Here is a 72089-nt window from a genome sequence, read left to right as displayed (position 1 = left end):
GATTATGTGGTGCTCCTTAGAGTATTTTTATACCCCGCCTAATTAGCCAAATAACTTAGATCTGATATGCAAAATGGTTATTATTCAAGTCAGTCCACAGTGCCTTTTTTACGTTGTATAGGGGATTCACATCCATCTGATATTTTGTGGCAACGTATATGTTGCGTGGTGATCTTTTTCGGCATTTAAAGAAAGCACGCGAAATAAGACAAAATCATGTCACTGCGCTCATGCGCTATCGTATTGCAGCAAGTCATCGCCCGAAATGTTGGTTGAAAGGGCGGTCGCTGCCAAGAAGGCGCATGGATTCCCGTGAAGAGGGAACCACTCCTGCAAATCAAGTCATCCTTATGCTCATTAAAGGCGCTTTTTTCTCTCTCTCGCTCTCTCCGAACTGACACCTCGGGTGATGTTCAGTGCGCTGTAGTGGGTAATACTCAGTGGAATGTCCGCAAAGATTAGGCAGCTTTTAGCGTTGCTTCTCATTGCGGGGTTCCATCAGTTCACCGCTGGCCAATTTCGTGGCTTTATAACCTGGGCCTATAGCATCTGTCAAAAATTTCGACCGAATGAATGGTCAGATGGCTCTTACTGATGTTTCCGGTTTTTCACAGTGAACTACGTGATAGCCGAGGGAAAATCTCTGTTCGGTTACCGAAAAGTTGGAGAACTTCTTGGATGTGTCCTTTTTCTGGGAGCGATCAGGGAGGTGGGCTCGGCGGCTGTCCACAAACGCAGACCGCTAATCCATTCACTCTTGTCATGCAGGTGTTTCAGTGCGCATTCGTGCGTCTGTTGCTTCCAGCTCTAGTGACGGCTTCCCTGGCAGCCCCGCTGCAATATCGTGCTTGGTCAGGTGAACATGACAGGATTGCTTGTCACCCATCCCTGATGTGCACTTCTGGATTTGCACCGCCCTTCAAGCCCCTGGATTTTGTCGGGAGAGGCAGATCTGCGTTTTAGATAACACCGCTACCGAAGACGGTGGTGCTCGATGCAGCGTGGACAAACCTGTCGCCATCAACATCAACTTTCCGGTCAACTATAAAAGAGCAGGCAATACCGTTGGCGTCTTGTGGGCTCGGCGGCTGTGCACAGACACAGACCGCTAATTCATTCATTCTTCTCATGCAGATTAGCAAAGCTTACAGTCTTTTTTCTAAGAAGTCTAGCAATAGTTTCCTGCTTCAGCTGCCGAGGCCGCACTGCTGCCTTCTTGTTGCTCTTGAGTGTTCTCAAGTAATTCGTGCGTTGTTGATGATGTCGCGCGATGTCGAAAGCAACCCGGGCCCGGACTCCGATGCTTCACTAGCTTAATTGAAGAACTTGTCTGCTGGACAGTCGCAATTATTAAGTCAGGTTCAAGACCTGAAAATTCATTTATTATCAACGGACAAAGCTATTGCTGATCTGGGCAAACGCATGACTTATCTAGAGGGCCATAATCAAAATATTGTCTACCTACGCGCTGACTTCGAAACCGTGAAAAGACGTACCGCTCAAGTGGCCACCGTGGTACACAGCCTTGAAACACGTATTGGTGACGCCGAGAACCAGTCACGATGCAATAATGTTATTTTTATGGCCTCCCTGAATCAACTGGATCAGCGACGCTTGCTCAGACCGAACAACTTATCATCAAGCACTGCAACGATCATTTGAATATTTGTATCGAGCCGAAAGAAGTTGAGCGCGCACATCGTCTCGGCCTTCGCACAGGTACTAACCGACGCCGTCCTATCATAGCGAAATTGTTCTTCCATAAAATAAAAGAACTGGTTCTTACCTAATGGCCGCAAGTTCAAAGGAACCAGCTTCAGCGTTGGAGAGGATTTCTCTCGTTCCGTACAAAACGCTCGCGGGCATCTCGTTACTTTCGCTAAAAGCAAATCATTACCTTTTAAAGCGAAGCTTTGTACCTCTACCAGTCAAGGGTTCTGTCGTGTCCATCGTTGTAAGCAAAAAACAATCCCGACGAACCGCTAACAATTGCAGGTATAGCAGTATAGCTTACTTGAATTCAGGCATTCAGCGTACAACTAAGCACTCGTTTTCGCAAGAAAAACCACACAAACAAGCTTCAAAGTGATGAGCCAACATGATGGATGATAAGGGCTGCGGGAAAAACAACGAAAACAGGCTCGGCGCGGTCCGTAAGATTAGATTGCAGCTGTTGCAAAGCTTATGCAGCTGCTTGAAAGAGGGTTGACGTCATTCGAAACCCTTCCATTTCGTCTTGGAAGAGTTAGCACTCGTGTGCTTCACAAATGCACAACAACCAACCACCATTCGCGGAACGTGCATTGATTTAACCTTGGCAAAGAATGTAACTACAGTGAAAACTGAAAATTTGAGTGTATATCACACCGATCATAAAGCAGTAGTGAACATTTTTGTGAAGTAAATAATAATAAAGGCCGTGGTTAAAGTTACGTTGTAGTGTGTGAAATATCAAGTGCGCCGCAGTCACCGTGAGGGTGGCGTAAAAAGCTTCGCTTTCCAACCACCTTCACAGGGTGGATTGGCGGGCAATTTTTTCTTTGCGATTCAAAACACTGCATATCGGCCATAAGCGCTACGTCTACGATGAGCAAACGCAGTCTGTCGAAAAAATAATATAGCAATTTCCCCGTCGTATAAATGTCTGTTACTCTGTTAAGCCCAAATCTAAGATATCATTGTCTGTTATCTTTACGAACGCACGCAGTTTTCTTCCAAAACGTGATGGTTTTTTCAACCTTGTTTTATCATCTAACAGTAATATAATGGTGATAACCGAAACTGGCTAACAGAAGATATAACAGATACAGAAGTCATCATACCGGATTGCTGAAGCGGCGCACTGACAAGGACAAAGTGGAGAGACACAAGAATACACGACACTCGCTGCACTCGACACTATTTTATTTTAGAACGAACACTTCATCTTTATATAATCTCTCCACTTTGACCTTGTCAGTGCGCTGCTTCAGCAATACGGTATGAGGATTAATCACCCACTCGCCCAACTTTCCGCATTACAGATACAGAAGTACTCGCCGACCTACCGAAATTTCATGTCTATCGAAAGGATCGCAAAGGCATTCCGGGGGCGGTGTACTGATTGCTGTGCACCAGCAGTTATCGTGCTCCGTAGCCAAAAACATCACTCTGATTTTGAATAATTATGGCTAATTATTTAGGCTTCCCCCATACTATCATTATAGGTGTTTGCTACAGGCCTCCGAATAATATATTCCAGATTTATCATTTAAACTGAATGACAGTTTGAGTGACCTTAGTAATCAACACCCACAAGCAGAAGTCCTCCTTTTTGGTGATTTCAATTTTATTCAAATAGACTGGAGCAATGACGTCCCCATAACTATGGGCAGTGAGCTTGCAGATATTTTGTGCATTTTAGCCCTAATTTTAATTTAAACCAACGTGTATCAGAACCTACAGGCATTGCACTGAGCACTTCTAGCATCTCAGATCTCCTCCTAACCAGCAATCCGGAAAGCTTATCATCAATAGCCTATCTACCTGAAGTCAGCGACCACAAAGTAATTCACGCCACATTTTCGTTTTAACCCGTAAGACGCGATTTAGTCAGCAAAACAATCTGTCTGTACAATAAAGGTAATTATGATGCCATTGATAGTGATTTGAGCGCATATATTCCTACGTTGGTGAGGTTATGGTCTACCCGCTCTACTAATGAAAACTGGTCAACATTTAAAAACAAGCTAGTTGGTCTCGTTGACAAGTTCATACCGAGAATAACGTTCCGCGGAAACTGTAACAAGCCATGGTTCACTAAAACGTTTAAGCGACTTGAAAACAAAAAGAAACGTCTTTTCCACTCAGCCAAACTAAACGGACACCCTCTGCTTGGGGTAAATATTTTGTGGCCGAAGACGATTATCTGAGGGCTAAACGGAGTGATAAATTCTCCGTTTTCTACGATGAACTACCTAAAATGCTTGCGAACAGCCCTCGTCAATTTTGGCAAGTAATAAACTCTCATGAGGCGCGCATGATCAGCGTGTTAAATGCACATGGCAAAGTGGTCAGCGACAGCGAGTGTGCTTACATTTTTAACGCAGCCTTTTCTCTGTATTTACTAACGAGACTTCCACTCCGGATCTTCCCACATATACTAACATAACTGCGCGTATGCCACCAATTATATTCTCGGCAGACGGAATCACCTCCATCATTGATAACATCAAGCTTTTATCGTCAGCAGGTGTAGAAGATATTAATTCCAAATTCTTAAAAAATATTAAACATCTATCTGCTGCGTACCTAACTTCGTTGTTTTCGCAGTCGCTCTCTACAGGCATCTTACCATCCGACTGGAAAGTGAGCAAGGTCATTCCAGTCTTCAAATAGGGCAGCAGAGACACCCATTAAATTATCGTCCTATATCATTAACTAGTGTCCCCTGCAAAATCATGGAACACATCATATACTCGCATATCATGATTTTCTTAGGCTCAATCTATTTTTTTTCACCCTTGTCAGCACGGTTTTCGAAAAGGCTATTCTTGCCAAACGCAGTTGGCATTTTTCCTTCACGACCTGCATGTTAACCTTGACAGTAACCATCAGACTGATGCCATATTCCTGGATTTTGCAAAAGCATTTACACAGTTCCTCATAAACGTTTGCTGCTAAAATTGTCGTAGTTAAATTTACACCTCGACGTACGGAAGTGGATAGAAGCATTCATGACTAACCGCTTTCAGTTTGTTTTCGTTAATAAGCATTATTCTAGCAGACCACCGTAACATCAGGCGTCCCGCAGGGATCCGTCTTAGGACCGCTACTTTTTTTATTTACATTAATGACCTACCAACACATGTATCATGTAACGTTCGTATGTTTGCAGATGATTGTGTAATCTACCGCAAAGTTACCAACACATTCATCCAGAACGATCTCAATAATGTACAAGAATGGTGTAATCGCTGGCTAATGAACTTAAATGCTAACAAATGTAATCTAGTTTCTTCCACTCGCTGCCGTAACCCCCTCACATTTACCTATTCCATTGCTGTTGTTCCAATAGAATCAGTCCAATCATTCAAATAGCTTTGTGTCACTCTATCTTATCTGTCCTAGCGCTTGCACACTACTAACATCATCTCAGCTGCTAATAGATTACTGGGATTTCTTAGGTGATATCTACGTCATACAACTCAACAAGTAAAAGCGTTGGCCTATAAATCATTTGTAAGATCGAAACTTTAGTATTCATCTCCCATCTGGAACCCGAATCAGATTTGTATCATCAATGCACTTGAGGCTGTGCAAAATCGTGCTACTAGATTTATTCATTCTTTATATTCATACTATGAAAGCGGAATCTGGCTTGAAACGCTTTCTTTCCGTCCACAGGTTGCCACCCTCTCTCTCTTCCGTTCATTTTTTTACAGCTCCCTAAATCACCAACCGTACATCACGCCCCCTTCATACATATCACATCGCATCGGTCATCCGTTTCAAGTTGCACGCGCACGTGCCCGGACCACCACTTTTCAAGCATAATTTTTTATTTCAGCATCAAGGGACTGGAACGGCCTTCCACGCGCCATCGCAGCCATCAAAAGCCCATCCGCCTTTACCGAAGTTGTTGTCAGCCATATCTCAAAATAAATGCATGTTTCTAATGTTTATTTTATTAACCACCCCTTATGTAATACCGCTCCAATGGGGTTTTTAAGGTAATAAAGTGAAGTGGAGTGAAGGGTGGAAGGAACTTGCCATAAGTCAAAGGTGTGCTTTTCGGCAGTAACGCGAGCCACCTGCCGTGGAGCTCTACAATAGGACGCAGTAAAACCTATAAAAACCGATCTTACAAACGCCTACAACTATAACCAAATATGATATTACCTAGGCTGGCTGCTCACTTCATGTTAACCCCCGCTGCCTCGAAGATCAGAAGTAATAAAAAATTTAAATTATGGGGTTTTACGTGCCAAAACCACGATCTGATTATGAGGTAAGCCGTAGTGGGGGGACTCCGGAAATTTAGACCACCTGGGATTCTTTAAAGTGCACCTAAATATAAGTACACGGGTGTTTTCGCATTTCGCCCCCATCGAAATGCGGCCGCCGTGGCCGGCATTCGATCCCGCGACCTCGTCCTCATCAGCCCAACAGCATAGCCACTGAGCAACCACAGCCGGTTCAGAAGCAATGCAGATGAGAGTAGTACATAGGAAAGAATGGAAGCCGGAGATAAAGACGAAGATTAGAGATGTCGATAAGGACAGGCAACCACAAATGCCTTTCACGACAATACGAGGTTATTTTATCATTGTCGTCGTGCCATCGTAGTCATACCACCTTCATCGATCCATCGATGTGAATGTTTGTCTGTAATTCTATCGTAATCTTGCGAATTTCATTCAATCGTGCTTATGCACGTTTTACTTTTCTCGTCATAATTACCTCGTCGTTATACAGACGCTATCGTGCGTCTGTAATGATACCATCATTTTCATGCCGTCTTATTCGTGCCATTGTCGTCTTTTCTCGCTTCTTCGTTCGGTTGTAGTCGTACCGTCACAGTTATATCATTTTCCTTATGTCGCCGTCGTCACATGGTCGTCAGTATACCATCATCATAATATAAGACTCGACATATCATTGCCATCATGCTGTCTTCGTTAGTCCCCTCCGTCGTTCGATCAATATCATTCCTTCTTCGTCATTATACCGTCAATACGTTGGGGTCATACATTCGTCCTCATGCCTCGAGGCTCATGGGTGACCTTGGCAAGCGAGTAGCATATCAAAGTGGGAGGATATCGGAGTATGAGGCATATAGCCGAACCAACGAAGTCTCAAAATTATCACTACGCATGTTAAAGAGGCTTTAAAAGGATTTGGACGTTTTTGTACAAACGTACTCAGTCGTTAGAGTAGATCTTTCTGATCACTAAACGACACATATAAGCTCTCCGCGTAAGGCGTGTAATTTAAAGTATGTTTTTAAAATGTAGATCAGTACCGAGCGTGGGGGCGCCACTCCAATTGACGCGTGCCGGCCATCTGATGTCAGTGGGGCTAGCTATCCTATTGGTTACCTAGGTAGCGTCATCGATAATGCTTCCAACTGTATGGTGAACAAATGATGTTCGTAATTGTTGGAATGTGAGTAATTTGTGTCTATAAAATAACGTAACAGGAAGAGCAAACACAATTACAATTTATCACTACATTCAAGCACTTCCGGCACACAGCAAATGTCGTTTGCTCGTATTACAAAGTGCTCCGTGTTGACGTGAGCTCCGCCTTTAGTGTTGGCCTCGAGCTTTCTGTTGGTGAGCATCATGGTTCGCCCTTGTTTCGTCGTGGGCTGAAAATTTAGCGATCGGGGATACGTCGAGCTCGATCGTGTCCCTGTGCAAGGCAGCATATGAGCGCAGTGGCTGCAGCGCATCGGACACTCGGTATCCGATTGGCGCCAGGAACTACGCGTTTGCGGCCGTCACTTCACGCCGGATGGCTGCTACCATAATATAAGAAAGTTTTAGCGTGTCCAGTTTACGAGCGAACGCAAGCACAAGGAGATTGGGCGTTTTACCGTATGAGCGGAGGCACAAACGTGAACGCGTCCTGCATGGTACCCAGCCACCTGGTGACGCAGAGCTCAACCACGCAAACACATTTCTAATATAGCGGTAACCAAGTGTATCCTAGTTTGCTGCTGGTGTAAATTTTCGGAAATAGTGCAATCGTGAACACGTTGTCTTTAAATGTTTAAGATGTTTTATACTTCGTTACAGCAATAGGAGCTCAGTGTTTGGCTGGTTAAGCTCTGCGCCACCAGGTGGCTACACCGTCCAGACCGCTCAAGCAGCGCACGTTTACGCTAAAGTCGCTACATCTCAGCGGTAACAGTACCGAGCGGCTTAAGTTTACGCCCATCTGCCAAAACGCCCAGCTTGCCTGCGGTTGTCGGAATACCGGACACGCTCAGCGCTGCGGCAGAACGCTCGCAACTGCACGCTGCTCCGATAGCCCTCGCGGGGGATCAACGGTCAGGCTATAGCCAGGTGGCTATCCGAGAGGTTGGAGAGGTTCGCGCGCTGGCTCCGAGACAACCGTACGTAGCCGACACGACAATACTTCATGACACAGAGCCCTAGTAATCGCAGAGCCCCCATGACGCAGTGAATGAGGTGCCCTAGTAATGCAGTTCATATGGCACATTCTCCGCAGTGGCCTATACGCACCCTATATCTCTTGTTCAGCAGGAGAACGCGTTACGACAACCCATAGGGCTGGTCACATAAGCAATGAACAATATTGATATGTTAGGCAGAAAACAGGATAGCGTAACTTAGGATATGGACGCTAAAATTGCATATTTTGTCATGTTATAAATGTTCATGCCACCTGGCTCTAGTTTTCTGGAAAGCTAAACGTGTCGGAGCAATAAATGCACATAGATCAGGAAGCAGCAGGTACCTTTATATTCACGTATTGTGGCGGCGGCCCCTTTATTTGTAGAGCATAACATCGAATGCCTCCCACGTTAACTTAGAACAAAAGTGGAATGTCTGTGATGAACAGAAGAGGCGAAGTTAACGCCCAGCGGGCTTCGTACAGCCCATCATTGATTTTATTGGCGCGCACAAAGGACCTCGCCAGATGCTTCTGTTGGCCGCCTAAAAGCCAATAATATTTATTTCGGGTCTGCTGCAACCTGAAAGCAAGGAGTGTGTACAACGTACGCATGTCTTACAAGCACTAGTATACACCACCAGCAAGCAGACCACACGGGGAGCAATGCATGCTCAGCTTATAGTTACAGTATGGGGAAAATATAAAATCGCATTCAGGGGTTTTACATATACAAATTATGATCTCCTTATGAGCCATGCCACAGCGCGTGGTGGGGAGGGGGGCCTCCGGAATATTTACTTTTATATTGGGGTTTTACGCGATAGAACCACCATCTGATTAAGACGCACGCCGTAGTGGGGGACTCCTCATTAATTTTGACCAAATGGCGTCCTTTACCGCGCACCTAAATTTAAGTAAACGGGTGTTTTCTGCATTTTGCCCCACCAAAATGGGGCCGCCGTGGCCGGGATCAAACCCCCGATCTGAAGATGAGCTGCGCAACGACATAGCCACTAAGCAATCGTGTCCGGTTCACAAGTGTCAATCTCGCTGCCAAACTTCGTCTGTCTAGACTACAGTGTGTAGAGAGAATGTGAAACAGAGCAGGCCTCTGTAGAATAATTCAACGGTGAAATACCGCAACTAAGCTTGGTTAGGGAAATTTCAGGAATTCGCTTACGACAAAATGCACTGCACAGGGAGGTTAGAAAACGTTGGTAATCTAGAAGATAAGTCATAATCGAGTGCGGTAATGCTTGCTTGATTGCACACATACAAATCTGTACCGAAGAGATGTACGGCGATAACGGGAAAGCTAGAAACAATCAGAGCGCATATACGGATGCCTTAGAGAAAGAGTCCTCCATTTCAAAAGTAATTTGATTTATAAGCCCAAGTACCCGTGGCTACGCAGCAACTGATGAGGGGTTAACGAACAAAACATCCGCAAGGTTACGTATGCCCTTAACCGAGTGAGGGATTACCAGAAATAACCTGTGACAAGGACACACAAGACTGAGCAATATATTTTTCTATTGTCATAGCGCTCTGACCACTATATACCTTCTTCTCGTGTTGTTTTTTTCTCACTCAATTATGTCCCAACCTTGTAAACAGCCCGAAATAGCTTAATTGTCTTCAAGAACGGGATTGGCCGCCAATTCTAGCTCACGGCTGTTCTCAGTATACTTTTTACGTCTGCTCTGGCATGGATCCTCTGGAGAAGAGGGACCTTAGCAAGATATTTATGTTGATCAAATCTCCAGTATCTGTATATGCAAACTACTTCACGGTCATCATCATCATCGTGATCATCATCATCATCCCCATCACATTTCCTAGGTTGTTATCGATGGGCCTGAGTAGATGCAAAGGAAGGATGCACCAGGCAGCTGTCTCGTGCATGCGCGCCCGCCGCCATTTGTGAGCAGCAACTAGGTTTCTTCGTTCGGCAGGGCTTCATTTGAAATATCCGGCGACGTTTCCGGACAAGCTAAGTAGGAAATCTTTCTTTACAGCTGAGCTAATGTCAACGCCTAGTTACACTGTTGCGACAGCTCGTGTCAATCTTGATGCAACAGCGTCAATCTGATGCCAAGGCACAGCACCCGGAATGGAAGACGACTGGCCACGAATCTCGGGACGCGGCTCCGCAGTGCGACAGCTGCGGACGCGTTCAGGTATCCGCAACAGTGTCCGCACACGGCTACTAGCTCTCGGCCTCGACGTGGTGGTGGGTGCACGAAACACGGCGGACATCTGGCCATCTTTGCTCCTGGCTGCTGCCACGTCAATGGGACGGCTAAAAGGTAAATATTCGTACATAATCTGTCACTGAAACGAAAGCGTTTATGACAGAGAAATTTCGAAAGGTACCCTTGACATGCATTGCTCTGTGGAGAGTTCGCGCTCCTCTCGGTGGCACCGTGCACTTAAGTTGGCGGGAATCGTCGCTATAGCAATATTAGGGCTATTTCGAGTACTTCTTTACACTTTGTTGTAATCACAACGGAAACCTGCATATGGTTTGGGCAATGGGTTCGGAGGCTCCTGGAACTTGTTCGTGGGCAAGTTGAGGCCTACTCAACTAGACTTCATGCACTGAAAAAAGACAAACACAAAACGAACGCATACGCCATGGCACTTGCATAATGGGTGGGTGCTCTTTTCATGGTTCATTTATCGCAGTCGTAATCGTTCCAGCGTATTGATAGCTCGAGCATAATTACAATTTTGTAAATATACGCCCTTGAGCGAAATGTACGTCATAAAATGAAGGACTTCGATTGGCATTCAACCAAAAATTTGAATGAAGAAGGAGCATGTCGTTGCGCATTACATTTGTATAATTTAGTGATTTAGTATGGAAGTTAATTATTGGAACAAAACATCGCAAGACCCGCGATGGCCCGACGGGACTTTCTAGCGCCGTTCTTCTTCCTTACAGTGCGAACAAATCAGGTAATTTTGGCAACGCTGATGCAAAGATTACGATTAACTGTGAAATCTTCATATTTCAGCGGAGAGCTGTACAAAAGAAGCGTCCCTTGTCATTGACGTCAAGGATCGGCTGGTGCAGCCACGGCGTCGCTTCTCGCCCCAGTTGTCTTGTCCAAGACGATGGTTCACAAGGGGCGGAACGTGCTCGCAGCTGGTGCATCGCGCTCTCACCCCAGGCGACGCCTCCGCCCGCCCCGGATTATCGAAGCCTCCGCCCACCGCCTGACCATCGCAGGAACACTGCGAAGCCCTATACACGTTTCCAGCGTTTCCAGCGGTGGTGCTTGGCGCAAGGGCGACGTGTCTGGCGTTGAGCACAGCCACAGCTTGTGCGGGGTTGACTTCGCGCGTGCCGTCGACAAGCCAGAAGTCGCACCCTTCCACGCGTTGCTCCGTTCCGCGGCCAGCCCCACCATCACTGTCATCCACGGCGGCTTCGAAATTCTGTGAGGCAAAGCACTCCACCAGTGTTTACTTTGGCGGGTAATTGTGACACGAATTCTCGTACTTTTCAAGCGGTACGAGGACGTCCTGGCAGAACTTGTGGAGGTTATGTAGGCTTCTATAAAATCGGCTCTGCAAAGGCCGACCCGGAAGCCAGGCTGCGCCCAGGAAATTTTGCCGATGACGCGCCTGTCAAGGAAACTGCGGATGACGAAGCTCGCCGATGACGTGGACTTTTCGGCGTTCTTTATTGCGGTACAGTCCTCCATTAATTCGCACGCAGCTTGGCCCTTATTAGCGAGAGATGTTATTTTTTTCTTGGTTTTGTGAAAATATATTCTCATATATGCTACATTTGTTGATTGGTGGAATTTTTTCTTTTTACTCATCGTTTTTACTTGGAATTACGCGTGTCTTGTTATGACAACAGGCATGAATTAAAGCGTCTTGCCATAATTATGGCCGGCACACAGTCCCGTGTGGCCATGCCGTCATATACGTTGTGCACAATAAACAAAGGCAAAAAAAAATCGCGCACCAAAAAAAAAAAAACAAATTAAGTTATGGGATTTTACGTGCCGAAACTACGATCTGATTACGAGGGACGCCGTAGTTGGGGACTTCGGAATAATTTGGACCACCTGGGGTTGAATAACGCGCACCTAAGTCTAAGTATACGGGTGTTTTCGCTTTTAGGCATCATCGAAATACGGCCGTCGTTGCACCCTTCAGAGAGCCTCTATTTCCCTCTGACTTTGACGCCATCATATGCAGATTGGATTATGACTTAAGCTTAGAATTTACTCGGAATATCATTCCACTGAGTAATGTATTCCGCGTCAGAGTTTCTTCATAACCTGTGAATGTGTGCACGCTACTAGGTGACGCACTGATTCAGCGAATGTGTGTAAATCCGAGAGTCACGGTGAGCTTGAGTGCCTGCGTCCTATTGATCCACCCTGTGTTTCACTGTAATTAGTCGTGATCCGAGTGAGTCCGGTTGAGTCTAATCTTGGTCTGATTCCGAGCGAGCCTGACTAAGTGTGATGTTTGGTGAGTCTGAGTCCGTATGAGCTCTCATGAGCCTGATTTCTTGTTAGGTTGAGTGAGCCAGATTGAGTTTCATTTACGTAAGTCCGAGGGGGATGTTAAGCTGTAAGCTAAATATACACGTACAGCTAAATATATACTTTGTGAGTGAGTGTGAGTGAGTTCTCTTTATTGTGAGACCTACGTCCTAAATAATGTCGTCTACGGGAGCGCACGACCATACCAGATGTCTCATATGCAACAATGGCACCAAATAACTGAACTGCAGATCAACTGCACCCAAACGTTCATGCTAGGCATTTGCACTGGCGATTTAACAAGGTCCGTGATTTAGTACATTGAAGACTACAAAATTATATTTAGGAACTACGACAAACGCATTTGTGGTGTTCACCCTATAAAATAAGGTAATAAAACAAACGTACGAAATTTCGACGATTGAGTTGACTTTAAGAGGAAAAGGTACCTCACAAATTTCAAAATTACCTAGCCAAAAAGACTGCTCTACAGACGATAAATAACGCTATATTATAAGAATATCAGGTCAGTAATTCCAGGAACACTTCAATGTACTTTACAATACATACACTGCGACAAGGATGCACGGTATCTCTCTTAGGAATGTCTGCACAGAGCTCAGGGTAATTTATTTTGACACAGCGACTGTAGCATATAGGAAACAAAGCACAAGAAGTCAATAAAATCAAGAACAAACGCTACCGCATCAACATGCTTGATAAAAAAAGGTTAAACACAACCATTTCACATTGTCAAAGAACTTGGATATTTGTATTTTATTTATTTATTTAAGAAAATGCTGCCAGTCTGAATGCCAAACTTTAGGCAGGGGTGCCCTATACATCGGAAATAACACGACACAGAAAATACAGAAGTGCAAAGAAACAAATATGAATCCCATAGATTAAAAGCCCGAATTACACACAAATCAAAACAGTTATGTAATACTACTGCAACATCAACTACCACCACGTAAGTACCACAGTAGTAGCAATTACCACTTATATAACGTAATAAAAATGGCCGGAACAGACGCATACGCCGCTCAAAAACATAATGTCTAAGAACAAGTAAACAACTTCGGAAGTTATGCTCACAAATAAAAGCAACGCCAGATGCCACCCACAATGCAAATAATGTCGAAAGCAATAGTATACTTTTAGCAATAGTATACGTAGTATGCGACCCACCATTCAGCTTGACACCACCACCACCGCCGACACTTGTGAGACTATAAAGCTTAGCTTAAAAGAATATATTTAAAACATGTCGGTGTGCGGCGACGCCGTTGCTTGTTTCCATAACGTGGAGCACGTGAGGCCAGAACGGATGCAGTTCGCAGCGCGCGCTCGTTTTTCATTCCACGGTTGACTATTTTTTTTTTCTTTCCTCTATGGGCTCGTGCACACTCTTTCTTTGTGAGAGTGAGTTACAGACACCATCATATCTTGTCTCTCAGGGCTGGCATAAAGGGAAGGTGCATGATCAAATTTCCATGGACTCAATGGGAACGCTCACTGCCCTTGCAAGAATGCACTTCCGAGCAATCACTGGCTGTTCTGGATGGGATCTCTTTTTTGCACTTCTTGTGCATCTTTTTGCGAGTCAGTGGTCGCAGGATCGCTGACTTCCAATTTCTTGGGTGCGGCGGAGAGCTAGGAGCTCACTACATCACCTCCGTCGAGGGTCACCCCGTCATTGCATCTCGACGGGCCCTCTTAAGGAATCCCAAAAATAGACCACTACTACACAAAGGGGGCCGTGTTATTCGAATTGGTTTACCGATTCTGAGATAAACCATTAGATATACGGTAGTTTTGAATGCGGGGCCTTCTTTGGCGAGTACCCCAGCAATTTTGGCAGCAAAATTGTGCAAAGTCATGTCCGTAACGCAAAATGGTTACAGAATCGCATACTTCTCCTTACCTGCATTGAATGCGAAAGCATTCTGTCTCCTCCGCGTGATTTTTTTCCCTTGGTGATGTGCTCGAATTGGGCAAAGTCAGCTTTAAAGGTGTGCCACCCAAATTTACGGGGTTGGTCAAGTCACTTTCGGGAGTATGCCGGTGGTTTTTAAACGTGGGTCAACTCAATTTTTGAATTAGCCAACGTCGATTTTAGGGATTATATAGGGGTCGGCCATCCTAAATATGTAGTTGACATGTAGGTGGGCTAACTAATATTTGGGGGTGATATGGCTGTGGGCCACCCTGAATTTGGGGATAATATGGGTATGGATGGGTGGATAGATGAAGAACTTTATTAGGGTCATTTAGGGCGCGCGCTAGCGCGCAGCGGGCCGCTCCCACGTCGGGACAGAGAGTCCAAGCCTCTCCGCCGCGTCGCGGGCCAGTTGGACAGCCCATAATTGTTCTTCGAGGTTGGGGCTGCGTATAACCGCATCCTAATGTGAAGAAATGTTGCTTTCATCGCCGCTTAACGCGGGACACCGCCAGAGCGTGTGAGGTAAGCTCGCTAATTCAATGCATAGTGCACATGCATTTGTTGTCCGAATTTCGGGGTACATTTTGTGAAGAAGTAGGGGGTTTGGGTATGCCCCCGTCTGTAGAAGCCTTAGTGTTAAGGCGCAACCGCAAGCACGCGATTTTCGAGCGCCAGCGACAAGCGACGGCGACGGGCGACAGGTTTTGCCGTCGCGGAGGGCTATCCGTCGCTGTCGCTGGTCGTGTCGCCGGTTTCTGGCCAGCCAGAAAATATCGCTTGTCGCCCGGAAGTCAGCGCGACGACATCCGCTGGGGACAGCGATTGCACAACAACATGGCAGTAATAAGTCTGCCCGCTTCGACCTGAATTCGCTCTTGCAACTTGCTCTCTGCTGTGACAGCAAAAAATGAATAGTACAATCAGTCATCGCTTCACCTCATTGCTAGCTGAATAAGTATCGGCGCTCTCTTGTCGTTATTATTGAGATCGGTTGTTTTGTTTTGACGCTGTTAGGCCTGAGACGCCACCGAGAGCCGAGAAAGTGTTTTAAGATTTACTCAACAGATGGCGCCACGGCACCTTACGCTGGCAGCATGGGACGGAGTTCCACTGGGGATGCATGGGACAGATTTTCACTGGGGATGATAGCATATTTTAGCTAGGTCTACATAAAACATTGACCTTTTGATAAAATTGAGATTTCTTTACGCGCGCACGATAACATTTATTCGCACAACAATGTAAATCCGTCGCAACTCTTTTTCGCGATGTCGCGTTCATGTGGTTGCTCCACGCCCGACACGACAGCGCGACAGGGTGTGCCTGTCGCGTCGCTTGTCGCTGTCGCTTGAATATCGCGTGCATGCGGTTTGGCCTTTAAAGCCTGAGGTCTATTGAGTTTACAATGTGGGAGGGGGTAGATCCTACGAGCCACGTAAAAGTGCTTAGTAATTTCGTTGTACAAGGAAGGAGAGTCCCGATTGTCAGTAGCCCCAACGTCACGCTGTCCGGTACTCGTAGCTACGCGGTTGATAATCCCTCGTGCAGCATTGTGTGCCGACTCATTGAGGTTGGACGGGGCACCCTCGATCTGCCACATGTGGGCTGGGAACCAAATCACTGTGTGTGGCTTTATCTGCTTGCTTCCTAGTATCCCTAGGGCCAGGTCGGATTGGCAAATGCCCGAACGGCTGATCTCGAGTCACTGTAGATTGATGTCATCTCGTCGTCCTATAAGGCCATCGTTATTGCAGCCTGCTACGCGATCTCAGAGGATGTCGTCTGAATCTAGATTGCGTTCGTTACTTTACTTTCATGATCTACGCGAACCGCAGCAAAAGCCTGTCCGTCGGCGTACCGCGTTGCGTCTACGAAACTGTTCTCCGAAGCCCGTTCACGAGCCTTTTCCAGGAGGGCCTTCGCGCGCGCCCGACGTCTTCCCACGTTGTGTTCCGGATGGACGTTTCGTGGGATCGGGGCGACAGTGATGCGGTCCCGCTGCTTTCGAGGAATACTGCAGAACTTTGTTTTGACTACTGTGGGGGGAACGCCCAGCTCCTGCAGGATGTGTCTTCCAGCTTGTGTGGTAGATAGCCTGACTAACTGGGCCCTCTCCTACCCTTCCGCCAATTCCTCTAGTGTGTTATGCGTGCCGAGTTGAAGTAAACTTTCCGTGTGTGTGTATCTGGGGAGGGCAAGAGCTCTCTTAATTGTCTTCCTGATTAATGGGTGGAGCTTATCCCACTCCGATCTTTGCCAGTTGTACATATATGGGTATGGGTGAACTTAAAATTTGGGGTGCGCACCTAAATTTTGGTGTGGGCAAACCTGAAATTTGATGTCGGCCAACGTACATATGGGTATGGGCTATAACTTCTAATTTGGGGTGGCCCAACCTAAATTTGGGGGGGGGGGCGGCACTTGGCTTTGGGAGTGGGGCAACCTAAATTTTGGAGTGATATGTGGGGTGGACGAACCTAAATTTGGGTGTAGGCGAACAGGAAATTTGAGGTTGGCGAACAGGGAAAGAAAAGCACCAACTAGGCTAAACATAGGGAAAGGAAAGTTCGAGCTGAGCCAAGGAATGATATGCATTAGGAGACAATTCTCTGAATTTCCCTAAGTTTTTTCTACTTATAATGGTCGTCTGGCACACGTTCAACGAGGTCACGGTAAGTAGGGTAGTTGTCGATGCCGGGTTCAGTGTGCGACCGCCGTGGGCTTGCATGGTCAGGTCGCACAGCTGCAGTATGCAACAATGGCGGGTGAAAATTATCTCAAGAATTAAAAAGATGTCTCAGACAGCATTTCGTCCAGGTCCCACCACCGTGCCATTTTGGACACCTATAATGCGTCTTTCTTTAAGACGCATTATAGACAGACGGTAGTGCAACTTTCAGATTACACAATTTCTATGTACCAGTTTATTCCAAGTGTTTTACAGAACAAGTAATATTCCATCTTTACAGACGGTGTTATATGAGGACGCTAGAGCAACGTGCTATATGAATTTGTAGAAATTCCAACACAACGCATACATGGAGACCTGAACTCTCACCTGGCTCGTCGCCGCACGTAAGGAATTTTCATTGACAACACAAGTGCAACATCCTTCCAACCCTAGAAACGCTTCAACGATAGACCATTGTGCCTATTTAAAATATAGTTCCTTGAGAGAATTTAAATCTTGCCCAGCATAAGCGCTAGTGACATTCTCGGACTAAAAGCCAACACTAGTTACTGAAGGAAGGAGTTCTGCGGGACATCTGCGTACAGCGATCTTTGCGCAGGATAAAGCAATCTACGCAGTTGAAAATTTCAGCTGAAGATTCAGTGGCTTCCGTCGCAGGTCGGTGTGTCCACAAATGAAGCTGGTGACAGTCTTGAGTGCCATGTACTAACGTAAAAGCCGAGGGTGAGACTGTCTAAAACGTATAGCGACTATCAAATGCAGCAATCGTGAACCACTTTCACTCCTTGTAGTCTCTAGCGCATCAGGCCTGCGGTACCAAAAGACTCAGATGATCAGAATTCTCCTTGGGAAGAGCCGGCCGTGAACTGTGGATGGTGAGAGTCGCATAGCATCGAGTGGAAAGCATCGATATAAAACCACCGCCTTGGTATCTGTATTATGAAGCGGGAAAGTAAAAAGATAATTGGTTGATTGATTTGTAACGTCCCAATGCAGCGTTGCTGCTATCATTCGCACCGTAGTAGAGGGCTCCGGATTTCACTTCAACCATCTGGGGTTGACTCTTGTGCACTTAAATCTAAGTACATGACCCGTCTTGAATTTTGTGCCGATCGAAATCCCGGCTACTGGAGCCGGGAATCAAGCCCGCGACCTCGCGTTTTGCAGCAGAACCTTATGGACATAGCCACCGCGGCGTGTAAATTGAAAGAACTGAGTGCGCTGTTTTCTGCCCGTACTCGAAGTTTGCCAATCAGAATGTGTTCGATCTCTGTATACGCAGTTGCTGTGCAGGCCATTCGAAGCCTGCAGTGGTACTTGTAATTGGTAGTTTTGCTTTTATGTTATGTTATTTTAGCCACAGTTACAAGAGAGGGTTCGTTATGCATCGTGATATAGCTTTTCCACTGACAGACACGGACAGTGAAATTGGGGTACAGGACACACGAAAGGTTTCGTCAATGCCGCTCAGTCGTGCGGTGGGTTTCTTGATTTACCAACCACATTGAAATGAATTGGCCTGCATAAAAGTTGCTTGTAAATACTTTTACTGCAAGAAAAGCATGACTTCCGTCATCAAAGCAAAAACGAAGCTCTAAAATCACAGCCGCACAAAGATCCACAGGGCTATCAATTTTTTGCAAAGGAAAAGCAGTGATTTCGATTAAGTACCTGCTACTCTTAAAAGAAGAAGTACTAACGAACGTCTCAAAGGTGGGGGAAAATGTCATTATGGCCGTTGACATAAAAGGAGCCTTCGATAACATCAGTCACAAAGGAATACTTGAAGGGCTGGAGGAAACTAACTGTGGACAGAGGATATTTCAATATGTCCAGAGTTTCCTTAATCAGAGAACTGCAATAATCAAGATGGGGGATTATGAATTCGACACCATTCGGCCACCAAACAAAGGAACACCACAAGGAGCGGTAATTTCACCCACACTTTTCAACGTTGCCATGATAGTCCTCAAAAAGCAACTCAAAGAAATCGCCGGTCTACAACATACGATATATGCCGACGACATAACCGTATGGACAACTACAGGTAGCCTAGCGGAGAAAGAAGATAGACTACAACAGGCAGCTAGCACCATAGAAGTGTACATGAGACTACGGGGACTCCGATGCTCAGCGGAAAAGTCGGAACTTATCCGGTTTACAAAGAGAAAATCACTAAGGACGGACCCGAGTCTAAAGCTGCAAGTCAAGCTAGAAGGAAAAATCATTCAAGAGAAAGATACCATAAGAATACTTGGTATGTCGCTGCAAGCTAATCAGAGATGCCTGCATACACTAAATACCCTCAAATCATCAGTGCAACAGATCTCACGCATAATCGCCCGTATAACAAAAAATCGTACGGGGATGCGAGAACAAGGGCACTATAACGTAAAATGATTCCAAACTGTTTTGATTCCAAACTCCTGGGGCGCTATAACGTAAAATGATTCCAAACTGTTCTGATTCCAAAATGCTGACGTCAAATTTACGTAACCACCGACGCAAGCATGGGGCGGTGACCCACAGCGTTGTCTGAACAACCCCATCAAATACTCTCCTCGTTTATAGGAGGTCACGTTTTTTCGTTTTCAAAATCAATAACATTGTCGACACTCAGCGGTTTTTCTTATCTAATTGGCTGACAAGAGGCGAGGAGAACGCTCTAGTGGAGAGGGTTTCCATGGGGCCGAGCCAGCACAGTGAAAATAGATAACCGCATGAAGAGGGTGGTGCCGGCTTCTCCGATTGGTCCGCTTCGCCTTACTTAGCTTGCGGTGGCTGGTCGAAAATCGCGGCGGCGTGCAACGGAAGGATAAGAATGCCGCTAAAACGGATCCTCAGCAAGGAAGAGTTGGCAGAGCGATGTAGTATGCGTGCCGAAAGGGCTCGATAACGTTTTACTGCCACGCAAAAAGGTTTAACGGGCGCAAACAAATACATGCTCACCGGCAGGTGCGAGTAGCGAGGGCCTGAGCAATCGGCGGGCAGACATCTTCTGTTTCTTTCGGAACGGGGCAGTCTGTGGCTATTCAGAAAAAAATTCAGCTTTGTTCGGCATAATAATGCATCTTTTTCGCGTACACGTCACTTTGACGTGGTGAGTTATCGCGGTTTTGTGAGGTCGCGTGACAGACAGGCGAAGTGAGCGTAGCCAGAAACATTGGACCAGTATTAGAGGCCTAATGTTGAAAAGGCGTCGAATCAGGAATGATTATTTTTCTTTTGTGCGGTTTAATCATGCATAATCATTGTGTCCACGTTATATCAGATGGGGAGCTATCGCGGTTTTCGTGACGTCGAGTGACAGACAGGCGAAGTTGGGAGTGGCCCGAAAATGTTTTGACCAATCGGGGCAGCTGATTGCCGAAATTGGAGTCAAAACAGTTTGGAATCATTTTACGTTATAGCGCCCCTGACGTCAAATTTACGTAACCAGCGACGCAAGCATCGGGCGGCGACCCGCAGCGTTGTCTGAACAACCCAATCAAACACTCTCCTCGTTTATAGGAGGTCACCTTTGTTCGCTTTCAAAACCAGTAACATTGTCGACACTCAGCGGTGTTTCTTATTGAATTGGCTGAGAAGAGGCGAAGGGCACGCTCTAGTGGAGAGGGTTTCGATGGGGCCGAGCCAGCACAGTGAAAATAGATAACCGCATGAAGAGGGTGGTTCCGGCTTCTCCGATTGGTCCGCTTCGTCTTACTTAACTTGCGGTGGCTGATCGAAAATCGCGGCGGCGTGCAACGGAAAGATAAGAATGCCGTTAAAACGGATCCTGAGCAAGGAAGAGTTGGCAGAGCGATGTCGTATGCATACCGTAAGGGCTCGATAACGTTTTACTGCCACGCAAAAATGTTTATCATGCGCAAATAAATACATGCTCACAGGCAGGTGCGAGTAGCGAGGGCCTGAGCGATCGGCGGGCAGCCATCTTCAATTCCTTTCGGAACGGGGCAGTCTGTGGCTATTCAGACAAAATTTCAGTTTTGTTCGGCATATTAATGCTTTTTTTTTCGCGTACACGTCACTTTGACGTGGTGAGTTCTCGTGGTTTTGTGAGGTCGCGTGATATACAGGCGAAGTGGGCGTAGCCAGAAAACATTGTACCAATAGGAGAGGGCTAATGGAGAAAAGGCGTCGAATAAGGAATGATTATTTTTCTTTTGCGCGGTTTAATCATGCATAATCAGTGTGTACACGTTATATAAGATGGGGAGCTATCGCGCTTTTCGTGACGTCGCATGACAGACAGGCGAAGTTGGGAGTGGCCCGAAAATGGTTTGACCAATCGTGGAGGCTGATGGCAGAAATTGGAATCAAAACAGTTTGGAATCATTTTACGTTATAGCACCCCAAGATACCCTCCGATTGGTAAGAAGTCTCGTCGTCAGTCGCATCACATACTCACTCCCCTATCACAATATGAACAGGGAAGAGAAAGAAAAAGCAAACCAAATAATAAGAATGGCCTACAAGACTGCTCTAAGATTACCTCAGATTACTTCAAACGACAAGCTACTGGCGCTTGGTCTACACAACACGATTGTAGAATTAATCAAGGCACAGCTACGAACACAAGAAAATCGCCTGCTCCAGACTCCAGCAGGCAGAGAAGTCTTAAGCAAGTTAGGGCGCGATGCACTAATACAAAAACATCAAGAAACTCATGAGATACCCAGCGAACTTAGAGAATGGTACACGGTATCCCCCATACCAAATAACATGGGTCCCACCCTGCATGCTGGGAGAAGAACGGCTAGGGCACAATACATAGGAAAAATGACAAAATACATGAATACGGCAAGATTCACTGACGCCGCGCCTTATCAGACAGATGCAAGGAAGGCGGTGGCAGTGGTCACGGACCGTAGAGGGAAAGTTACAGCCTGCGCTTCAATAGATCGCGCTTCTACAACAGGAGCACAAGAGGTTGCAATTGCGCTCGCAATAAAAGAGGGCTGGACGCGAAACGCTCCATTAACGATAACCACAGACTCACAGAAAGCTTGCACAAACTATCTAAGGGGCAAAGTTGGAGCACAGGCGCTCCGAATACTTGTCGGGACTGCATGGGACCCCACGGTTCAATACATCCAAACTGTGACCTGGGCACCGGGGCACGAGGGCGTCACCGGGAACCTGCATGCGGCCGAGGCGGCTCAAGGCTTTGCAAATCACCGTGCCGCCCAAGACTCTGCAATAGAGGACCCTACACCCCTAGACCCTTGCTTTGCAACAATTATGAAATACTTCAAAGAAAATAGAAAGATCTATCCACCCCCGCACGGTAAACTCAGCGCTGCGGAGGCAACCGTGTTGCGAAGATTACAGACGAACACCTGCATAAATTTGCACACACTCCACCTGATCTACCCCACGGCATACAGAGACATATGTCCGTCGTGTGGAGCAACACCAACACTCTTTCACATCACGTGGGAGTGTGCAGAACACGGAGAAGAACACGAAACAAACGGCACGTGGAACGAATGGGAGGCGCTGCTGTCTAGCCCGGCCCTGGAAGATCAGCTACGACTGATCCAACTAGCTGAGCGGATGCCCGTGCTAGTGGGGCCTTGGAATAGGGGCACCACCCTGCTGGACAAACTTCGTCTTTAACCCCCTACCCCCTCTGTGGACTGGGGTAGGAGCCTGTCCGGTTTCTGATTATAATAAAGTTTTACTACTACTACTACTACTACTACTACTACTACTACTACTACTACTACTACTACTACCGCTCTCTACGCAGAGCGGCACACTTGCTAAAATGCAGAGGAGAGAAACTTTAACATGAGAGAGAGAGAATAACTATATACAGAACAGCCCGCGAGCGAAGCGAGCGTTATTTTTTTATTTATTTATTTATTTATTTACAGATACTGTCGGTCCACATCAGGACCAAGACAGGAGCGGTAACAATACATCAACATACAGCAAGCAGTCAACGGAACAATAGAATACAGAGATACAGTGATATACGCCCTATTGTTGAAAATATTCGGACACAAGTGCAGAAAACTGCTCACGAGTCCCTGCGTTTACAATGTTTGCAGGGAGACAATTCCAGTCACGTGCTGTCGAAAGGAAGAATGAGTGTTTGTAGCAATTCTTGTGAAATCTATTTTCCTTAACGTGCCTACTATGTTTATTTCGCACTATGCGGGTCTTAGATTCATTTATGTAGCGAGACTTATCAACAAGTAGCAGCTCATTAATGCTTAAATAGAAAAAGCTAAGTCGTTTCTCCTACCTCCTGACATTAAGTAGGGGCAGGTTTGCCCTCGCGTAAAGTGGTGTTACGGCGTCTTGCCGACGGTATCGGGAATAAATAAACCGCAATGCACGTCTTTGAACTTGCTCTAGTTTTGACACTGAATCTTTCAAATACGGATCCCACACTTCACATGCATATTCTAATATTGGGCGCACGAGCACTTTATAAGCAGTCAGTTTCGTGGCTGGAGAAGCCAGTTTAAGGACACGTCGAATATAACCTAATCTCTGGTTGGCTTTCCCTACTACTTTTTTAATGTGTGGTGTCCAACTAAGGTCAGATGTTATTAAAATTCCGAGATATTTGTAGATATTGTAGTGGTAGAACGCCCGCCTCGGCTGCGGGTTCGATTCTCACCGCCGCCGGGCACCCACTGGTTCAAAAGGGTACAAGCGTACCCCGGCCTGGCGTTCGGCTTCCTTCAGGGGTGATACGCTTGGGAAAGGAGCCTGCGCCCTGAATTCCCGTCGAAACCAACGTGAGCACGGAAATCAAGTGGTGTCTGGGCCGCTCCCATGGCGGTCATTTCCCATGTGGCGCCCCAAGCACCTATTGAGGTGGGGGCACCTTCGGGATGAGGTCAAACACCCCTTTCCAAGCGTTCAGGTCCCTTAATGGCCGAGCACCAGGCCGGGAGCGCGCTTGTACCTATTTTACCGGTAGGTACCCTGCAGCAGCACTTGCCTCCCACAGCCGCGGCGGATGCTCGTCTACAAGGCCGTCTGTGGTTCGACAAGAGGCGCCCAGAGACAACAGCTGAAATCTCTATTGGGCCCTCTTTCGAGATGTGGACCCCCACGACAGCCGAGCACCAGGCCAGGGGACATCTCTACCCATGAGTAAAACCGGTGGGTTCCCGGCGGCACCGGGATTTGAACTCGGTACCTCCCGCATACGAGGCGGATGCTCTACCGCTAGGCCATCGCTGCGGTTAAGAAAAATTCCGAGATATAAATTAGATGGTATTCGTTTGAAGAATGGGAACCGAGGGGCTCGATTTTTATTAGTCATAACCACATTAAGCCAACAGACAACGAAGCCAAGGAAAGCATCAGGGAAATTAAGCGTAGTTGAAATTAGAATGTAGAAAATAATGAAGAAAAGGGAAATGAAAGTGGACGAAAAGATAACTTGTCGCCGGCGGGAGCCGAACCCGCAACCTCCGCATTACGCGTGCGTTGCACTACCAATTGTGCTAGAGCGATGGCCATCATTTCGTCCACTAACTTGGGTATTTATGTTTACTAGATCTAGTCCTAGGAGTGTTAGCCAGCGCCACTCAGAACCATGGTGGGCGGATGTGGAACATTCTTTTTAGCCCGATGGCATCACGATACACGTGATCTCGGGAGAGCAGGCACGTGGCTAATAAACCCTCGCATGCTACCCTAATGACATCAAGGCTGTCAGATTCGATACCCTCGTAATGAAATACGGAAGAAGAATGGGAACCGAGGGGCTCGATTTTTATTAGTCATAACCACATTAAGCCAAAAGACAACAGGCCAACAGGTTCTGAGTGGCGCTGGCTAACACTCCTAGGGCTAGATCTAGTAAACATAAATACCCAAGTTAGTGGACGAATTGATGGCCATCGCTGTAGCACAAATGGTAGTGCAACGCACGCGTAATGCGGAGGTTGCGGGTTCGGCTCCCGCCGGCGACAAGTTATCTTTTCGTCCACTTTCATTTCCCTTTTCTTCATTATTTTCTACATTCCAATTTCAACTACACTTAATTTCCCCGATGCTTTCCTTGGCTTCGTTGTCTGTTGGCTCAATGTAGTTATGGTATTCGTTTGTCACTTTTAAAGCAAGGTAGTTGAAATACCCTTAATGCACTCAAAGGAGTCTGCACCAAAGTGTGTATGGCATCATCCGCTGTCGCGTCATATCAACTAAAGCTTTGCAAATTAACATATGCAAAGATTGCCCGCTGTTACGAGATTCTGCAAGGACGAATAAAATTCCGAAGCGGGCTCCTTTTTATTCGAGGATCCGGGCACCTATTGGAAAAAGAAAAAAAAAGGATTTATTACACAAGCGGGCGAACGTTCTGAGCATTCGGGTGGTGCAGGTGCTAAAGCAATCGCCGTCACGCTAGGGATGAAGCCTAGATCAGTTAGGTGGATGACAAGTAACTAGTATCAGAAAGCCACTTTTTTCTTTGTCTCTATTCGGGGCTCTGTCCTGGGCGAACGTCTTACAGACGCGCCTTCTTAATGCAGTTTACGAAGTTAGGCTGTGCGCGCCGCGGCGCGTGAGATGAACCGGCCACGCCGCCTTCTTCTATAACCCGCTCACCGCGGATTGGAATCGCAGAAGCAACGGCGTGCGTCGGATGGCGATGGATGAGGCCACGGTTCAGTATTACATTGTCGACACATACTGTAGGGTCATATAACTTTAGCAGCACCGATTGATTACAAACCTTCACGTCTAAACCACTAGTGAATGTATCTGGGCTATATTTTTAAACATTCTGCACCAGAGATCAAAATTTCGCTCGGTCAGGAATCTCTATGAAAAATGTCAGAGGACACCTAAGCACTGCTTATGAGTTGTGAATGCGAAAAGGTTAATGTCGAATTGAACGCGGCTCGGCAGTCCATCGAGTTTTGAACTCCACGCGAGCAAGCCAGCGCGTTGAGACGCTCGGCCAACACCTCCAAGATAGCACAATGCCGGTGCACTTCGATCCGTAACCCCATGCTACCGTACCCGGCTGCCATAGAATCTAATGGCGACACTGCAGAGTAAGCTGTGGTGATTTAGACGTCACCGCTTTCGGCACGCAGGGCTTCCCAATAGAAATTTCGGTCCAATTAGTATGATGTCATAAAGCAGAGTGCATAGGCCTCCTATCTAGGAGGCGCTGGTTTAGCCCAGGGGGTAAGACACTCGGCTTCAGAGCGTGGGGTCGTAATTTCGAAGCTCACTATAGCCAACATTTTTCCTTTCCCAAATTTATACTGTTTTTTGTGCATTATATTCCTTTATAGCGATTTCGGAGGCGAAGTTGGAACGCCAGCGACAGCTTGCGCGGACAAGGAACGAGCGGGTAACACAGCCTTCCGAGAGTGAGGGTGACGTGCCCGCGGCGATGCCCAAAAGAAACACCTGGGGCGCTAGCGCTACAGCAGGTGTTCCCTTCCGCCCACTCTTCTCTGCCACGTGACGTGGCGTTGCAGCCAATGGGAAATTTGGTGCCGTTTCGCTTCTACAGACGCCGGCTTTTTCACCCATTGAGCCATATCACGTTTTCGCATCAAAACATTTCGCTGTTTTCCGCTAAGCAGTCCCACAAATGAGTAGCGCACCTTGTATTACTAATTGCGTATTACAAGAAATGATTCTAACGAAGCGGTATAAATGTCCTTGAAGCGCAATCTTTCTGTCTGCCAATTTCAAAAGAAGAACGACTCCTTTCATTGGTGATTCAAATATTTGGCTCGATTACTTAGTAATCACAGAAGTGAAAAAAATGAAATTGCGCTTTCTCTAACAAACGACGCGGAGAGGTACATAACAATAGTTATTGGAAGCATTTGACAAGAGTAGCGAACGACAGCTGGTCGATAGTGAATGTCGGCGAAGTGACGTCAATCACATTTTATTGAGTTTATGTATGTGTTTATATATATGTATTTATATATATGAATTAGGTCGCGCATAATGGCGTTTTCTTTTTTGAGGTGAGCGATTTCTGCGTTATCATTGTTAGTGGGTGGTGGGGAAGGTTTGTTGCGACCCTCTCGCGAGGCGCCCGTAGGTTTCTGCGAAGCTCACCTTGTTAGTAGGAGACTTGGCGGATGGAGTAAAGGTAGATCTGGAACGTGAAGGGGTCCGGGAACAATGCTGCCTCGAGCATAATGGAGACCGGGATCTGAAGTAGAGCTTGGAGTTTATGGGCTGGAAGTCGCTTTCTTGAAGGGTGGCTTGCATTGCAGCTCGGCGTTCCCCGATGCGTTTTCGAATAACCTACGGTGTCTTGTAGTGAGCCGCACACGATTTGTCCGCCGTGAGATGAGGGCCGCCGCACAGCGAGCATTTGGGGTTACAAGTGTGACCGGAAGGTGGGTTGCGGACTCCGCAATCTCGGCAGATCTTGTTATTGGGAAAAGGGCAGACATCCATGCGGTGTCCGAGGCGGCCGCATCGGTAGCAAGTTTCTATTTGCTTGTGGTATAATGAGCACGGGATTAATGTGGCTCCGTAACGGACCAGATATGGCCCGCCGGGGCCGCTGAAGGCGATGACAAGGGTGGTTGTCGTTCCAATGAGTTTTGCGGCTAGTGCGAGCGGGTTGCCAGTATTGACGATATTAGGGTTGATTTGCTGTCGGGAATCGAAAAGGGGGATTGCGCGGATGACTCCCTTCATGGTGTTTTCGGCGGCAGTCTCACACGCGTTAACATTGTGCGTGACACCATTGACTTGAATGGATTTTATGCAGACGTACCTGTCGGCGTTCTGCGGGCTTGGCGTACTTACAAGTACAATGTTTTGTTGGGTGCTGGGGCACATGGTGGCTTGTTGAATATCTGCTGGGCTGAGCTGTGCGGCTGGGCTGTAGTCACGGTAGGACTACCAATTTTGGAGATGTTGAGGGCTTCCCCGTTTGGGCGAATGATAATATTGATTTCATTGGAAGGTAGCGGAGGCATGCGTCCAGCCTTGAGAACTTGCACTTTGACTGGTGGCCTGGTCTAGGAGCGAGAGCGAGTGCTTGAGGTTTGGGCGGAGTCAGTTTTGGGTGAAGAGTCGTCAGTCAGGTTCGCTGGTTGGTGAAGGCGAGTTGTTTGCCAGCCCATCTCGGCGGTCACTTCGAGAACCATGCTGGCTGGTGGGGCAGAGAACTTGATCGGAAATACTGAGCACGCGCGAGTACGCGCCACGTACGTAGCCTGCACGCAGCCGGTGCACCTGGGAGGCCTAACACCAGGCGTACACGCGCGGCGGCGGCGTGGTCGATTCACAATTAAGTGCGTATCACAGGAGAATGGAGTGTCCCACCTATAAATGAGGCGTCCACAGAGTCCTGGTAGCTTCACGGATCGTTTGCTGTAAGAATTAGACCACAATTCGCAAGAAAACGCTGCAAAATCATTTCACGAGCACGGAGCCGACGTGAGCACGTCTGCACTCCTCGGTGATCGCAGCGCCACCCCGTCACTTCTGGCCGGAAAACTAAACTGCGCAGCTTCTGGAGGTGAAGCGACACTGTCGACCTTGACATAAAAGCATCTGTTGCCTTTACGCGCCCAACGGAACATTTTTAGAGTGCACGTGACGGCATCTCTGTCAGAGTTTTGGTTGATACTGGGCTGCACGTCTATGTCGTGTGTATGTCAGTTTTTCTCGTCGCATGAGGATCCTCAGACCAGGCACGGCCCGAGTCATATGTATCGCTGACGGTGCGATGGTCGCTGTTGTTGGGATGTACACACCTCGGGTTGTCGTTGCTCGTTGCCAGGTGGTTGTTATTTTTCCGGATCTTGCGCAGTTCCCTGACTACCTCATACAGGGACTTGATTTACATTCTGACAATTCCGCTCTGCTTGATTGCTCCACCGGTGTCCTCTGCCTTGAACTGCCTCGCTTCTGTGAACCCAGTGACCAGCATTCTCAGTCTCGCTTACAATGCGGCGAATTTGTTCGCCTGCCATCTAAAACCGTGACGTATGTAGAATTATCCTGTTCGCCAGCTGTTACAGATGGCGACTACTACGTGACGCCTCCTACTGACGTCCTGCTCACGCACGATGTCGCTGCACCCTGCACGGTCCTAAGAATTACGGCTAACAAAACGTGTCTTCCACTTCTGTATTTTGGTTTCGTCAAGAAAGTACTTCCACAGCAGCTGTGCATAGCTCACCTCTGCCCCCTGCAAGACTTTCAGCTAGAAGCTTTTGCACTAGATGCTAGATGTCTTTCGAGGTTCACTCCGACGCCGACAACATGTGGCAGCTCAAAATTCAAAGCATGATCGCCAATGGCCTTTCGCCTGAGCACACTGAAGCCCTTAGAAGTATTCTCGAGTAGTATCGAGAAATGTTCGACTTCGGTAATCAGCCTTTGGGCCAGACCTCCATTGTCACGCATCGCATACACAGAGGCGATACCAGCCCTGTACACCGACACCCCTATGGAGTGTCTGCGTCTGAGCGAAGCGTCACCCAGCAGGAGGTAAACAAGATGCTTAGAAAGGACATTATCGAGGCATCCTCCAGCCCTGAGCGTCCCCTGTTGTTTTAGTTAAAACGAAGGACGGATCGTGGCGCTTTTGTGTGGACCATCGCCACGAAAACAGCATTACGAAGACAGAGGCTTATCCGTTACCTCGAACCACTGACGCTCTTGGTTTTCTGCATGGTGCCGCTTATTTCTCGTTTATCGACCTTCGATAGGGATATTGGCACATTGCTCTGCACCGAGTGGACCGATAGAAAGCGGCTTTGGTGACTGCTGATTGGATTTGCCAGTTAAAGGTCATGCATTTCGGTTTGTGAAATGCCCCAGCCACATTCGAGCGAATGATGGACTTCCTCCTTCATGAGTTCAAGTGGTTTACATTCTCGTGTTATTTAGACGACATACTTTTGTTTTCGCCTACGTTTGATACGCACCTCGAATGCCTCTCAGCGAGTCTTGACGTGTTCCGCCAAGCGGAATTTAAGCTCAATTCATCAAAGTGTCGTTTTGTCCATCGCCGAGATACGATTGCTGGCTATAATGTGAAAGCTACCAGCGTACAACCTGACCCATAGAAAATGTGAACCGTGAAAGTGATCCCTGTGCCGAAGTCTGCCAAAGATGTTTGCAAGTTTGCGGCGGGCTTCTTTTGCTATTTTGGCCGGTTTCTGAAGAACATTGTAGCATTTGCGAAGCCGCTCACAGATCTTCTTAAAAAAGACGTCCTTCTTACCTGCACAAGTCGCGGTTTTCTGCTAGTTAACCACACTCCTCACCACGCCTCCCATTTTGGACCACTTCGACCGATCAGCCCAAATCCAAGACCGCTCTGACACGAGTGGTTACGGAACAGGCGCTGTCTTGGCCCAACGTCAATGTGTAGCGAACTGCGTCATCACATATGCGAGCAGGTTTCATATCGGAGCGAAATTACTGATTTACAGTACGTGTGTACCTCGGTCTTGAATGGGCAGTTGCATCTGTTCGGCCCACCGTTCCCAGTAGTTTTCGACCAGCATGCCTTCTGTTGGTTCGCCTCTTTGAAAGATCCTACAGGCAGTGTCGCTCAATGGGCACTGCACCTGCAAGTGTACAACTACATGGTCGTATACAAGACAGGAGCCGGCACAAAGATGCGGATTGTTTGTCCTGCTACCCTGTGGCCGACTGTCACTCTTCGCGTACTGAATCCCTCGATTGCGTGTTTTCCCTGGGCCGGTTTCTTAACATCACCGACGAAAGCGTCGGGATGCCTCCTTAAGATAAATAATCGAGCGCCTGAAATCCTCACCCATCCACGCATGGGTGCGCATGTCCACCCTGAAGGATGATACCTTACAACGGTGTAACGTGTACCCTGATGGTCCGGATCTTCTACTAGTAATACTATCACACCGACGCTCCGCAGTTATTCGTCAGCTTCACGACGCCCCAACCAATGGCCAGCTTGGCATTACTTGCGCACGTGACGGCGTGCGCCGTACTTCGATTTGCTTCGCCTAGCCCACTCAGTGCGGCGTTATGTCAGCGCCTGCACGCTCGGTCAACGCCGAAAGAAACCGTGTACGCTTCCAGCTGGGTATCTTCAGTCCATCAATGTCCCACCTGAGCCCTTCTTCCATGACCTTTTGGATCTTCTCGAACCCTTTCCTGCATCTGCTTCAGGAACCCATGGGTTGCGTCGTTACCGATTACGCAACGCGCTACGAAATGGCACGAGCACTCGCGACCAGCTGTGCTACAGGCGTGGCGGGCTTTCTCCTCCCTGCCGGGATATTAGTACATCGTGCCCCCCGTCAATTCCTGACTGACCAACTCCGTACCTTCCTGTCTGAAGTCATCTCCTGCGCTGCTGCTGCGCTGCTGCGCATATCCTGCGCTGCTGCTCCACGCAGCACAAGATTACCACGTCATACCACCTCCAGACCAACGGGCTCACCGAGCGCCTGAATAGGACCTTAACAAACATGCTTTCAAAGTACGTGTCGACAGACTACCGTGATTATGACCTTACACAGTCATACGTGACATTCGCATATTATTCCTCCCGCCATGACACTGCTGGATAATCTTCCTTTTAATTTATGTTCGGACGTCAACCGATAACCATTGAACACATTTCGTCCTTTCCCAGCAACTTCGACTAGTCAATGGGCACACGACGCCGCTGCCCGGCCTGATTACGCTCGGTAGATATCCCCTAGGAGACTTGCTGCTTCCCAAGACAATCAGAAGCGCCTTTACGAGCAGCGATAACACGACGAACGTTTTGCTCCCGGTGCCCTCGTGCTCTTGTGGTCCCCTTCACGACGTGTGAGCCTTTCTGAAAAGCTCCTTCTTTTCTACACGGGCCAATACAGCGTCCTTCGGCAGGTGGCTAACGTCATGTACGAGATTGTGTCCGCCAGTCCTACTGCATCTTCGGTTTCGTTGTCCAGCGAAATCGTCCACGTTTGGAGACTCAAGCACTACCACGATTCCCTTCCTGTGGGTCCTCAGTGGCGCCGACGGGGGTCATGCTGCGTGCTATTCGAAAATGATGTCGGCCTTTGGATTTAGGTCTTACCCACAAGTGGCCACTCCCTGATTTGATGACGATGACGTGCCTTGCTTGATGTTGGCTGGCCTCTATGTTGGCTGGTGCTTGCTACCCGTGTATACTATACACCTTGTAAATAGTTTCCCTACTGCGCATCCACATTACGCTACCACCCAAATGATTCCGGCCTGCAGCCTACATGCAGGCCGGAATCTTCAAAACACAAACACGCAAGTACTTAATCGCAAAACCCACTAACATACCCCGCAGCAAAACTCGAAAACATTACTCGCAGGGCAAAACTCGAAGCACCGCTCAGTGGTGTTATATTGGACAATAATGCTTTAGCATTCACACCTCATAAGAAGTACTGAGGTGTTGTCGGATTTTTTTTTTCGAGCGCTATTTTGTGCACTGAAGCACAAAGTAACTGAAATCCCCTTGCATTCATTGCACAATTTGGGAATGAATAATTCGAAGCGGGTGCCATCCTCAAAATTCGTTCCACTTTGGGACTCACCGGCAACAATTCGTAAATTGCGATGTGTGCCGTAAAGTAATTGTTTAAAAACGTTATTAGAATAATTTTTTTGTTATTCAATTATGCATTTCGATTTTTCGAGCAACAAATGTCCGCCTCTGAGTAACGCAGCTCAATGACTAGAATTATGCTATCTGTCACAGGCGATTTTTTTTCTATTTTGTATGGCCTAACAAACGGTATATCAGGTATTGGACTCAATGCGAATCGATACTGTACAATAGAAATTTAAAATAAGTACTTCGGTTTTGTAGCAAAGGATGAAGCAAACAGCTTACATCAATGCGCTTGATAACAAAAGACGCAAGGACTGAGGAGACTTGTGTACTGTAAACAAAGTTGGTAAGTGCCTAACCAAGCACCGATCTCGCGTACGCAGCGTCACATGGCGCGTAGTTTCGCACTTCGTAACGGAGAGAGAGAGAGATAGAAAGCGTAAATGTTAGGTAGGGAATTTAATCAGCACTGAACGTATTGGCTACCCTGCACTGGGGGTAGCGGAAAGGAGTGGGAAGATAAAGAGGAGAACCGAAAGCACATTGTTAATCTTGCTGACTTATCGAAATTTCTCTTTCTTGTATCACAGACGGTTGCTTAGTTAGGTAGCCTTCGGAAATACCAGCAGCGCGGTGGTCTTCTGCAGCTGTGATATGCGAGGCCCTGCACCCTAGATCTTGTCAAACGCGAAGGGCCTTCCTTCTATCCGCGCAGGTCGAGCCTTTCGTTTTAAGAGGACCAGCCGTAGCACGGGAGGCATTTTATAATCTCTTCCACACCATAGGCATTGCACTCGGCACTATAGGCAATTCCGCTTAAGAATGAGTTTGCATTGGTGAATGCAACGCGCAGCTGCAAGCGAGACATAACATAACATAATAATAACAGGAGATTTCAATGCGCGCCACCCTGCCTGGGGCTACCAGGTTGGAAACGGTGAAGGGAAGACGTCTGTGGCAGGACGTTCAGCGAGAGGGTCTTACTCTGATTACCGACACAGCACATCTCACCAGGCTGGGGAACATCGTGTGTACGGACACAACGCCATATTTGACATTTGTAAAGAATGCTAAAGCTGATGCGGGATGGCTAAATCTACAGGAAAACCTAGGAAGTGACCACTACATAGTGGCCACCACACTAATTGCAGGAGCAACCAAGCCCATAGAAGGCAACGAAATTATAATCACCGAATGGGATGAATTCAGGAAAATAAGAACGGCTGAACGTGAATCCGAAGAAAACAGCAGCAACCCAAAGGACATTGAAGACATTTAATCCTGGGTTGAACAGCTGCACAAATGTGTCGGCCAGGCAACTAAGACCATGCCAGAGGAAGCAGAGATAACGCAAGCCGACGCCAAGCTCCTACACATGTGGGAAGCGAAACAAGGCCTGCAAAGGCGATTGAGCAAACAAAAGCTAAATCGTAACCTACGAAGACGCATTGCAAGGCTAAATCAGGACATAGAAAATTACGCGCACCAACTAACCAGACAAAACTGGCACAGCACGTGCGAAGAAATGGATCTACAGATTGGTCTCGCCAAAACATGGAATGTTCTTAGACATCTAATTGATCCAGATAAGAGCACGACGACGCAAAAGCACAACCTAAGCAAGATAATACATAATTACCCTGGTACAGACAAGGAGTTAATTAAAGAAATCCAAGACAAATACATAGGATCCAATCCCAAAGAAAATCTAAAGGCATACGCAGGGGCATACAACGAAGCACTCGATCGTCCTTTTACCGTGGCAGAGGTACGAGGGGCTATTCAAAACCTCCGCACAAAGTCTGCTCCGGGCCCAGACGGAGTTACCAACCAGATGGTTCGTAACCTGCATGATCAGGCTATTGAAGCTCTAACAAAATACATGACCATCTGCTGGGAAAGAGGCAAAATCCCGAAACAGTGGAAAACAGCAAAAATCGTAATGACCCGAAGCCAGGCAAAAAACTACAGCTTGACAACCTCAGACCAATCTCGCTGACCTCGTGCATTGATGGAACACGTGGTCCTCGACAGATTAAACAGATACATGAAGAACAGAGAAGCCTTTCCACACACAATGCTGGGCTTCCGCCTGAAATTATCGACGCAAGAAATAATGCTGAGAATTAAGCACCAAATAATAGACGGAAACGGCTGCTCCCGGATGGATACCAGGGCCATACTGGGACTAGACCTAACCAAGGCCTTTGACAATGTGAAACATGAAGCAATATTGGAAAACCTCGAAAAATTAGGAGTTGGGCGTAAGACGTACGAATAAATCAAAGACTTTCTATCTGACAGAAGAGCAATTTTAACAATAGGAGGAGTGGCGTCGGACGAACTAGAGATTGGAAGCAGAGGTACGCCGCAAGGCTCTGTCCATTCGCCTTTTCTCTTCAATGTCGCCATGATAGGCCTCCGAGAAATACTTAATAACATTCAAGAACTAAATCATAGCCTATACGCCGAAGATATTACGCTATGGATAGCGGGAGGCAGTGATGGTCATATTCAGGACACACTGCAAAAGGCGATTGATGCGGTAGAAGCATACGTTGGGTCGAGAGGTCTGGGATGCTCCCCGCAGAAATCCGAGCTCCTACTATACCAGCCAACGTCAAGAGGGAAAAGAAAACCGAAGTCCCCAATATGCAGCTCTTCTCAAACCAAGGACAACCCATCCCGTGGGTACAAGTATAAAGATCCTCGGTACGCGGATTCAGAGCAACGGCTACAATATTGAAACCATCAGACAGTTAGAAAGAAATACATATCAGACAACGCGTCTTATTTCGCGCATAGCAAATAAACACGACGGTATGAAAGAAAATAGCTTGATCAGACTAATTCAAACTTTTGTTCTCAGCCGGATCGTCTATGTAGCGCCATTGTTAGACCTTAAAACTGAAGAAAAGAAAAAAATCAACGTCATGATCAGGAAAACCTACAAGCAAGCTCTGGGGATCCCGGTCTCCACTTCAAATGAACGTTTTGAAGCGCTGGGGCTCCATAACACCATAGAAGAATTGATAGAAGCCCACAGAACTGCCCAGAAGGAGAGGCTCTCCAAAAGTCAAACCGGGAGACATATTCTGGAATCACTGCGCATCAACTATGAACCCAGAACTGACATCAAAACAGATATACCTGCGGACATTAGGAGACACCTACATATCCCCCCGTTACCCAAACACATGCATCCTTCGCACAACGAAGAACGAAGAAAAGAAAGAGGCCAAAGAATTAGGAAGAAGGTTTGATAATTCTAAAGAGGTGCTCTATGTAGACTCAGCCGACTACGAACATCAAGATGCCATGGCAGTGGCAGTAGTCAGTAATCAAGGACATGCAATTGCGTCAGCCACAATCCTAACAACAACGCCAGAGGTAGGAGAAGAGGTCGCCATTGCACTAGCAATGACATCTTCTCCAAGACCGCCATATTTAATTACGCTAAAGGACGCATCTCGCCAAAGGCGCAAAAAATTCTCCAGGCTGGTTTCCACGGAGACCGAGCTAGGGGAATACAAATCATTTGGGCACCAGCCCACTCTGACCTGCCAGGCAACGTGAATGCGCATGACGCGGCTCGAGGTTTCGCAATCCGAGACGACGTCACCAACAACAACACGGACGCATTCGCAAACCGCCGGTCGGGCAGAGATAGGCTGGTTTCCTTTGGGAAAATCGTTGATCATTACAGGCTAGCTAGGGTTAGATATCCGGCAGCACATTGTTCATTAAACAAGTGGCAATCAGTGGCTTGGCGGCTAATACAAACCAACACTTTCCCCAACCCCATTGCCTTCAGTCACTATCACCCAGATGTATACACAGACATATGTAGGCATTCTAACAACCGAGCAGATCTTCAACACATAATCTGGGCATGCCCAAAGAAACAATATAACAATAACTGTTCAAAACCACAACAACCCAGTTTAATAATAAGAAATGAGGAGCAATGGGAGACCGTGTTGCTCAGCTCGGACCCGGATGTTCAAGCAAGAGTTGTCCAAATGGCTGAAGACGCCGCCGCGGCTCAGGGGCTGCGGCCACCGTCTAAAGGGGGGACGGGGGAGGCTTCTAGTCATTACCCCCTCCTCTAACCACATTTTGGGCGAAATAAAGTTATTTCTCTCTCTCTCTCTCCAAGCCACACAGTATTATTTCTTTCTTTCGGGGAAGACCACGTAGCAAGCCCAGTTGCATAGAAGGGTCCAACGAATGCAACTATCCCGGCCGCGGCGGCCGCATTTCGATGGAGGCGAAATGCAAAAACGCCCGTGTGCTTGCGTTGTAGTGCACGTTAAAGAACCCCAGGTGTTCAAAATTAATCCGGAGCCCTCCACTACTACGGCGTGCCTCATAATCAGAACTGGTTTTGGCACGTAAAACCCCAGGAAAAAGAACGAATGCAACTGATAGTGAGCCAAGTCCGCTGTGTTCAAAATCTGCAACGTCAACTGATGCACTAGTTTGCATAGCTGCCGCGTTGCGTCACTCTTGGATAAGGGTACACAAACAAGGTTGGCTCCTTCATGTGGTTTTATAGCCGCTTCGTCGGAGAGGTCGTTCGTTGAGAAACCGCAATGTTCCGGCAATCACTGAAACAGGATATTGTGTGCTTTCGCGATCACGTCATGGTGCTTTTGTCGTATTTCCGACACGAGCTGTTCAGAGGATCATTGACGAATAGTTGACAAAAGACACTGTAAGGCCATGTTTGAGTCGCGGAATATTGGACATCGCTTAGATTGTTGTTTGTTAATATAGTGAACGGCTCCTCGGGGGGCAATGGGCTATGAACACGTCGCTGATGTGACGTGAGGTATCTTCCGTCTGATGCTGATTGGTCGTGATATTTTAACCATTGCGCCTGTGTAGCTGGTCTGAGTGAAACAACCTCCGTGTATATGTGGACTCGGTAAAAGTAGAAATATTTCACTGCCGCGGTTACCTAATACGGTGAGAAAATTCACTTGCAGAATCGGAATGGTTACTGAAAGATGGACGGCTTTCTTCTTTGGTTTTCCGTTTTTATTCTCCGAGCGCATGTTTTTGTGTCCAGCGCTTGTCTCTCTTTTCGCCAAGGACACAATAAGTGTCATGTGAGAATCTAAAAGGAAGGCATGGTGATTGAAGAAATAATATTTTTGAATTACTGAACATTTTCTTTCTGCCCGTACAGACATATGGCTTGAAATGATTCGTTCCACACGGCTAAATATATGTTTGTTGTTGTTTTTTTGGCTTCAGTTTTGGTTCTACATGTAGACTACAATCATATCAGCGCGGGTTTGATAGCACCACCCAAAATTTTGGTTCACGTGCAGCTTTCGGTCAGAGCCCAGTTGGACACATCAGCACCATGTGTGTCCTTGTCTTTCTCTGTTTACTGTAATATTAATGAAGTAGCACTTAAAACCGAGATGTTCGCGCACACATGAAAGAGGACATACTCAGTCACTGGACTGCAACTACTTCTTTATACCTCAAAGACTGTAAAAGACCCAATGCGAAAATACCCGTGTACTTAGATTTAGGTGCACGTTAAAGAATCTCAGGTGGTCCAAATTTCCGGAGTCCCCCACTACGGCGCGCCTCATAAACAGATCGTGCTTTTGGCACGTAAAACCCCATAATTTGTTTAATATCTCACAGATCCGCCTATTTGTAGTGTCGGTTGAGAAGCGCACGCGCTATGACAGCAGTGAGGCGTGAACAAGATCCAGAACGAGGAATGGACAAAGTTGACATCTATTAGATTCCCATTCTGTTCATAATTAAAATCCAAGGTAGCGGTGCGCTTTTTGAGAGAATGATACTGAGGGGCAACTGATACACCAGTCTTTCAATTGGTCAATTTCTGTTGCTTCAAGAATTTCCGCTGTTTCTTTATTGTATTCCTTGCGCACATCTTCCGTTCCTGTCAGGGTGGGTGAGCAGCCACAGTACCTGCAATGAGAAGAAGGGGTTGAGAGCGGCGCGGGAGGAGAGGGCTTGTGCCAGCGCCATAGTGGAGGTTCGATGAATGAACCGCATCCCACGGACATCAGTGTGTCTTCAATATAGTATTTTGGTGCTGTGAAACCTGGGAGAAGACTGGCGTCCTGCACCGACGATGGATCGACTGCGACGCACCTGAGGCGTACTTCGAGCCGTTGCTACAAGACTCATGTCGTCCGCCACCAAAGCCTTACAAGCCGAGCATCCATCGCCGTCCGACCTGCAAGGTATTTTGGATGACCTGCAGGACAAGGACTCGGTGCTAGCAGCGCCATACGAGAAGATTGCCGACCTCATGAACGATGGTAACGACTATGAGGCGGAAGCCACCGTAGCATTGGAGTACCACGACAAGGTGCTCAACACAAACCGCCGGGTCCGCTGCGTTTGAATTCTGCTGCAAGGGCCGGAGACAGAGCGACATAGAGCGTTGTGAGCGAGCCCCCACCCAAGGCCTCTCCACTGAAGCAAGTTCCCGAGCACCGATACAAAGAGTTGCCCTATCGAAACTAATGGTACCCGTCTTCTCCGGTGAATTTGGCGACTGGGAGGGCTTTTTGGAATATTTCGAGGCGACGATCCATAACAACCGCGAGCTGTGCGACATTGAGACGTTTTCACGTTTAAGATCCAACTTAACAGGAACAGCGAAGCGTGCAATCGAAGGTGTGCGCCTGGCGGAAGCGAACCACGCGTTAGCGGTTAAAATGCTCTGAAAGAGGTTCGGCCGTTATACCGTCCTCCTTGGCAACGACATTGGCACTTAGATGGCCATCGAGCCCATTGATCACTCGTCTAGTGTATCACAGCTGGCGGAACTGTACGAAGAGGTGCACTTTCGTACAAACTGCCTCGACGTCGTCGGGGTTCCAACGTCAGAATACGCGGTCATACTTCATTGCATCCTTATGCCATAGCTCCCCGAAGATATCGCCATTTTCTACCCTCTACCGTCGACGCCCGAAGGAGACTGAGGCCGACAACGGGGCTACTCCGAGGTCGCGGAAAGGGGAACTGCGAAAGGTATTGAAGTTCCTGCAGGTGCAAGTCGAGAGCAGAGAAGCGAGAGAGGCTTCTCGTTCAAGGTCCCTACACAAACACAATCCCGCGGGACACGGGCAATGCCAACCGGGTCTACCACCGCAAGTACGGTCAGCATTATCGCTTGCCGCAGGATCGGCATCGAACGACCATTACTGCTCTGTACTGTGCAAGCAACGTGACCACGCCACAAAGGATAACGCAGCTGAGCTTGTATCTTGACTCAGAAAGTCGCAAGAGAAGCCGGCCTCCTATCGCCGGGAAAAAACGTTGACAAACTCTGTCAGCCTCTTTCCAGCCCTTGCTCGAAATTTAAGTCCAACCTGTCCATCTACCATCTGAATGAGCCGCCAACGCGGTACACCAAGGTGGACCACTCGTTCAGAGTTATAGAGAACAACTACAGGCCCACGATGAAATCTATCAACGTTGGAAACCACGTTTTCACTACGCAAGAGAGCAGGCTCAACGAAAACCGCAGAGGGACGAGTGACTGTGACAGAGAAATCAAGAAAAACCCTTCGAAAAGAGCTAGGTCACCTGAATCACGTCAGATACAGGTGTCAAAGTCGGCGAGGATGCCCAAGACAGCAGGGCCCGAATTCACGAAAACTTCTGGCGCTAGAATTTTTTATAAGAAAGAATTTTAGCCAATCCGGATGTCACACATATCAATAGCGATGGCGGCCAGCCAATGGCAAAGCGAACTTACGACAGAAAAGCTTTGTGAATCTGGCCCCAGTGGCAGAATCGCTCTTCTACAACTACAGTCTTACACGAGGCCAAAGCAGTCAACGCGCAACGCGCGCAGATCTCATGTCAATGAGCAGTCGCCGGAATCAAGGCAACCTCCACGATAAGAAGTACATTCTTCCCAGTTACATCGTGAATACATGTGGGAGACACAGAAATGCCGCCGCCACAATCATCACCAGTAATCCTACCGCCACCGCAGTGAGGAGACCGAGCATTGCCAGAGATGCACTGCTCGGAGCCGCACACTCCGAGTTCACCATCTCGGCGGTTTCGAGTAAGGACGGCAATTTTATCACTGAGAAGGACCGCTATGTGCAGCTGCCCCGGCTGTAGCCTCCGCCCCGATGACGACTCCGGTATCCAGGGAAGCTCCTTCTATGGCTTTGGAAATGGAGGAAGAAAGGAAACACTTACTGTTTGTACGCTCTGCTCAAAAAAAATTATGTGGTTTTACGTGCCAAAACCTGTTCTGATTATGAGGCACGCCGTAGTGGGGGACTCCGGAAATTTTGACCACCTGGGGTTCTTTAACGTGCACCTAAATCTAAGTACACGGGTGTTTTCGCATTTCGCCCCCATCGAAATGCGGCCGCCGTGGCCGGGATTCGATCCCGCGACCTCGTGCTCAGCAGCCCAACACCATAGCCACTGAGCAACCACGGCGGGTGCTCTGCTCAACAGAGCAAGCCGATGCTGTCTTCAAAGTAACCGCCCGACATTCTTGTCTTCGAGTACATAAATGCGCCGCCTCAAACGAGGAAGATCGGCCATGATGTCAAAACGTTTCGAGGAGAGGACGCTATGGTTGGGTCATGCCCGACACTTCTGTGGAACAGGAACAGGTCTAACGTCCTGTACAGCGGCTATACCGCCTGGAGGCGCACACGTCTAACGCGACCGCGGGAGTGAAATGAAAACTGAAGAAGACGAAGTGGTTGAGAACGTGGAAGTCTAGGGCTCGCGCCAGCGCCATAGCTGGACTTCGATATATATACCGCATCCAACGGACGTCACTCTCTGTCGTCAATAATACTTTAGCCTCCTAGATATAAGAACGGATGGCTGAGAGAAACCTCTCCCATCTTGCTGTCCTAGCGTTCCGTCTCGTGCGCCGTCCTTGTGACCTTGTATTTTAAATGCAATGGTAATTTACGCCGTTGGACATCGACGAAATGAGCTGCAAGCTTTGTTTTGTTTCTTTCCCGCACCTCTGCAGTCTTCATTACACCAAGGAACACGTTTCTTACATGGCTGGCCATTTGTTTTCGGGATCAAATTTTCTGCAGCGTCAATAGTAAAAGCGGAAAAATATCCTACGCGTGATCTATACCAAAATCGCGTAGAAAATATGGTGATAAGTAAGCAGATTCTTTTAAACGTTTCCAACCGCCTTCTGGCTGCAACAATATCGCCGCCCATATTGTACTTACTCTCCATTATCCGACACGAGTATTGAAATCGTGAAAGTAATGCACCTGATGGGGAATGGTCCAGGTTTTCATCAGGCCCGTCTATTCACCTCCGCCCTGCACGGTTTTCTATATAGAATGCTGGATACATGCTTTTACTACCGTTCCCCATTAGACTAGTTGTTCAAAACAAACATTTTTGTTTATCTGCGACCCCATATCTATTATGCCTAAGTGCAGACTTCCAAAGTAAAACAAGAAAACGTTTCGACCGGTGACTCCTTCCATGTAATTATGCGGTGGTATTTTGTGAGACAATGTAATGAAAACGGTTGTTCCCTGGAATCACGTGATGCACACCTATGTATTTATTTTATAAATTACGAACAATTTTTTGTTCGCGAACGCGTGAAGTAGCCTCCGTAATAGTTCCGGAAACCGGAACTACTTCATTAGATCTCCGGCTTTCGTCATAACAATCACACATCCTGCTTCGCCAGAGGCTACGCAAGCCAAGGAGTGCAATAATATCGCAAGTCAGGCCACCGCGATTCCTAAATGGCAGGCAACGAACTGTATACGGTGTGATATCAATATCTATCTCAAGCGTTCTCTCTAAAATGTCCCAAAACAACAGCGCGTCCTCACATTCTTGCACATTATCAGCGCACAGCAAACATAACTATTATGAAACTTGCCCTCAATATATCTCCCCTTGCCAAACGCCGAAAATTCGCTCGCCTTTCTTTGTTTCAGAAAATATACCTTTTAATTCCCGCCCACACGTCCTGCTATATCAAACCAGCCTCTATTACATCAGAACGCTTGGACCACCGTCTTTAGGTGAACATCCCATTCCACAAAACATAGTAACTCGGTTCTTCAAAAAACATGCCAGGAATGGAATCACATACAGGATCCACTAGCATGTATCACTAACACTGATGAATACCATAAGGCACTTACTAACGTTATCTAGTGTACCTTGATGTGAAGGTATAGCGAAGCAGTTTGGTGTTCCGCGGACTAGTACTGTTTACAAGTCATAGCCGTTGCACCATCTACCTAATCTACAAATTGCATGCTTTGTAATGGGCTTTAATTTTTATCATTGTGTTTGTCGTCTCACTCTAACTTGCACTATATGCCATGCCTTTACATTTCATTTTCATTAGCCGTGTTTTCTGCTTGTTGTTATTTGTTGTGTAATTATCTTTGGAACCAAGATATGCTCGATGTACTGCTATAATTTTACATTGTACGATGCATTATTGTCTGACTATTATTCATGTTTTCTTTTTCGTAAAGTTATCTGCATCTATTAGCTTCTTCCCTCTGTAATGCGTCATTGCAAGTCATAGCGGTACTATGAATAAATAAATAAAGAATAAAAAAACGCGATTGAATGTTTCAATGTTTCAAGCCAAGGGCCACAGGCGGCAATTTGTCGATCACGGAACAATTGAGTTCTTTGCTGGAAGCCGCACTGTGACAGGAAGTGTTGCTGTAATGTGAAGTAAAAAAAACGATTTTTTTTATTAAACTACACTAGACTACGGCCGATGTACTTTAGCTGACGATGACCTAAAAAGTTACTGGGGGCGTTCATCGAAACTCGCTGTGTGTCTGTCATCGCTCTATGTCGCTGTGGTGCCTTTTTACAAGGGTAAATACCCCGTGTCTACCGATTCAACACGCATTAGTGATGAGTCAAAGTTTCGCATCCTCTGCAATGTCAGTCCGCCGTGGTGGCTGAGGAACGCGTTGATCACTGAAATCTACAGTACGTCGTCTCTTGCTGTAATGTGCAAGTTATCGCTTAGAAAGATATCAACCCAAGGTTGTTTCTGCCAGTTTTTTTTTCAGTGTACCGTTGATACAACCAAGGTGAAGGACTTGCAGTGGCTGCTCCCGCCACCTCCAAATATCAAAATTTGACAGTCGTTTATTAGCTTCTAGAATTTCTAGAATATGCAACAGAAAGGCTCCCGAAGTCTTCTTTCTTACTAAAACAAAAGTTGCGAGGACTTGTAGTGAACAAAGCGGGATCGGTAACTGACAGCTAATTTTTGACCACGACAGGGAGGACTACTTATTTTCCAAAGTCGCATCGCCATCTTAGATTCGGTCCTACACGCCGAGGTCTGTACTTATATTTTCCCGTACGCACCCAGAAGCGGAAGTAATGAATTATGCGTCCTTTTTTTTTTCGTGTTTTTTCATTCGAAAAGCGACAGAAAAGCACTGGGACAATCCGGATAATCGACACAGACGACAACAGAAATTAGACCCTACCATGAAATTTAGGCTACCACCGAAAATTCAACGCAGTTGTGCCAGTCTTCTGCACAGACTAAGGCTTGCGGTAGCGTTTACGCGCGGATACGTGCACCTCATGCGACGCACCGAGTCTCCAGACTGTGAGTTGTGCCATGTAAATGAGACTATATATCATGTGCTTTGTGACTGCCCTAGGTACGTGGAAAAGCGTCAAAGGTTGAAAAATGATCTTACGCGTCTCTACAGCCCACCGTTGCCGGAGGACGTTATTTTAGGCCCTTGGCCAGACACTCAATCGAGTGTCAAGGCCATCCAGGCGTTACTGAACTTTTTAAAAAGTGCGGGCCTGGACTGTAGGCTTTGAGCATGCCAAATTGCTTGCCATATGTTTTACATCCTCCTTCTCTCGTCATCGTCACCAGTCATGTGCCTCTTTCTTTCCCTCTTTCTTTCCCTCCTCCCCTTCCCCCAACGCCGAGTAGCTGGCTAGAGGAATTTACCTCAGGCCGACCTCTCTGCATTTCGCATCATTAAACTTCTCTCTCCATTTGGCCGTATACTCGCGCTCTACAGTTGTGTGGCTCAGATGTAGCACATGATTACGACGCCGCAAGGCAAAGCCACTAAAACGGCAAATAAATATACAAACACAAATGCCCGTACTGTAGTAGGAAAATGGTTGATTATTGCAATCAAAAGCTTTGCGTATATGGATTCGAAGTTCATGCGGCTGCGGTGATGCCCCGTAGGAAAATAACAATATTCGCTTCGATTTGGCGTGCAGGCCGACCCACATGCCGCCATCGGCATGTGGGTCGGCCTCGACACAGAGCGAGGAGCTAAGCCGATATTCTGAAGGCTGGAGATGCTAGGTCTTGGCACCGGCGTCACTCAGCGACGATGAGTGACGCCACGCCAGCCGACGGTGGCATATAGATCGGCCTTTAGGGCGTCCATGCAACACTTGGTTGGTGATAATAAATTAACCATAGTATCTGAGACGGTGTCAAAATCCTAGCCACGACGAGGAGCTAGAAGGGGAAATTCTAGGCGGCGATGCCACTCGTCGTTCGCATTCGCGTCTTTTCTAGCTTCACCAAGACTCCGCTCAAAGTAAGAATGATGTTGCGGGTATTCCGGAACTGTAACTTACCAATACACCTAAACTTATCAGTTTTATTCCGTTAGCAATTATAAGGACACTCCAGGCGCTTTTCTGCCGTTTCCGTCGCCGTGCGGTTCCGTATAAAGTCCGACGACTGTAATATCGTCGCCGCGCGCCGTGTGCTGTATGTAGGTGCGAGTGAAAGCTTGCGAGGGTGATCCGGCGATCGCGGTTCAGTGTACGGCAGAAAGGCAAGCAGGAAGGAAGCGCGCCATCTTCCGTCGCGCGACACGCTCCGGGGGGAAGGGTAACAATGAGGGAGGGAGGGGGGCGTTCTATTCCGGGCGGCAGCTGCGCGTTGTGTTTCTGTCGTGCATGATGCTTTCGCAATTGTATGAACACTCTTCAACGCGAACTAAAGCGCGAAAACACAGCGCATCCTACCTCCGGAGCCTTGCGGAGCCGTATCTTGAAAGCCATCTGCGTCGGTGACACAGTCCGCCATGCGCAGTGTTTTCGCGCCTTCGTTAGCGTTGATGTGAGACGCAGCACGAAGGTCAGTTCGCTCGCTGCTTGCTTCCTTAGTCCAGCGTTTTGACAGCAAATTTCCGCGGTCATCGAGTGAGATGTGCTCATGTTTGCTTTTGGGCGCGCGAGATCATGCTTGCTCATTGATTTTGTGTGCATATGTCTACAAGTTTATACTACTATACTTTTCTTCTTCTTCTTTCTGGGGTTTTACGTGACAAAACCAGTTCTGATTATGAGGCACGCCGTAGTGGAGGGCTCCGGATTAATTTTGACCACCTGGGGTTCTTTAACGTGCACTACAACGCAAGCACACGGGCGTTTTTGCATTTCGCCTCCATCGAAATGCGGCCACCGGGGCCGGGATTCGATCCCGCGACCTCGTGCTCAGCAGCGCAACGCCTTAGCTGACTGAGCCACCCCGGCGGGTGACTACTATACTTTTAAAGTACTACTTATAATAATACTTATTAATGCTTATACTACTGAAACTTATTTCCTTACTTGGTATAGCTGTCCACTAAAATGGCTATCGCAATCGATGCGTCACCTTTCGCTCGAAACTGCGACTTTTTTGTGTTTTCTTATGTCCATCGACACAGCACAAATAGCAGCGGTTGATTGAAGCGCCAGTGTACAGAAAATGCACCTACGTACGGACAGGCTTTTATGCATCACTTCTATTGTTTCGTCAGAGGCTATAAGCGCGTAGGAAACGCCACAAGATATCTTCAGAGTAAAGCATCCCTAGGGCACTTCAGGAGAAAACTAAGTGGAACTCAAATGTATTGCGCGGTATATTTCGAGGATGGCTATGCCAAAAGGTTTGCTTGTCTATATTTTTGTGCGGAATGGGCATGATTTCGTTAATGTCAGACTTAAAATTCTGTTAAAATTCTGAGGATTACGATTTGGATTGGTAAGTAATATCTGCACGTGTAGTAATCCGCTTGAAGAGACGAAAGTGCGTAATATGACGCCGGAGATCGTCAGGGAATCTGTTCAGAATTAAGAAAAAGTTCCTTTCGTTATCAGACACTGGCATGGGGAAATACCGTTGGATATGAATTTCTTGACAAATCGGCGTGAATGGGGTCATGGAACCTCTGCCATTTCAATCAACCGAATATGTCCTTGAAAGGACGGAATGGTCAGTAAAATTTACATTACTGGTTGCGGACTCAACAAACTATTGGCAAGCGTTTGCGCTTAGTTTGAGTCGGTTTGGCATTCCTGTGCTGATGGCTAGTGAATGAAACAAGTATAAAACCGAACATGCACGCATACATGATGACTACTGGTAGGGTGACTCCCGTGCATTATACGACGTATAGTTCGGAACACGTGAAAGCCTTCAGGAACATGGCACGGACGTTGTACGGGTGGACTCTAATTTAATACTGGCCACCGTATAAGGGTCCCTTAATCTGCACGTAAATAGGAGGGCAAGAACGGTTTTACTTTGGTCCCGTCAGAACGGGTTCGAAACTGTTGGCAATCGAACACACGACTACACGCTCATAGGCAGAACGCCCAAGCCGCTGAGGTCGCCGCGGCAATGTCTAAGCAACAAACATACCTACTCCAAAAAACGACAAAAACTTTAGCGGCCAAACTCTTTTATTCATTCGCTGCCTTCAATCCTCTTTCGGGTAAGCAAGCATGCAGACGACCCGTCTGCAGTCGTCCCGATTTTTTTGCTTCACGGAGTGGCATCTTCCCCTGGCTCCTGGTTTTCATTGTCGATCGCGTCCTGCTCGGGCGCATCGACGACCATTGGTGGCAGGTTACGAATGTCCCTGAGCACCTTGCGGCCCTTGATGAAGGAACTGCTCCGTTGCGGCAGTCGGGGCATTGAGCCCCGTGGTCCATCTTGCTGTTGAACGGGCCGCGTTGCCGTCTGCCGCTCTTGCGAGGTCCCGGATGTACTTGCACCGGAGCCGGTGTTCTCCGTTCTCTCGGACCCCTCGGCGGGCGGGCTGGAATTCATGGCGTGTGACAGAGGCTCACTGAGAACGGAAGCCGCGATCTATCGAGCTCTGCTCGCTCAAGACCGTGCTTTATGCCCCTGTCGATGTGCCTTCTAGAGCTAACCCTGCGAGTGGGATTAGCTGCGCTATTGAGATCGTAACAGATACGTCAAATAACTGAGAAAAAAGTCGCCTCTAGAAAAATCGCATAAATCGAATAAACACAATTTATATAGATTCCTAAATAAATAAACAATCATTCTTAAAAGATGGCGCTCCATTTTTTTTGCAAGACATGTAATAGAAAACGACACATTGTAGCATTGACGGCGCACTAAGTGCGAGAAAGTTATTATTGAAATATTATTTCTGTTCGCCTTTCACATTATGTGCTGCGTTCTCGACCAATCGTTTTGCTCCATGGCTACGAGCCATTACAAGTTGCATAAATAACGGCATTACCCCCCACCCCAAGTCAACATAGTAGGTTCCATTTCTACAGGAGATTCCTCTTTTTTGGCCCACAAGTAACCTCTGGAAAAGTTGGTTGCTAGAATTTTCAAGCGTTTTTTTAATATATATATATATATATATATATATATATATATATATATATATATGTGTAATACTGTTACGGAGTGTGTAGAAGTCGTTTATTGCAGGGAGGCGTAGGTTTGGTTTGGTTTGGTTTGGTTTGGTGCCTATAGAAATAGCACAACCCACTACGGGGGATTGGCCATGAATCGGGCGGCAGTGGGAAGAAAAATGAAGGATACCTAAATGGGTTTTTCTTACTTAAAAATGAGAGAATAAATGAATTCTAATCGTTAATATTAATTATCATGCTATAGCATCTAAACATTTGAAGCAAATATCTTTGTTGTTTTGTGAAAAAAAAATGAGCATGGCAGTATCCTTGTTTCCATTACAAAATGAAATATGGCATCACATACGTTCCTATTACAGTGTCCTAGTGCTGACGCCCCCAGAGGTAGAATGATAGGCAGCGTAATGGTCAATCCAAGTTGGCGGAGGGGACCTTCTAGAAGTCTTTTTCTATGCATGGTGAACCTACGACACTCTATCAAGAAATGATCCATAGTTCCATCCTCAATAAAAGCATTGAGGGGAAGGCGCCAAGCCAGACCTATGGGTATAGAAATTAAGCCTTGGTATTCGGCAACGCATTCTAGTAAACGACACTTCAAATTTTCTTGTTGAACACCATCTGCTGTGCCAAGGAAACCTGAGGTGCTGAAAATCGGTGATATTGAGTACACATGATTTGGCATGTTCTTCTTGGACAGCAATTTTTTTTAAATCTCGCAGAAGTGACTTATGCCGAAGGTCTTAGGATCCTCAGTACCGGGCCGTTAAGAGATGCCACTGCTAGTGCGTCGACAGATTCGCTTAAAGTGAGCCCCACGTGCCCTGGCACCCATACCAGATGGATAAGGCGTAAATGTTGGGGGATGGCTGAATGAAATTCTCGGAGAATGATAGATGAATTGGCCACTGATAAAGCGAAACAAACAGACAAGGAGTCGGTTAAGATTACGGCTGAAGTAATAGATGTGGGAAGTTTTCGTAGAGCTAGGATGATCGCTAATAACTCCGCCTGAAATATTGGCATAAAGTCGCGTAGTCGAAGGGAGAAAGACCAATTTAATGATGCCGAAAAAATACCCACTCCTGCCTTCTCTTCACTGACAGAAGCATCTGTGGCTATTACTGCATTTATTTGGAGGTTCTCGAGGTGGTCATCTAACAAACTTTTTAGGTATCGAATAGGCAGCAGTTTAGCGTTATTAGAAAATATATCATCGAATTCAGCGCTTACTGTCGCAGTAGGGAAATTTTGAAAATGCACATCACGGATTGATATTTCTAATGGCTGTAATAGTTTCTGCTTAAAAACTACCTGGGGACAATGCAGTCTGGACCATTGATTCTCAAAGAACGCAGTCCGTTCTCTAATAAACATATAGAAGGAGTGTCTCTGGGGAGAAGCATATATGTTCAGTAACGTTTGGACTGTCAGCATACGAAAACGAGTTTGAAGAGAAGGCAGGTGAGTTTCAAGATAAAGAATATTATTCGCTACATATTTTGGAAGGCCGAGACATAGACGTAGTGATTCGCGTTCTAAAAGAACCAGAGGGCGTAATTTATAAGTAGGACCTCCAGAAAATAACACACATCCAAACTCTAGAATGGGGCGGACATACATACAATAAATCATCAGCAAGGTCTCCCTGCGCATTCCAAACCGAGTGCTGCTGACTCTTCGTAATAAACCAACTGCGTGTGCTCCTTTAGATGCGATGTATTCTATGTGTGTCTTCCGATTAAGCTTTTCTGTGTAAATCATTCCCAGATATTTTAAAGATTGCACCTGCGGAATAATCTCCTGACCATACGACAGTGTTATTCGGATAGGAAAAGTTAAGGGAAAAACAATGATTGCACTTTTGCTGACATTTAGCGACATTTGTATTCCTTTTAGCCAAATTTCAATCTGATTCAAATACAATTGCAAAGTTTTATATAAGCTATGAATATCATTTGATACTGAGAAAAATGGAATATCATCAGCGTATACGTATACCTGTATGTCATGATGTGTCGGGATGTGATTTAGTAAAATATTAAATAATACGGGTGAAAGCACTGCACCTTGAGGAACGCCCTTTGTCTGTTTGTAAATGTGAGAAGACATGCCGTTTTGATAGCAATAAAATGTGCGTCCACTTAGAAAATTTTGAATCCATGCAATTGTATACTGTGGGAGACTCACACTTTCGAGTCTGTTGATTAAGGTACTCTGATCGACACTGTCATACGCCTTCGCAATTTCTAATGTGACTAAGGCAGCGTACTGGTTGTTGCGGCGAGCGAGTTGAATTCGACTCTCCAAGTCAACATGAGCACACCAAATTGAGCAGCCGGGCATCAATCCTATTTGAGAATAACTTAATATTTGGTTCTCGCCTATCCACCTATCGATGTGACCATACAGAACTCTCTCGATTAATTTTACGAGATTTGAGGTCAGAGAAATAGGTCTAATGTTATCTATTGTATATCCATCACCCGGCTTTTTGAGTAGCGGAATTATTTTGGCAACCTTCCAATCTGGATGAATCCATGCATTTTTAATCGAGAAATTTATAAGATTAAGCAAATCCTGGGGAGATAATTCGAATAATAGTTTTATCATTGCTGTAGTTATGCCATCAGGACCTGGGGCTGAAGGGGGCAGCCTCTTTACCACTTTCATTAATTCTTCTAATGTGACTGCTATGTAATTATTAGCTGTTTCAGGCGCCGGTATATGATAGGGGCGAAGTGATGTGAATCGACGCTCTAAGCCTTTTGCAATCTCCTCCAGTGATTGTACCAATTCAGTTGAAGTTAAGCTAACAGACTCTACATTTATCGGGGCTGAAACACTCTTTTTAGACCGTAGAAACCTAAATAGGGCTTTTTATGATTACTAGACTGCGATAGGTAACTGTAATGTTCAGTGTTATAATTTTCTTTCGCTTTGTCAACTGTCTGCCTGAATGTAGCTCCAACAAATTTATAGTCATTCCAATTACGTGGACATTAATTATACAGTAACTTTCTCCAGGCTGCCTTTCTTTTTATATATTCGCGTTCACAGTCAGGATTTCACCATGGTGAATAAGTACCCCCTTTAGTTGACTGCATACTGAAGCTGGATTTTTTGTAACTGTCACTTACCCCCTTTAGTTGACTGCATACTGAAGCTGGATTTTTTGTAACTGTCACTTATCACTTGACACAAATTAACTCCCTTAACTTCATCATTTAGGCCAACCTGTCTATTTAAAGCTGATCGCAGTGAATCTTGAAATTTACTATAGTTAACATAGGTGCGGACATGCTTTTCGACCAAATTAATTGGTCGCATGACTTCAAAATTATTGGAAGATGGTCGCTATTTGTGGCCGAGGTGATAACAGACCAGGAGAAAATTGCACAACCCGAACTGGAAAAAGTTAGGCCTAACACCGAACGCGATTTGCCGGATACATAAGTTGGGGTTCTCGAATTTACACAGTTGAGATTATTTGACGAAACCCAATCCAGCAATCTCTTACCACAAGCGTCGGACCGATAACCCCATGATACGTGGTGAAAATTAAAGTCACCAGCTATGATAAGATCCTTTCTGCAGGCTGCAAGCGCGGCATCGAGAGAACCTTATTGAGCCGTAGGGCAAGTGGGTGCCGGTACTACACGTCGTCCTTCGCCCTCGCTGCTCTCCTAATTTTGTTGTTGCTGCTGCTGATGCTGCCGCTCCAATACCTTTGACGCACTGTAGCATGGCTACTCTCGCAGACGAAGCCCTCCGGGCGAGTAGTCAGTGGGGCTTTCGTTGAATAAACGGCTTCAGGCGGGCTACATGCGTGATGTCGGTCTTGGATGACCGTCTCCCATTGCAAGTGTGGTGCGCAATTCTATAATTCACCTCGCTGAGACGCCCAAGCACAATAAACGGTCCAACATAGTCAGCGAGCAGTTTTTGACATTAACCGCATTTACGCACGGGAGTCCATAGACACATTAAGTCACCTGGATCGTGACTTGCCAGTGTCGACTATCGTATCGGGATTTGTACTGCTTTTGTGAAGCTAGAGCACGTAATCGAGCGATGCGCCGAGCCTGCTCCGCTCGGCAGAGAGTTTCCGCGATACAAGCGTCGTCGTGAGTGCCAAAAGAAAAGATAGTGTCCAATGTGTGCCTCGGCGGACGAGCGTAAAGCAGGAAAAACGGACTGTATCCAGTGGTCTCATGTTGCGCGGTGTTGTATGCATGAGTGACGAACGGCAATACTTCGTCCCACTTCTTGTGGTCCGAGCTTACGTACATGGAAATCATGTTCACAAGTGTTCTGTTCGTGCGTTCTGTCAGACCATTGGTTTGCGGGTGATAAGGCGTTGAGTGGAGCAGGTTGGAGGCACACAAACGTAGAAGTTCTTCAACAACATCAGCTGTGATCTGACGGCCACGGTCGCTAATGATCACTCGAGGGGGACCATACCGAAGTATAATGCAATGCAGCATAAGCTGTGAAACCTCGCCTGCAGTTGCAGAGGGTAGTGCTGCCGTTTCGCAGAACCGAGTCAGGTAGTCGGCACACACTATGATCCAGCGGTTGCCTGTGGAAGGACGGGGGAACGGTCCTATGAGATCGATGCCTACTTGCTCAAAGGGGGAACTGGGTGGCACCACAGGCTGTAAGAAACCAGCTGGGGCTGCAGTAGGTGTCTTGTGAGTTTGACACTCGGCGCAAGTGGCTACGTAATTGAGGCCAGTAAAACCTTTCTTTGGCACGATGGAGTGTCCGCGTGGAGCCTAAATCACCTGAAGTTGGATCATTGTGCACGACGCGCAAAACATAAAAGCAGAGGGCTTCTGGTACGACCAGAAGAAACCGTGCACCTGTCGCGGAGAAATTCTTCTTATACAACAGTCCATCTCGAGCAGAAAAACTAACCCGCCGCGGTGGCTTCGTCAGCTAAGGCGTTGCGCTGCTGAGCGCGAGTTCGCAGGATCGAATCCCGGCCACGGCGGCCGCATATCGATGGAGGCGAAATACAAAAACGCCCATGTGCTTGCGTAGTAGTGCACGGTAAAGAACCCCAGGTGGTCAAAATTATTCCGGAGCCCTCCACTACGGCGTGCCTCATAATCAGAACTGGTTTTGGCACGTAAAACCCCAGAAAGAAGAACACAAAAACTACACGATGTCGACACATTCGCGGCAGAGAAAAGTGGCTCTAAACTCGGGTCATCACGCTGCTTTCTTGCAAAGGTTGTGGCATCAGGGAAATCATGGTGTACGGATGCGATGAGATGGTCGAAACTGTCGGCGTCGCATTCCGTTGTACTAAAAGGCATACGGGAAAGGCAATCGGCATCAGCATGTCGGCGGCCGCTCTTGTAAGATACTGTGAAGCTGTACTCTTGCAGACGCAGGGTCCATCGTGCAAGGCGTCCTGGTGGATCGCGAAGATTCACGAGCCAGCATAAAGAATGATGATCTGTGACGATCGTAAAGTGACGCCCATACAGGTATGACCGAAATCGCTGCACCGCAAAAATAACAGCAAGACATTCCTGCTCAGTCACTGTCTAGTTACGCTCGAGTTTGCTTAATGACCGACTTGCGTAGGCGATGGCGTGTTCTTTTTCATCAAAGCGCTTAATCAGAACAGCACCAAGACCTACCCCATTCGCATGTGTGTGGACTTCTGTTGGCGCAGAATGATTGAAGTGTCGGAGGATCGCTCGCAACGTCAGCAGAAACTTTAGCTGCCGAAAGGAAGCAGACCAATCAGGCGTCCACTCGAAAGCGGTGTTCTTGTGCATGAGGCTTGTATAGGGATAAGCGACGTCAGCAAATCGAGGAATGAACCGCCGAAAATAGGAGCAGAGCCCTAGAAAGCTGCGTAGTTGTTTCAAAGACTGAAGTGGTTCCAATGCTTCAACAGCCTCTGTCTTCGCAGGGTCAGGCCTGACGCCGTCTTTGTCCACAAGATGTACCAACACCAAGGCTTGGCGCTCACCAAAATGGCACTTTTTAAGGTTGAGCACAAGACAAGCCTTCTGTATGCAGCTGAGTACAATACCGAGACGCCTGTTGTGCTCGTGAAGTGTTCGCCCAAAAATAATAACATCGTCGAGGTAGCACATGCATATCTCCCACTTTAGACCTCGCAGAATGGTATCCATGAATCATTCGAAGGTGGTGGGTGCATTGCACAAGCCGAAAGGCATGACATTGAATTCAAAAAGTCCATCGGGTGTAACTAACGCTGTTTTTTCCTTATGCTCGGCATGCATCTGGATTTGCCAGTACTCGGATCTCAAGTCTACAGAAGAAAAGTAAGAAGCCGAATGAAGGCAGTCTAAGGCATCGTCTATACGCGGAAGTGGGTAGACATCTTTCTTGGTAACGTTGTTTAGACGCCGATAATCGACACAAAATCACCAACTGCCATCTTTCTTTTTAACGAGAATGACAGGTGCAGCCCAGGGACTCGCGGACTCCTGAATTATCCCCTTGTGCAGCATTTCCTGAACTTGCTCGCCAATTATCTTGCGCTCAGTTGTGGATACTCTGTACGGCTTCTGTCGTATAGGGTGCGCTGATCCGGTATTTATACGATGGCGTATTCGAGATGTCGGAATTCGGGACGCCGTGTCAGTCTGCGAAAAGTCAAACACTCGGGAATGCTTGGATAAAACATCCAATGACGTGTAGCGCTCCCTCGTGCTGAGCGACTTGCTCACCATCTGAAGTAGTTTCGAGTCCCATGGGCAGTGATGGAGGGACTCGTCTGTAGCTCCGAGTACAGTCATTAACGCCGGTGTCTCTCTTTGAAGAGAGCGAGCTTCATGCCAGAAGGGAGGAGCATGGGCTGGGCCGGCCGCATAGTTCTTTGCCCATAATCTAGAGTTTCCTTCAACTTCCGACACTAAACAATGCGGAACCAAAACGTTCTTCTTTACACAAGCCGAATGAAGAGGCTTCGTTGTGGCATCAAATGTGGCGGGGTTGGTACCAGAGCAAATTACCGGAACGCAAACAGCTCATAGTGGGGGTACAGTGGCTAGAATAGGGAAGTGTGACGAAGGCCCCGCCGCTCGCGTGAGCGTTTGAGATGCCGCCGCAAGGCGGCGCTCACGCTTGCATTCACGTTGAATGAAGCGTGATGAAGCGATTAGCGTGTACGCCTTGACCGAAACGCATCTACGAGATTTGGAGCAGCCGCCTGTTATCGACAACTTTGTATGGGAAGGGTGCAACAGAATGACCGGGTCAAGGAAAGGCGGAGGCATAGGCGTACTAATTAGACGAGGTCTGAAGTGGCGAAGGGTAAACGAGACATGTAAAGAGCATTTATGGATTAGTGGTACATGGCAAGGTAAAAAGACGTGGCTGGGAGAAGCTTACCTATGGACAGGTAGTGATAGCAGAGAAAAAAATAAGGAATTGGTCGATTGCATTAAAAGCGATATTAATGAGTTCAGTAACTCGGGCCAGGTGATATTAGTGGAAGATATGAATGCGCACATGGACGATTTAGGCGGATATACTGATTACAACGGCTCTCTAGTGCTGGATTTGTGTGATGAACAGAACCTTATAGTAGTTAACAGGGAGAATATGTGTCATGGACAGGTAACGTGGCAATGCGGAAACAGGCAGTCATGTATCGACTACGCCTTAGTCTCAGAAATGGTCTACGAACAACTAGACCAATTGATAATAGACGAAAATTGAAAAAATAGCCTGGGAAGCGATCATAGACGTTTAGCATTAAAGTTTGGGCGAGATACCAGCGCAGAACATGAACCAATAGCTTCAGAGTTTTTAAAAATGAATGACGAGCAAATAACAGAGATCGCAAACAGCATAGAGAAGAAAATTGAGGCTTTTCCTGCAGCAGTCTGGGAATATAAGGAACTGGTGGAGGTTATGCAGCATGAAATAAGGCGGACACGGCAAAACAATTGTTGGATTGGCAAGAGGAAACCACGTAAGTGGTGGAACAAGGAAATTAAACAAGCTATAGAAGAGCGTAAAGAGGCATCTAGGGTTCATCGAGAAGCCAAAAAGTTGGGATTACAAGAAGAAGAGGTGCTCCTTAGATGGAATACATACCGAGAAAAGAAAAGGGTTGCGAGTGAGCTCGTGCAAGAGAAAATTAAATGCGCAAGTGAACGTTGGGTGCATACCATTCACAAAAGAGACAAAGGAGCCCCAAAAAGATTCTGGAACCATATAAAAGCACTCGGAGCTCCAACTAGAAACTCTCAAACGGCTATAAGGGATGAAGACGGTAACATCTATGAAGGCGATGATGCGCTGCGGTACATCACAGACGTTATCAGGCATAACTTTGTCACGAGAAAAAGCGTAGTTCAGACAACAGATCCAGCAACAACAGAGAGGCCTGAGAGATCAAAATTTAGCATAGAAAGCTTTTATTGGAAAAAGGCAGCAGAAAATGTCCCTAACAACACGGCAGCAGGACCCGATGAAATCACAATACAGCTAATCAAAAACCTCGGTCCAAAAAGCAAGGCACTGCTGACTAATGCCATAGAGTAAGTGATTAGAACAAAGAATATTCCCGTTGGATGGCGTGAAAGCAAGATGAATCTCATCTACAAAGGCAAAGGAGATAAGGATAAGACGAGCTCGTACAGGCCAGTTACAGTAACGTCGGTGATATATAGAATGGCAATGCAAGCCATAAAATTAGAACTGTCGAAGTGGGTGGAGGAAAACGGTGTATTGGGGGAACTACAGAATGGGTTCAGGCCAGGCAGACGCTTAGAAGACAATATGTTTGTACTAACTCAGTGCATAGAGATTTCACTAGCTCAGAAAAGACCTTTATGGATAGCATTTCTAGATAATAAAGGAGCTTATGACAACGTAGACAGGGAATTGTTGTGGGATATTCTTCAATACGAAGGCATCGATGACGATTTCGTGGAGCTGCTGAGGGAGATATACTGAGACAACCAAGTACAAGTGGCATGGGAAGGCCGAAAAGGAAATGAAATGGTGGGAATTCACCAAGGATTGAAGCAAGGATGCCCTCTGTCACCATTGTTGTTCACGCTTTACGTCAAGGGCATAGAAAGACGACTGGAAAACAGCCAATTAGGTTTTGATTTATCCTACATGCGTAATGGACAAATGGTGCAACAGAAGGTCCCTGGACTGATGTACGCAAACGACATTGTGCTACTAGCGGACAATAAAAAAGATTTACAGATACTTGCGAATATCTAGGCCTTAAGTTTAGCACCGAGAAATCAGGGATTATGATCTTTAATGAACACACGAGTAACTTCGTGGTGTCAATTCAACAGCAAGTAATACCCATAGTGAAGCAATATAAGCACCTCGGCGTACACATAAACGAAGGAAAGAATTACTCAAGCAACCACCAAGATAATCTGAAAATAAAGGGGAAGCGGAAAGCAGCAATAATGGAACACAGAGCACTGTGGGGCCACAATAAGTATGAGGTGGTGTGTGGAATACGAAAGGAGTAATGGTGCCAGCTCTAACATTCGCAAATGCCATTATATGCTTAAAATCGGATATATTGGCGGGTTTGGAAGTTAACCATAGATCAGTGGGCCGGTTGGCTTTGGGAGCACACGGTAATACGACAAATGAGGCAGTGCATGGTGACATGGGTTGGGCCTCTTTTGAAGTCAGAGAAGCACAAAGCAAAATTAGTTTTGAAGAAAGGCTCAGGAACATGGATGAAAATAAATGGGCGGCTAAAGTGCACAAGTATCTCTACATGAAAAGCGTGGACACAGAATGGACGAAGAGGTCAAGGAAGTTGGCAACCAAGTACAGGATCGTCGAAACTGTAAATAGACAACCAGGGGTCATCAGAAAGAAAGTGAGAGAAATAGAGACCGTGAATTGGATGCAAAGAATGGAAACGAAAAGGACAATGGAGATTTACAAGAATGAGAAGAAAGAAATTAGAAGGGAAAATCTGTACGATAACACAAAGGGCAGTGCCTTGCTCCACGAAATCGTCATCTATGCCTTCGTATTGAAGAATATCCTACAACAATTCCCTGTCTACGTTGTCATAAGCTCCTTTAATATCTAGAAATGCTATCCATTTGACTGGTACGTCGCTCGTGAAGGTTCTTCTCGGAAAGGTCTGCGGCGGTCGCAAAACCTGGCGATGTGGTCAGGGACACCGCAACTCCAGCACACACGAGGAGGCCGAAATTCACGGTGGTCCTCAAAGCCTTCATTTCCGCCAGCGAGCATGGGGTATCTGTCATGATCGTCATATTCTCTGTACCCTGAATAAGTGGTACGGTACCGCGGCGCCGGATAAGCAGGGCGGCGCTGCAGCTCGTTGTTGAAGCGTGGCCGGTTTGTGGGTGCAGATGGAAGCACAGCTCTATAATCGTCCACGTTCGCCGCATTAATAGAGGGTTGCCACGACGCAGGTGGTAGTCCGGGCTCGTTGCCTCGCGAGTCGGCGCTACCACAGCGGCCGATTTTGTGGCACCGGAGGAGCTCTTCCCAAACTATCTGTCGTATCGCCGACGACAGATCACATGGTGTGCTCGCGTCAACGCAGGCCAATGTCGGCACATTTGCAAAACGGCCAAATTTCGGTGCCACGCGACGCATCTTCAGTGCTTCAAACGTGCGGCAATGTTGAATGACGTCGGCCACAGATGTCATATTTTCTTTAGTTATTAAGAACTGGTATACATCTTCAGCTATGCCCTTAAGAAGATGACCCACCTTATCATCATCGGACATGCTAGCATCCACGAGTCTATATAGCTTGAGGACCTCTTCTATGTACATAGTACAGGTTTCGCCAGAGAGTTGAGCCCTTTGGGACAGTCTGTTCAGCTCGCTTCTTCCTCGCTGCCGAGTCCCCAAAGCACTTTTTCAGTTCTTGGACAAACGTATCCCAGGTCGTAAGCGTGTTCTCGTGGTTGTCGTACCACTTGAGCGCAGTGTTCACGAGTGAGAACACATTTGACAGCTGAGCGGTGGAGTCCCAGCCGTTATGTTTGCCCACCCGTCGGTACTGCTTCAAGCACTCGTCCACGTCCTCACCGCCAGTCCCGGCAAAGCTGGGTGGCTCCTTGTAAAGTTGCAAAGAGCCCGTCGGCCTCGGAGCTTCAGTTCCTCGGGACATGCCTGCTGTTGAGGATGGTGGAAGTCCCGCCAGTCGACGACTGCGACGAGGTTCAGGTGGTAGTGATTCCGTCGTTGGATGCTTCGATACCCAGCACCTTCCATCACTCTGTTACGGGGTGAGTAGAAGGCGTTTATTGCAGGGAGACGTAGGGCAAGTGGGTGCCGGTACTACACGTTGTCCTTCTCTTCCTCACTGCTCCCCTAATTTTGTTGTTACTGCTGCTGATGCTGCCGCCCCACTACCTTTGACGCACTATAACAATGCACCGCACCCTACAAGCAAACCGACACCAGTGAATGTTACGCTTCATCTGGCATGGATGCTTTGGATAAAAGTTTCCTCGGATTTCATCCTCGGCGTGAGTAGAAGAAAACGAAGAACGCAGCTGTCTCGTGCATTGCGCACCCGCGGCCATCGTGTGCAGCAAGCAGGGCTCCTTCGTCCCGCAGTGCTGTATCCCAAGAATCCGCCGACGTTTTAGGATGCGCCCAGCGGCAACGCCTTCTTTAGCACCAAACTACTGCCAACGCCGAGCTATACTGTTCCGACACCTCGTGTCGATCATGATGGAACGGCCTCACCCTGATGCTGGGGCACTGCACCGGGATTTGGAGATGACTGGCCATGGATCTCGGGACGCGGCTCTTCTAGACGACCGATGCGGCTGCGCTCAGCGATCAGAATCTCTGTCCGTGCACGGTTCCTCTCGGCCTCGGAGCCCTCGTAGGTGCACGAAACACGGCGGGCATCTGTGCATCTTTCCTCCTGGCGGCTGCCACGTCAACGGGATGGCTAAGAGGTAAATATTCGTTTCATATTCTGCAACCACAACTAAAGCGTTTCTGGCAGATAAATTTGGAAAGGTAGCCGTCACATGCAGTCCTCTGTCGACAGTTCACGCTCATCTCGGTGGCACCATGCACCTAATTTGGCGGGAATCGTCGCTAGAGCAATAGTAGGGCTATTTGAAATACTTCTTTTCACTTTGTGGTAGTCGCAATAGAAACCTCCATGAAAGAGTACACTGGTTGCGCAGGCTCCTGGAACTTGCTTGTGGGCAAGTTGAGGCTAACTTAAATACAGTTCAGGCACGGCAAAAAAAAGGAAGAGAGATCACACTGCACCTGCATCGTGTGAAGGTGTTATTTTCGTGGCTTCCTGATCACACTGCTTCTTATATTTTCATGCAGCAAGCAAGCGAGCAGACGCTCCTTGTTAAGTGCTAGCTTGTCATTGGCAGGTCGACTTCGGTAATCCAACGTCCAAAATCATGATCGGCTTCCATCTGCTGTTGAGAAGAGTTCAAGCATAATGATGATTTTGTGAATACACGCTTAGCAGCCAAATGCACGTTATACTAAAGACTTTGAATGACCTTTACCCAAAAAGTTATTAGAATAAAAAAGAGCATTTGATTTGGCGTTACTTTTGTGCAATTGAGGCATTTAGCATCGAAGTTCATAACTAGGAACAAAATATTATAAAATGGAACGAATAACCTACAAGATAATTTTGGCAGTCTTGGTACAAGTATTCTGACTTACGGCGACATCTTTATCTTTCAGCGGAGAGCTGCACATGAGAGGCGGCCCTTGTAATTCTGGGCATGTATCGGCTGGTGCAGCCACGGCGTCGCTTCTCGCCTCAGTTGTCTTGTCCAAGACGATGGCTCACAAGGGGCTGAACGAGCTCGCAGCTGGTGCAGTGAGTTCTCACCCCAGGCGACGCCTCCGCCAGCCCTGGGTTATCGAAGCCTCCGCCCACCGCATGACAATCGCAGGAACACTGCGCAGCCCTAGACAGGTTTCCAGTGATGGTGCTTGGAGCAAGGGCGACGTGTCTGGCGTTGAGCGCAGCCACAGCTTGGGCGTGGTTGGCTTCGCGCGTGGCGTCGACAAGCCCGCAGTTGTCCCCTTCCACGCATCGCTCCGTTTCGCGGCCACCCTGACCATCACTGTCATCCACGGGGGCTTCGAAATTCTGTGAGGCCAAGCACTCCACCACTGTTCTGACTTTGGTGGGGTAATCGTCCAACGGATTCTCGTACTTTTCACGCAGTGCGAAGACGTCCTGGCAGATCTTGTGGAGGTTATGTAGGCTTCCATAAAATCGGCTCTGCAAAGGCCGACCCGGAAGCCAGGCTGCGCCCGCGAAATTTTGCCCATGACGCGCCTGTCGAGGAAACTGCGGATGACGAAGCTCGCCTGTGACGGGGACTTTCCGGCGTTCTTTATTTCCGTGCAGTCCTGTGGAAACTCGTACGCAGCTTCGCCCTTATTAGCGTGAGATCTTATTTTTTCTTGGTTTTGTAAATATATATTGTCATATATACCATATTTGTTGATTGGCTGTAATTTCTTTTTTACTCATCGTTTTTACTTTCTTGTTCTTGTACCTGGTTATTTTAAAAGGCATGTGTTAAAACGTCTTGCCATCATCATGGCCGGCACACAGTCCCTCCCGCCCGTGCATTCATATATGTTGCGCGCGATAAAAATAGGGGGGGAAACGCACACAGTGAGCTGTGAGCTCTTGTTTGCACCTCGCTTTCTGTTTTCGTACTTGTTTAGCGTGCGAGATGAAGTCAGTATGGATACCAACTCGATCAAAGCGCTGCACTTCTGAATCAAAGCATTCTGTCCTTGTGGTCGATATAACATGCGAATCACTAGCTTTTACACACACACACACACACACACACACACACATAAATATATATATATATATATATATATATATATATATATATACAGTGATGTTATATATATATATATATATATATATATATATATACAGTGAGTATAGTATATATACAGTGATGTTCAACAACACAGTAGAAAAAACGGTGAATCACGAAGCTAACTATTGGGTGAACCTGTGCACTGCAAGCTAAAGTCCCTAGTTAAGTACCGCCACCTACTCTATGCCATTTGCGCAGAGGGAGTTTCGACATGGCTCTCAGGCGAAAAAAAAACAATATAAAGAAGTGAAAGCGCGCTCTATCATCGTCCAATCGGAGATAAAGGAGAGAGAGAAGCGGCGTTGTTCAAAGGATGGCTGTACTTTTCCGAAGGTATAGGGACTTTACTGAAAGCAGGTTATTCCCCTGACACACGGGCAAAAGTAAAGTCCTTTGGAGGAAACCGCTTTTGTTACTCCGAAGGACCCTTTGCAGAAAGAAGTTGCGCCGATGACACACGGCAGCGCACTAACTTCTTTAGGTGGTTCCTCAAATTAACGCCGCAAAAAAAAAACTAAAAAAAAAGCGCTGCTTGTAAAGCAGCAAGAGAGAAAACATTTACAAGAAGCTGCGCTTGTAGATTACATTTAGTGATTGTAGAACCTAAAAACATTTTTCCCATTTTTGATGGCTTATAATGCACATATTTGCAATTAACCATGGTGGTACGAGCGACGTGGTGCGGGCGTTTGAGCGTGTAGATAGATTAAATATTCACTGTTCGACAAATCGCATTACCGCTAAAATTTAAAACATTTTCCAAAATAAAACCAATACTTACAGGGCACCTTAGTTATGTAACAGGTTTAATTCTATTGGGCCAGTATTTTATAGCGATGCCTTTCCGGTAATAATGCCTTTTCGCGCCTCTGTTGGCTCTTGATGCGCAGGCGGAAGAGCTGTCGGGCTTTTTCAGCGCGCTAGAGATAGGCCACGACATCGAGGCTGTCTACCTCGGTGACGTGCGGTAGCATGGCGTCGAGAGTCGTCATCGGGTTTCTTCCGTAAACCAGTTTGAATAACGTCAACTGCATCTGTTTTTGCGCCTCCGTATTAAAAGCGAAGGTTCCGCAGCGAAGGACCGCATCCCAGGCCTTGTGTTCGACGTCGACGTACATGGTGAAACATGTCGGCGAGGGTCTGGTTCAGGCGCTCTGTAAGACGAATGATTAAATTTGTACCGAACAAAGACTTGCTTAGTCTCTGCCAAATTGGATTCCGACCTAAATGTTTAATCTGGCATGATCATGTGGACTTAGAAAGGAAACCGCCGGGGTGGCTCAGTCAGCTAAGGCGTTGCGCTGCTGAGCACGAGGTTGCGGGATCAAATCCCAGCCGCGGCGGCCCGCATTTCGATGGAGGCGAAATGCAAAAACGCCAGTGTGCTTGCGTTGTAGTGCACGTTAAAAATCCCAGGTGGTCGAAATTAATCCGGAGCCCTCCACTACGGCGTGCCTCATAATCAGAACTGGTTTTGGCACGTAAAACCCCAGAAAGAAGAAGACTTAACGTCGAATAAAATTAACACGGTGACACAGGCAGATAGGTGCTATTGTGACACTAGACATTTCCAAAGCCTGAGATAGTGTAGAAAACGCAATTTTATTGGATATGTTGTGAATTCTAGAATTTCCAAATTACCTTGTGAACTAAATGTGTGAATTTTTTAATTGCGCGGAATTTTACTTTTCACTAAGAGACTTTTCTTCGGTATACATAATCAATCACCTCGTGTTCATCAAGAACAGTCACTTCGCCATTATTATTTAACATTCTGATGAGTTCCATTCCTCAACATGAAGATGTATAAAAACATGTATACGCAGACTATATCGCTTTCTTCGCTTCAGTGATAATCCCTCACTCTAGTATCGACTACAGAACTACCTCTACCTCATAGAAACCTGGTTAAACAAGATTCTCCTTTCACTTAACGTTAGAAAGTGCGCGATATTGGTTTTTCCTCTTAATATTCACGTTAACATATCCCTATGCAACCATCTCGAGACTATACCTCAAGTGAAGTCGATGAAGTATTTGGGTCTACTCTATGACGGTTCCCTTAGTTGACACGGCTAGACTGGCCACATAGTTAAATATGAGAGCAGTTGGCATGTTACGTCAGCTCTGCAACCGTCGGTCGGGGATGTGGAGTGGCCCACTTCTAAGGATATGCAAAATGTATATGTGGCCCACTTTAGAATTTGGATGTGTGGTGTTTTCTGGTGCACCAGCGTATAAACCATTTCTTCTTATTCTACCGCCGCTTTTCTTCATTAAGGAAATACATTATAGAATCAACGTTCAGACAACATGGTATAAATTTTTCCAGTTTGAATATTCTTTCTCTAAGAGCCTCGTCCCTTGGAAACTGCCACAGTGACGTTTGCTCAGCCGTGGAGGAATCTCTGGCTGTTTCAGGGCGACTTTCTTAAGGTCTTCATACATTATTTTTGTTCATTTCCTCCAGACAATTTTACCAATTTTAGCATTAACACCAACTTCCTAATTCCATCCAAATATCGGCGAATTCCTCGTAATACGCATGCGCCATCGTAGAAGGAAAAGCAAAGCCAAGCACCCCTCACGTGCATTCTGCGCACCCGCCGCCATTGTGAGCAGCAACTAGGTTTCTTCGTTCAGCAGGGCTTCATTTGGAATATCTGGGGACATTTTCGGACAAACCTAGTAGCAAATCCTTCGTTACGGCCGAGCTACTGTCAACGCCTAGCTACAGTGTTGCGACACCTCGTGTCAATCATGATGCAACGGCCTCAATCTGATGTCGGGGCACTGCACCCGGATTGGAAGACAACTGGCCACAGATCTCGGCACGCGGCTCCGCTAGACGACAGATGCGGCCGCCCTCAGCGATCAGAATCAGTGTCCGCGCACGGCTACTTTCGGCATCGACGTTCTCGAAGGTGCACGAAACACGGCGGGCATCTGCGCATCTTTCATTCTGACAGCTGCCACGCCAACCGAAAGGCCAAAACGTAAATATTCGCACATTTTCTGCAACCGAAAACAAAGCGTTTCTCAGAGGGAAAGTTAGAAAGGTCGCCTTCACATGCGTCGCTCTGTCGAGAGTTCGCGCTCATTCCGGTGGCACGATGCACTGAAGTTTGCGGGCATCGTCGCTAGAGCAATATTTGGGTTATTTCGAGTACTTCTGTGCACTTTCTAGTAATGACAACAGAAACCTGCACATATGGTTTGCACAATGGCTTCGGAGGCTCCTGGAACTTGTTTGGGAGCAAGTTGATGCCTGCCTAAATACAGTTCACGTACCGCAAAAAGACAAAAACAAAAAACACATACGATATAGCACTTGCATAATGGGAGGGTGCTCTTTTCTTGGTTAATTTATCGCAGTCGTAATTGTTTCAGCGTATTGACTGTTTGAGCGTAGTGACAATTTTGTGAATATACGCCCTTGAGCGAAACGCACGTTATTCAATGAAGGACTTTGATAGGCATGTAACATAAAATTAGAATGAAGAGGGAGCATGTCATTCTGCGTTGCATTTGTGTAATTTAGCCATTTAGTATTGCAGTTCATTATTGCAACAAAACATCGCGAGACACGTGACGGCCGACTGGATTTTCTAGCGCCGTTCTTCTTCCTTACACAGGGAAGAAATCAGGTAATTTTGGCAACTGCGATGCAAATATTCCGATTTATGGTGAAATGTTTATATTTCAGCGGAGAGCTGCACAGAAGAAGCGGCCCTTGTCATTCCCGTCATGGATCGGCTGGTGCAGCCACGGCTGTCACATCTCACTGCAGCTGTCTTGCCCAAGACGATTGCTCACAAGGGGCTGAACGAGCTCTCAGCTGGTACAGCGCGTTCTCACACCAGGCGATGCCTCAGCCAGCCCTGGCTTATCGAAGCCTCGGCCAACCGCCTGACCATCGCAGAAGCACTGCGCAGCCCTAGTCTTTGGTCCAGCGGTGGGGCTTGGCGCAAGGGCGATATGTCTCGCGTTGAGGACAGCCACAGCTGATGCGTGTTTTCGATGGGGGAGAAATGCGAAAACACCCGTGTACTTCGATTTATGTGTACGTTAAAGAACCCCAGGTGGTCGAAATTACTCCGGAGGGGCGCCCCACTACGGCGTGCCTCATAATCACGTCGCCGTTTTGGCAAAAAAAACCATAATTTAATTTTAATACTCCCCATCGCAGATCGCTTTCAAGATACGACGCGCGAGCGGCCGCGCTGTGAGCAGCAGCCGACGGAGCAGAACACATACCCGCCTCCATGCCTCGTGCGCGCGGATGACGACCGCGCGCTTCCGTCCTGCCTTCCCTCCTCGCGTGCGCTACACTGAGCAGCGACTGCCGGCTCGCCCTCCTACGCTTTCACTTACGCACACGGCGTACGGCGCACAAAGACAATTTTATAGCCGTTGGACTTTATACGGAACCTCAAGGCGACGACGATGGCAGCAATGCGCTATCATTGCTATATATCATTGCTATCGCAATAAAATCACAGCGTCACCCGCTGCGGTGGCGTATAGTGTTTATGGTGCGGCGCTGCAAAGCGCGAGGTCGCAGTATGACATACCGGCCGCGGTGGCCTCATTTCGACGGGCAAAAACGCCCGTGTCCCGTGCATTTGGAGCACGCTAAAGAACTCCACGTGGTCAAAATTAATCGGGAGTCCCCCACTACGGCGTGGGTCATAATGAGATGGTGGTTTGGGCGCATAAAACCCCAGAATCTCACCCAATTCAGGGATCACAGTGTTGATTCCGTTGACGTAGTGAATGTACACCTTCCCTGTATCACAGACGGTCGCTCAGTCCGGTAGTCTTCAGAAATCGCAGTAGCGCTGTGCCCTTCTGCAGCTGTGACATGCGATACCATATTCCCAAGATCTCATACGGAAATGCGGAGGTCGAGCCTTTCAGTTTCCAAGGACGAGTAGTGGCACAGTAGGCGTTCTACATTCTCTTCGACACCACAAGCATTGCCCTCCGCGCCATGGGATATTACAATTAAGAATGAGCATGCATTGGAGAATACAACGACCCGGTATCAGCGACACAGTACTTTTTCTTCACTTCAGGGAAGGCAAAGTAACAGGCGCAGTTGCATTGAACGGTCAAACGAATGCAACCGATGGTGAGTCAAGTAGCACTTCATCAATGTCCAATGTTGCGCTAGCTTGCACGTGTGCTGCGTTCCGTTAAACATGAATAAAGCTACACAAACAAGGTTAGTTCCTTCGTGTGGATTTACAGCCTCTTCGTCGATGAAGTGGTTGGTTGCACCGGCAGTCGCCCAAACACGGTATTCTGTGTAATGGTGCGTTTGTCGTATCTCCGACAAGATATATTCAGGAAATCTACAACGAAGAGCTGACGAATAGCACATTAATGCCATCTTCGAGCCACAGGATATAGACCATTGCCTAAATGTATGTTTGTTAATGTAATCAAACGCTCCTTGGCGGCCAATACACTCTGAACACGTCGCTGTTATGATGTGAGGAATCTTCTGTCTGATGCTGATTGATCGTGATTTGTTAACCATTGCGCGGGTGTAGCAGGTCTAAGTGGAGGGACCTCCGTGTATATGGGGACTCGGTAAAAGTACAAATGCTTCACTGCCGCGGTGAAGTATCGAGGTGACGACATTCACTTGAGGCAGCATCGTAATGGTTACAGAAGGATGCACTTCTTTCTTCGTTAGTTTTCCATTTTATTCCCCGAACACATCTTTTTCTGCTCAATGTTTGTCGCCATTCTCGCCAAGGACACAATAAGCGACATGTAAGAATCTACAAGGAAGGCACAGCGAGTGAAGAAATGAAGTTTATTTGGACTTACTGAATGTTCTTGCTGACTGTATCGAATTATTGGCTGAAAATATTTCGTTCCGGAGCGCTAAGTTCTCCTTTTTTTGTTTTGCTTCGCTTTTGTTTAACTTGACTGCAAGCATATCGACTATGGATTGAGAGTACGGCCCGAACTTTTCTGGTGCTAAAGCAACTTTTGGTTAGAGCTCTGTTGGACACGTCAGCACCACGTGTGTCCTTGTCTCTCTCTATTTACTAAATCCTGTTTCTTTCATCGCCTTGCACGCCACTTCTGCGCAAGGAAGAAGCACTTGCGAAACAGTGATCCGTCGCCATCTAGTTTCCTCGCACCTACACATTCCTTTACACATACGTCTGTTGCACCCTTCAGTGAGCCTCTACTGCACGGTGATTCTGACAACTCGGGTTTGTAGTAAGCACTTCCACGAGGAAGATTTCAGCTACAGCGTTGGGGCTGCGATGGTCGGTGAGTAGCCAGAAAGCATGCACTGAGAAACTAGCCCGCGCGCGCTGCGCGGTTTATGTCATGAAGTATTGGTCTGTTGATGCTAGATACTGGGTTGCTATGCAGGATACGCCGAGTTTCTCGTTCGCCCGAGTTTTACCCGAGTTTGCTCGATGGCAGTCAGTGAACGGAGATAGTAAGGAAGGTGCAATAACAGCAGGCAAAAAGAAATGTCGAGATAAAGCCGCGTATGACAACATGAGCGCACCCTGCGCTGCACAGTGCTTCTGCGCTTCAAGCACAGAGGACTGCGCAACAAAACGCGCCAGCGCCGCGCATTGTTATCAACGTATTATCGCAATTTAGCAATACCGTCACTGGCCCGCTGTCTATCTGTACACTTGCCGTGAGCGGCTTGCCACGCCTTCCTCGGGCGCGTCAAGGGCGTGCCTCCTCTTTCGAGCAGTATCTTTCTATCCTCCGTCGAATGCGAACAGGGCACATGCGGTTCATTCTTGCACCTACACTTTCCCTCAATCGAATACATTGAAATACAGCAAATAAAATAACAAACATTTTATTTCCTAAAGTATCGGTTTTTCGTTTTGAATGCTATAAATTTGTGATGACAAATGGGCATCGAGTGAATTAATAAATTTTGCACATTTTGCACATTTTTGCCGCGAGTGGCGACAGTAAGGCGAAAGATTACAAGCGGATACATTCTAGAGGGTCGCACTCGCACGCACGAGGAAGTTTATATACGGGGAGCAATCGCCAGGGGCGCTGCAGTGCTATTCTCGATAAAATTGGTGCGATAATGGCGCATAAAGTCAGTCATGACAATGATCTGTCCATTCCCTGTCTATTATAGGGGAATGACAACGCAACGCTGCGGCATGGCTGTTCACCGCAGGTGCTTTCACTGGGGCGGCTATTAAGGCCGCCGCTTTACCAACTGAAACGGCACTCTAGCCATAGATACGGGGGCTACGGCTGTCGCTGCAAAATTGCTGCACGGTATTGTAGGGTCCGTAGTGACGCAGCACAGTGAAAATGCACCATTTTATCTGCGTGCGCGAAGTCTCCGCGATGCATTGCAAAGCGATGCATCGCTTGTCACCGCTTGCCCAGTGAAGGTGTCCTCCGTGCGCATGTACGCAGAATTTGAGTGTGTTGTTCACTCCAATGTGCTTGCCGATTGCCTCTGCTGCTGAGCTAACAGCGATCGCAGATGTATATCGCAACGACAACGTAGTTATCGCAAATTGGTGGGTGAGGGCTCTTGTGTGCATTTAGAAAATTAGACTTCGAACGCAGGACGGTGTTGCAATTGTTTAGTGTGTTGCGCTTGTGATGAAGAAATGCCATCGCACTGGGTGCGTTTGCGCTGACCGCTGACCGTGTTTGCGACACTGCGGGTCCGATACATCACTAATGACAGAGCAGCCATCTCAAATGACAGCTGCGATACGTTGTCGTTGGAGAACACTACGCACTGCTCAGGATCGTCGTCCACCGCGGCGCATCGACGCCTTGCAAGCAGCTACAGTGACCTGCCGATAATTATTTGCTGTGCGCTACATCGCCACAATGCAGGCAATGAACCATGTTGTGGAGCCATCACAGCCCAAGAAGATATATGCATAAGCCCGCGAAAGTCGACGCTTTTTTTTTTGATAGCGGTGCTGAGTACATCACCGACGACAGTGCGTTATGCGTGTTTTATTTCGCCGGTCAAGATTGTTAACGCCTTTCAGTTCCGCACGACGTCGCTGTTGCTGAAAAATAAGTTGGGCGGGGCCCAACCGTGGTGGGCGCGCACAAGAGTTACATGCCTCGCGCGGGGCGTGACCTATGGTTTTGATTGACAGGCGAACTCGTGCCAAACTCGTACATCACGAAACCCCCCTCGAGTTGAACTCGTGAACATAGCGGCGGCAGCAGCAGCCTGTGTCATCGCATCCAGCGGTAGTAAGCGTCAATATGGCCGTCTGGACCCGTTCACCTACATGACCGACGTAGAGTTTCGCGTCATTTTTGCCTTTCCAAAACGTCAGTGCGCTGGCTGTGTGACGTGTTAGGTGAAGGCCGTCGTCTGCGGAGACAGCATGGCGGACAAATTGTGCTTTCCGAGCGCAGAGTGGTGCGACTAGGCTGCGGAGAAAAAGTTCGTCCGATCGCTTCAGCTCTCTCCTGTTTCAAGCACTGCTCGTCCACCGCGCCCCAGCCCCAGGCCAAGTTCGGCGTCGTCATCGGAGTACTGGGGCACCTGCGAGCATCTGGGATTCAACCCCGACCAACCAACCTGCGCAGGCGAAGCGGTCACATTATATTGGAAGGCTCAGAATGGACGCCGGGCTGCCTTCCGGTGCCACAGCTGCCGAAATCAGTTTTCGCAGTTACACGGTACCGCTGCACTGCACGGGCAGAGAGGCGAAGGAAGTTACTTCGCCAACACGGACCGCCTCGGCCGTCCGAACGACCACCTCTCGGGGCGGCAAATGATTTGGCTGCCTGAGCCAAAGCGTAGACATATGTCTGTTGAAGGAGATGACCGGCGACTTGTTTCCTCTATCGGAGCACGCCATCGCCGACTAGAGGAACTACCCCCGTAAGTTCGCGAGGGACGAGCTGCTGGCGCAACCTCCACTCGGTGTCCCCGGGGAGATAGCGCAAATTGACGAGTGCCTTCTTCGCGGCGAGCAAAAGTACAATCGAGGCCGCCTAATGTCGGGCGACAACTTTCCGCTGAGCCGCCAAAATTACGGCGGTGTTAAAGACGGTGGCCTATGGGTCTTCGGCATGTTCTGCGCAACCACAGGGGTGCTGCGAATATCAAGGTCGACCGACGAAAGGCGGCAATGCTAGGCGCCATTATTGCAGCCAATGTTCAACCGGGGACCATTATTCATAGTGACGAATTGGCCGCATACAAATATATCACAAATTTAGTGGATGCTGACGGGGCTATGCCTCAATCTGCATTGGGAAATAGTCAACCACAGCGTGAATTTTGCGGACCCCATCACGGGCGTTCACACGCAAGAAAAAAAATTGAAAGTTCTTGTCAAAAAGTGAAGCGCCACCTCGTCAGCGATGGGTACAGGGTAACAGCACCGATGCTGGAGTCCCACTTGGGATGGATGTGGTGGCACTAAATGGCCACGTGCGCTGCAAAGACCCTCTTTTGCGTTTGTTAGAAGCCACGGGACCGCTCGGGCTACCTAGTACAAAGACTCTTTCCTGCGGTTGATAGAAGCCATCGCTAGACGCTCGCCAGTATGAAAAGTTGTAAACTTGTAAAGTTTAAAATGCTTTTAACCCACATTAATGTCACTAATATTATTGTACTAAATGCATTTATTTTATAACTTGCTTGTGCCTGTAATGC

This window comes from Dermacentor silvarum, chromosome 1 (assembly GCF_013339745.2).
Source record: "Dermacentor silvarum isolate Dsil-2018 chromosome 1, BIME_Dsil_1.4, whole genome shotgun sequence".
In the NCBI taxonomy this organism is placed as follows: Eukaryota; Metazoa; Arthropoda; class Arachnida; order Ixodida; family Ixodidae; genus Dermacentor; species Dermacentor silvarum.
The sequence above is the reverse complement of the archived record's forward strand: the minus strand, read 5'-3'. Positions refer to the sequence as shown.